Source organism: Cornus florida, unplaced genomic scaffold, assembly GCF_030987335.1.
Source record: "Cornus florida cultivar Cherokee Brave unplaced genomic scaffold, ASM3098733v1 CherokeeBrave_3.0.0_Hap2_Chr01, whole genome shotgun sequence".
In the NCBI taxonomy this organism is placed as follows: Eukaryota; Viridiplantae; Streptophyta; class Magnoliopsida; order Cornales; family Cornaceae; genus Cornus; species Cornus florida.
Window position 1 is genome coordinate 113,830,663 of NW_026775571.1, and position 72,089 is coordinate 113,902,751.

Sequence of the window (72,089 nt, forward strand, 5' to 3'; positions counted from 1 at the left end):
GGAGGATTATTCTCTTTACCATGCATATCCAATCACCAGTTATTATAAGCACAAACAATCTTTGTCAACAATTCCCCTTACCCATTGTTGAGGCAAATACACATGATTAAAGAAAGAAAAAATGATTTGCAACTTTAAGGCATGTAGTCACTTTTCTTAAGTTGTCATTTGTCGCATCTGAATTGAGTTTTTTATAACAAAATATCTTTAGAATACAATAAAATCAAAATATGCAATTAACAATACTAAAAAAATTCCCTTGAACAATCTGTTACAGGCTCTTGGTGCAGAGGTCATGACTTTTAGTTTCAACATAAACCAAAAGACGTGACTATTGATATAAACCAAGAGACATGACTTTTGATACAAACCTTTTTGACAGTCTCTCTCACGCCATATATATTCATAAGTATATATATATATATGTATATATATATATATATATATATATATATATATATATTACAATATATCCAACAATCCCACACAATTGTAATATATAACTGCTGGTCAAAATTACAGTGATACTAGCCATTATATTGCACATATTTATGATAATTGTGTTTGTTCAAAATACTTGAAAGACTTTCAGTAACATTTATTTTAACTGCATACGACATTTAACTCTTTATTTTACAATATATCTAACAATCTTTTAGCTGTAGAATCACAGTAATTACGACCCATCACAGACAACTATAAAACGAGTTAATCAGGTTAAAACTTAGACCATCATCAATACATATAATAGTGTGATCATAATCAGTAAGGTAACTTTGTAAATACTGGTCAAATAAATTTCAACACAAATATAAGGAATCGCGAGCGAAAATCACTCTTATGATAAACATACGAGTGTATAATTTGTTATACGTTCTGAAAAATTTCTAACATTCAATTTTTAAACAAATAAGGGCCTGATGGCTGAAAAAATTAAAGTGTCCCTCTATTACTGAATAAAAAAAGTGTAAAAAAAATTTAAATGTAAAATGACTAGAGTGTCCCTTTTTTCTTTTTCTTTTTTTCTTTTTCTTGGGGTATTATTGGAAGTGAAATGGGTATTTTCAAATTTTAGTATTTTAAAAATATCACTTGCATGATTAAATTTGTAACCAACTTCAAGTCATTTTTTGATCATTTTTTTTACACTTAGCGCACTTATACCAAAAAAAAAAACTTAGGATTGATATTTGCCTAAAATTTAAACATTAAATGTGTTTTTCTCACTTTGCCCCAAATATAATAAAAACTATATACATATAGGAAAATGATATGAGGACCGAACCAAACAACCGAATAAGAGGCCGATCTTAACGTCGGTTTCCTAAAAGTATAAACTCATGAGATGCTCCTACCTCTTCGTTTCCCTCTCCTCGCTTCTCTAATTCTCGGTTTTTCTTCTCTATTCAATCTTATCTCAATCGATTCTGGTTTTGTCTCTCTCCTTTTGATTTTGCAAATTTGAAGATAAAAAAATAATAATAATTTTTCTTCATGTTTTGCCAATACAGAAGGCACAATACCAAAAAAGAACAAAAAAAAGAAGAAAAAAAAAAAAAAAAAAAACTACAACTATTGCTTCTGTCCTGCAAATTTTGTATCCATGAAAATCAAACAGAAACTTTGAGAAGATTCATGTACTCGTTTCTCTCCTCTCTGTCAGTTTTTTTTTTTTTTCCTCTAAATATATTTTCATTCGGTAAGAGATTAGTGTGTCTTGTTCTGGCAACTCTTGTGCATATTTACTTACCGTAAAAAAAAAAAAAAAATAAATAAATAAATAACTCTTTTGCATATTTTTCATATGGGACTGTACAGATTTCTTTTTGAAATTTTTATGATTGAGAATTCTAGATGCCAAGAAGAGAATAGTAGGTGATCTTTAAAAAAGAGTGAGGATAAGAAGATATTTATATTGGTTCTCTCCTTTGGTGATATAATCTTACATGATTATTGGGTCTTCTCTCTAGAATGGAGGTATAATCTTACATGAATTTTGGATCTTCTCTCTAAAATACTTTGGATATGTGTATACGTTCTATCCAAACGTTTGGGCCCAATCTCAGATAAGAATTAATCTCTTAGGGGTTCATTATAAAGGAGAAATTTGACCATTAGATTTTGAGAAAGGGGAAAGATAAGAAGAATTGACGAAGAATAGGAGAGAGAAACGAAGAGGAAGAGAGAGAAAAAGGAATTAGTATCTTACGCGTAATGAAATTGTCTGATGTGGCTATGGCCAGGTTCAGTATTCCTTTCGGTAGAAATGTTCAGTTTCTCTATCACTCCTCATATATATATATATATATATATATATATATATATACAACCACTATATTCTAATTTTAAGTAGGATGCATTATATCAATTAAAAAGCCTCACTGAATTCTAAGCATGAACTAATTTTTATTGATTGGCAATAAATATATTGTTCTTGTGCTAGTTTTTACTTGTGTAATTACCTCCAGCATCCCCAAAAATAAGTTTAAGCACATAAAAAATAAAAAATAAAAAAAATTGGTTCTAGAGAAGATCGATGGAGAAACCATAAGGAAAATGCAGAAATTAAGCTAAATGATTTGGTGTTACACAGTAGTCATGCCATGCGAAAATTATAAATCCTCCCATATCATTGTGTTACAGCCCTTGGTACGCATAATTCCGCATTAGTAATGCTTAAAGTGATGATGTGGGTCAGGTCCTCCGGGACTGGTTCGTTCTGGATGCTCATTGTTATTACTAAAATCCTTCACTCTAAATTGTACCTCAAATGCCTCTCTGGCGATCCCGATCGGCTTGAGTGGGCGAGCTGCTGCTGCTGCTACTACAAATGAAAGCAATATCAGCATAAGACACATTAAGAACTTCATTAAGCTAGCCATTCTCCTGTCAAAGTCTTACTCTATTAGCTACGTACAAACTGTATTAAGTGATCAAAACCTAGAAGTTTTTGGTATGTATAGACCTTTGCATGGTCTGTCTTTAGACACTGCCCTTAAAATATAATGGAAAGAGCTAGAGTGATTCAAACGGCACAATCTTCTTTTTGTCTTCTAATGTAAAGTGGTTAGTGATTAGTGGTGGCACGTGCGTGTGTGTGTGTATATATATATATTCAACTTTATCTCATATAAAGATACTTGAAAACTAGTCAATTCTATGCAATTACTTCGTGCAAATACTTAAAAATCAAGTTAAAGCTTTAATTTCATACCAGTTACATGGTGGTGGATAAACTTAGGACCACCATTGATCAAATCAAGTGGAGATTGAGAAGGATAACTACCAAAATGGGACAGTTGATGACACGTCTGGACACAAAATTTACAGCAAATGATGATTCATTATCCAAGATATGCTGATGCAAAGATGAAAAGCTATTGGATGGACAGCATACTTATTGCACACAAAAATCTACCATCATTCTCATCCGTAATTTTATCTCACGTGGATAAGCCAAGCATGAATAGGGTAAAGCTTCTTTCGTATTAATTAATTAAATTAATGAATACAAAAAGTATGCCTTTTAATTTATTTTTGTCATTCCTAACTAGTGTGATAAGAACAATGTCACAACCAGCCTTTACTGTGTCATTTCACTAGAAAAAAGTGCTATATGGAAACAAAAATCTAACTCTATTCATTTGTTTTCTAGCTCAGAGTTGCATAGATGGCCTTGGAGTATTAACGGTTTATTGGTAATGCGCCTTAAAAACTAGAGGCAAGAAAAAACTACCGATCTTCTTCCATATCAAGCAACTTAAAGGTCATTATCCACTGGAAAGCAATATATGATTGACGACAAATGTTTATAAATTTTATTCTAACTGTGGCCATTTTGTGGGCGGATGTTTATGAGCGTGTACAGGTGGCACCAGTATGTTATTATACTGGGCGAGCTACCCGTGCACTATTTCACATTGCTTGGGTGTGGATGGATTAAATGCTATATGTAGATTCAACATACTTTTATGACACAACGCGTTTTAAAGTTGTTATAACCGTGAACCAATTATCCCTAAAAGTCTCTAGTCGGGGAAGCAAAAATAGATAACATTGTGTCTGGTTAGGGTGAGGCTTATGCACGGTGTGTGTAGTAAAATCTCTGTAGAAGGAAAGTTTCCTATCACCTATAGGTTACACAGCATAGATCCTTCACAGCATGAGAACTTAAAGTGGATTTTTCTGAGAACTCGTGAAGTTTCTTAAAAGCTAATCCCTCCTTCCAACATGCATAAATGCATATATATACGAGGAGAGGTGATTATCAACTATTTCATCCCATAATTAATAAAAGGAAAGACGATTTAGTGACTAAATATGGGTCGGCATGCACATAAACAAGGCATAATTTAAGAATACATATAAAGTATTCAACAGCAAAATTTGGATTAGTTCTTGATCAATAGAGCAAGATAAGTACATTATTTTTTACTAAACAACACATAAATTGATGTACTTAGACATATGTGTTGAACATGTTTGAACTAGGATGTAAATCGAATCAGTCCATCTTGGTTTCATGTTGTCTTCGGAAGACGTAAACTATACGCTGGAGTGGAGCCACTAATAATTGGAGTTTTCACCTCAAATCATGGTGCAAGTTTGGAATAAATTTTGAGAAATCAAAACATGCCCTTCTTATCTTAAGGATAAGAGTGGGATAATTCTTATTTAGGGAAAGTGGAATATTTTACACGGGTCGTTTTTAGGACCGACTTTGTGGGATTAAGTGGTGGAAAGGATTTGAAATGAGATGTTTGGTAGGAAATGGTAATGTAGGTGTTTGGTAGGAAATGGTAATGTAGGTATATAAAGGATAATACTTGCCTACTCATGTGTGAGTAAGATGTTCAAACTTACTCTGATGTGGCGCAAAATTAGTTAAACACGTGTCACTACAATATAATATAATAAAAATAAAAAGATTTGAGAGGTTATTTTGATTAAACCCAATTTGATCAAAATCTTGGATCCCTGTCTCTCACGCTAAAACATTTTAATTGAGTGTACTTTAGAAAAAAATAATTGATAAGTATATATAAGAACAATTGATAAGTATATATCAGGATTACACATTAAACTATGAAAGATAAAAGTCAAAACTTTCAGTATTAGCATATCAGGGTTTCAGCGGAGTAGTTTGAGAGAGAGAAAGAGAGACAGTTAAATTAGGATTTGATTTGCATCCTTTTGAGTTGACCAGATAAGCAATCAATTTTTTTAATTTTTATTATTTTTTATTTTAAGAACACTTGTCAAATTACTTTTGCGTCACATCAAGTGTAAGCATAAACTTAAGGCAAGTATTGTCCTATTATAACGATCTTCACCAATTCCATCTTGCTTGTGAAAATTAAAAGTCGATCTGCCTAAAAAAAAAATTTATATTATATTATATATATATATATATATTTGGAGATTTTTGCTTTATTAACTGAAGAAATTAACATAAACAAATTTAGTAACCAATGCACGCATATTTAAACAGATGATTAGCTATAAGGTAAGTTTATACCGATCTATAATGCAAAGTTTGCAAAAACTTAAGTTGCTAACGAATTGAAACAAGTTTTTTGTCTTGCAAGATATATATATATATATATATATATATATATATATATATATATATATATATATAATGTATCGCGCTATTAAAGTTTCAATCACTATGTACAATCACTATATATATCAAATTGTATATATATTATACATATATATCACATTGCATCTTGATCTCTAACACATAGATATTTAAGATTGTATCCCCTATATATAATTAGATTAACATTTGTTCATTGATATAAGGGTTAATTACAATGACACCCCCTGAGGTTTGTCATATTGACAGCCATATACAACATAACCCCTTTTTGAACAAAGACACCCCCTAAGTTTGCAAACTTGAACAATGACACCCCATTTTAAAAAAACGGAGCCAAACACATCCTTAAGTGATATGAAATGTCTAATATGCCATACGATATATTTTAATCCTCACCTAAAATGACCAAACTACCCTCTCATCTCCTCTCTATCTGTCGTTTCTCTTTCTGTCCAACTTGACCAAACACAGCCTTATAATTGAATAAAATATTTGACAAAAAAATGTGCTCCATAGATGTCCACCCAAAATGCACAGACGGTGAGGACGGGCTGGTTCGGGCAAGGTGGTGCCGGCGATGGGCTGTGGAGAGGACTCAACCGTGATGGTCTGGTTCACGACGAGATGGCAGCGGCGGTGGACTCGGTCTTGGATGATAGCGAAGGCGGCTTGCGGCTGTGGAGAAGGCGACGACCGTGGAGCAGTCGGCCGTGAAGAAGAAGATCGGTTTTGATGGAGGCGGCTGCGAGCTTGGTTTTGATGGCAGCCGACTCGGATGGTGGGGAGATGGGGACGGCAGACAGTTGGGCCGTGGGCGACGGCCTGGTTCAACTCAGAATGGCGATGGGCTTGTGAACCCCGACGTGGAGATGGGCTGGCTGTGACGGCGATGGGTTGGTTGCGGCTTCGGCTGTGAGCTTGCGGATGATGGTAGCGAGCTCTCTCAAACCCTGTACTTTCTCTCTCTCTAACCTCTCTATGCTCCAAGCAAACAACGGCAAGAATGGAATGCGCCGGAAAATATGGAGTTCTTCCTACCCATCCACCATCATCACCACACACGCACCACCCTATTATCTTTTTTGCAATTTTTTTTTCCACCCAAACCCTAGCTCCATCTATCTTCAAATTGACTCAATAATCTACATGACACTAACTGAAAAATTGGGGCTTTGTTTCTAATCATCAAATAGACCATATATGACTCAAGGAGGGTAGTAGATTGCGGCTGTGGATGGCTCGGATGAGGGTGACAGCGGGACGGTGAGGAGCTCGGCTGTGGGCTATGCCGGCTTTGATGCTCGATGGGGAAGAAAGGCTCACAGGAATGGGAAGATGGAAAATTTGGAAGAAGGGATTTTTTGATTGAGGGTAATTTGGTCATTTTACATGGTCAAAGGGTAAACATGTACTTTCATCATGCTTAGGGTATCATTGTTCAAGTTTGCAAACTTGAAGGGTGTCTTTGTCTAAAAAACGGTTAAATTGTATATAGCTGTCAATAGGGCAAACCTCAGGGGGTGTCGTTGTAATTAACCCTTGATATAATGATCAAAACTAATGATTGATGTGACTCCATAAATAAAAATATAGAGAGAATTTAAAGAAAAATTGCAAAACATTGAAAAATTAAAAAATATTGTAATTTTGTTCTAAATTTTGTACCAATCAAATTCTTCTATTTGAGTGCCATGAAAAATACTGTCAAAACGAAAAAGAAGAAAAACTGAAAAGATAAAAGGAAATAAGTTATGAAAAAAAAAAAAAAAAAAAAATTTGAAGTATTTGATGAAAACAAACATGAATAATAATGATTAGTTGAAATTTTATAAACGTTTAGATCGATCGATTTTAAATCGGAATGTTAAATTGTCAAAATATCATTTCCCTATTTTTTTTTACCAAATCCTATAATTTCTCTATCAGTACACATTAACGATTTTATTCATGAGTATGTTTATGGTAATATTGTTTATTTATATCTCTAGCTCACAATAAAAAACTATATCTATATTTGAAATTTTTTAACATTAAACTCACTGTAGCTGAAGTTACACTATTCATCTATTTATAAACATCACCCCCAGTATCAAATCTCTATTCATCTATTTATAAACATCACCCCAGTATCAAATCTCTAGAATTCCACCTGTATCAAATCTCTAGAATTCTCGATCCGAGATCTTTAGAGAGCATTCCAGAAATTTAGAATTTATAACTCATAGTAGAATCTATCCATAATAATAGAATCCACAATTATCTTCTATTTTCTAAATGATTTTATAATATTCTATTGAACTTTAGACAATATAAAGACAATATGAACTAGTAGCCACCATTTAATGTCAGGTGTGTCGAGCTGTGGCCAAAACTTCACCTACTTTTGGACTAATGATATTTTAAGGAAGTTTAATATATTTTCAGAAACCTACAAATGACTTCTGAAAAATCAAAATTAATTGATGACACCTAATAAAAAATTAGAAAATCCAAATTTTCAGTCAATTGTCTTCTCCAGTCTCAAATAGCATAATCTCTCGAGTATTTTAACCCTACTTATTATCCCAGTCATGCTTATAGCATGAAATGAAATGAAACAAGCTTAAGTATCAAATTTTATACTAATTTATTATTATTAAATTTTACAAAAAGATTTTTTTTGGTTAATGACATTTAATTAGGTTTTTGATAGGGTTTGATTAGAAAAAAAAAAAAAAAAAAAAAAAAAAAAAATTCAAAATAATATATAATAACAGCATTTACGAGAAGGGAAAAAAAAGTTTGACAGATTTTTTGTTTTTATTTAACCATTACTCCTTATTAAATTAGATGTAGGTATGAAAAACTTTTCACACTTTTAAAGAGATCAAAGTAATAAAGGTCAAACGCTATATATGTGTGATAATTTGTCCAAATAGTAAGGAACGTCAGTGTAATTTACCCAATATTTATTTATGGGTCCAAAAAAATGGCCCTGGCCCATTGGGAGGCCCAAGCCCGTGGAGCCATATACAAGATTGCCCCCACTGATTTTTTATTTTTTATTTTAAATAATATATCCTATTAATTTACATTTTTGATATATACACCTACAAAATTACAATATCGCACTATCCCCTCACACAATTTTCTGATTCCGTCTTGCATGGCACTACTCAATCCGGTCCCATACGATAATGGAACAAGCCTGAGTAGTGTTTTTTACCTAATGGAAAATAAAAATGAGTGCATAAGCTACTGTTAGTCCAAGGACCAGCCGTTAAAAAGACAAAGCAAGTGTGATCGGGCTTGTGTGCATATAACATAAGGCGAAGGGGTCTCTATTCCTTGAAGATAGAAGAGAAAAGGCTTGTAACTAGCCATCTCCCTCCTCTCTGTTACCCGCCTCCGTGTCCCAGTATAATTATCATTCAATAAGTTGCTCCAGTCTAGTCTTAATTGGAATCCAAGCATCAGATAGAGTACAATAAAATATTCGTGAACTTACTAGTCACGTCCTACAACTTCATAAAAAGGCTTTCCTTTTAGGCCTACTTTGTTGAAGATTGAATGACTTTCTTTCTTCAGATTGAAATGGAATTCTAAATTATCCTAGTGGGGAGGCGCTCCCATTCTGTTAGAAAGGGAAATCAGATCCTTGTTTCTACTGGAATATAATGACCAATGGCAGACACATGCTATTGACTCATCAGGGGGGAGATCGCGTAAACCTAAATGTCGTATATACGGAAGAGTTCTTTCTGACTTCTTTGTCTGCCTGTTGTAGCTTGTGGCTTTCTTTGTTGGCTTAACCCCCTCCTCTTTCCGTGTGCTCTTACCGAAGTGAGCAAATTGCATGTAGAGATCCGTAGGGGCTTATAGTTTACTTGGTTGAAACGTACCGCTCATAACAGTTATATTGTAGGTTCGAGCCCTACTAAGCCTACCACCCCCCTCTCTTCACCTGATTCAATGAATGTCGATGCAAAATAGATTCCATGGCTGGTTTAGCTTGACTTCTCTTTCACTCAATTCCTCATGAGCTTCTTCTTCTAAGAAGCACCTTTCAGCCGATCTCAATCCCTAGAAAATGGATCACTGAGTCAAGCACGACAGGCACACTTGCTATATCTCCACCTACTGGGCGAATCTCACAAGCTATAGCTACGGGTGGTTTCAAAGGAAGTGTCAAACTTCTTTCTTCAACTTCTGCTACAAAGCCATTCGCGGGGGCTTCGAAGGCATAGCAATGGCCAGTTACTCGAGAAATGCTAACACGTCTAAACCAAAGACTACTGATCCCGCATCTGGCCTTAGCGACCTACTCCCTTGCACTATTTTCAAATTTGCTCTTAGTGCGTGGCTTTCGTGTGGTTGCCAAATAGTCGACATTGCCCTACTGGAAAGAGTTTTCAGTGTAAGATAAAGCTAAAGCTTGCAAAGAAGCCGACTCCCTTGACTCTCGTAATGTTTGCAACGAATGGTGAGCTTCAGATTCGCTTCTCCCATCGTATAGTGTTCTGATCTTTTCTTGATTCTCATTCTTTGAAATTCTCTTACAATAATTCAATTCACATGGTTTGGCTGGCTTCATCAACTCCACGAAGGGTATCGAGAAACTTCCTTTGAATCTTTCTGGTTCAAGTCCCTAAAAAGGCAAAAGTGGTCAATGGTTGTAAAACTTTTCCAACAGATTGCATCACTCAACACCAAAGCTTTATAGTGGTATCTCCTCTACGGATGATGATGGTTCTAGTTTCTAAAGGAACAAAATGGTGTGTAAGTGGTATATGTTTCTTGCATGAAAAGATAAATAAAATTTGCATCAACTTTATATAAATTGGCTACTAAGTAGAATACTTTGCCAATACTCTATATCATCATTTATTAGGGCATCTTAAAGGAGGGTCGGGATCAGTTACTTATTTCTATGGCTGCAACTTGGGCGAGCTAACCCAGCCCAGCCCAACCCCAACCCAGAAATTTTGAAATTTGGACATCCAATTCACAAATCGGGTTTATGTTCGGGTTGAGTTTTGTCAAAACCCAAACATATTCGGGTTGGGCTCGGGCTCAGTCGAACCTAACCCAACCCAAAACCCAAAATAAAAAAATAAAAAAAAAAAAAATTTCTCCTCTCTCTCTCTCTCAACCGCCATCCCCGCCACCGCCGTTGTCCCAGAAATAGAAGTACAGAAATAAAAATTTTCTTGTAGACATAATTGATACAAAAAAAAAAAAAAAAAACACATAAATAGAAGTATAGAAATAAAAATATATATTTTTGTTTTGCTGAAATAAAATGTAGAATACGGTGATTACCTCAAAATGCAATGCAATTTTTGTTACTTCATAATGAAAAATTAAGTAAAATTATATAAAAAAAGATCATAAAAAATTTCACCAAATAGGATTTAGTTAGCAAAACAAGAATTACAGATCTTGATTAGTTGAGTTAGAGAAAAAAATTAAGACAAAACCCACACATACAGCAGTTGCAGAGAGGGGGGGCAAGCTTGAGAGTTCAAAGACAGCTGCGAACGACGAACCTGAACCGGAACAGCGGGCGATGGAAACTGAAAGATATGGGTTTTGATTTTTTGAACAATCTGAAATGATATGCCAATCTGGGTTTTGATTTTTTGAACAATCTAAAATGATAAGCCGATGGGTTTTGAACTTTTGATTATTGCAGACAGATAGATGAAACTGAAATATTGGTTTTGAACTTTTGATTCTTGCAGACAGATAGATGAAACTGAAATATGGGTTTTGAACTTCTGATTCTTGCAGATTTTGTAGTTTGCAGTTGGAAAGAGAGAGAGGGCAAGTTCAAAGGGAATAGAGATGGAGGCGATAGAGGCTGAAATGATTTGCCCTAAAAATATTTTGTTTTTTTATAATAATATAATCAAATATATATAATATATATAAAATAATATATTATATTATATTATATATATATAAATTTCTGAAAAAAAAAAAATTAAAAAACTTAACCCGTCAACCTGACCCAACCCGCCCGAAAATATTCGGTCCGGATTATGACCATAACCCATGTTGCATACAATTCGGGCTAGCCCAACCCAACCCGATTCGGGTTGAGGTTGGGTTGGGACTGGGCTGGGTTGGGCCAGCCCAAGTTGCAGCCCTACTTATTTCCCATCACCAGCAAAAAAAAATTAAAAATGTAAATCATGCACAGACAAATGATACTGCAACATTACCTTGGGGCTTCACCAAGTTATCTGATATTCATGTCACAACTCAAATTTACATTATGATAAAATGTGCTTTTCCATTGCATGGCAATAAAGGACCATCCGATCCCCTAACGCTGAAATGTTTATTTTTCAGAGTCTATGTCTCTGGCCCCCAACTAGGTAGAATGTGGAGCTCATATGCCTCTTTTGGGAGAGTAGATTACTAGTGCACAGCAGCAATGCCAGCAAATGGAAGACCAGTCTATGGACCAACGCAAATCCAATGTGAAGAACTAGAAAACACTTCATTATAACTGGGAAAGCTCTTTCTAAAATTATTATACAACCTGAAAGTATGAATCTGCATGAGGACAAATCTGAAGCATTAACATTTTGTGAGGTGGATTCTTTTGAGCAGAAACTGGGAGCAAACTTTAGATGGGTCTTCGATTAGTTTGATCTTGACCTGATTTAGTAAGCATCCTTATTCTGCATACATAGTACGGAGAACTAAGAAAATGGACGGATAACCGAAGGTCGAGTGAAGAAAGAGAGAGAGAGAGAGAGTGTGTGTGTAACTACTAACTGGTCACATTGTCTAAGCCTTAGTTTGATCATAAACCCAACCATATGCAAGTAACTATGTTGGCTATGTCCTCTCATCTAGAAAATGGCAATTGTAGTTCAACTTAGTAATAATAAATCTGATGCATTAGAGAGCTTTCATGTCCCTGTGTCCAATCAAAACAGGTTAAAAGAAATGCAAAGGCCAATAGTTTATAGCATTAAAGGGAATTCAAAACATGGACATCACTTTTTAAAAAAATTATCTTATTCATAGTTCAACTGCATAAAACAGAAACGGAGAAAATGAAATATTCCTATTGTCCACAATATAACAGGAAATAGAACAAATAGCTGTCCCTGAAAAAGGCATAGACTAAGAAATCATCAACTGAAATGAAGCACAAACACTGGAATACATAACGAGGAAGTTTAAAGAAAACTACATTAAAATGCTCAAATGCAGACAGTGTGTGTGTGAGAGAGAGAGAAAGAGAGAGTACCATTATATGATAAACTGCTGTTATAGCTACTCATGTTCACATGTGATTCTCCTAGGACATCAGTTGGGCAGCAAACTTCTTAACCATGCGGATGTTTTCATGATGAAGGAATATCCAAGTTCATATATAAAACTTTCCAAATAAAGCAACATGTAAAAGCAAAGATAGTTTAGAAGGATATCTTCTCTTCATAGATTGGATGGTTGAGCATCAGAAGGTTATTGTTGTTTACAATAGCACGAACTAAAATTTCTTTAGCCTCCTCGCCTTTCTTTTTCAGCATGCTGCAGATCTGCAGAAACAATAGCATCCTCGCCATGATGTCTAGTTTTCTCTTTTTTTAATTCCACGTCTATGGATAATTAGAATGCATAATTTTTTGGAAGGACTGTGCAACTCATTCTATCAAAATATTGTAGAAGCTTAAAAGAATTACTACTGTTCCAGGGCATTGTAAAGAAAGGACCTTAGAGAATAACAGAGTACATAACAGTGATAACCCTCAAACTAACAAGAACTTCTCCTTTAGGTGTTATAGTTATTCTGCATTATACATTCAAGTTCACGATTCTCTGGTCACTTGACATATTTTGAGATCAAATGTAACCATTATTTGCTTTATAAAGCACTAATACTTAGCAGCAAATGGAGTTCATACTTACATCATCAAGCTCCTTTGTACAGGCCTCTGCCTTTTCAACATTGCCATCATTTTCTATTTCTGAGGATATCTCTAGTTCTGTCATGTTCATCTTCGGTGAAATATCAACTGCAGAGATCTGGCAATCATTATAAACATCTTCTGTGTTAACATGAGTCAGAGTCTTATGGTTGTAGACCTAGATGTATAAAAATAAAAAATAAATAAAAAATAAAATACTAATTTTCTGAATGTTATAACTTCATCCTTCTATAGGTCTCCGTAAATTCTTAAGCAGCCATCTTAAATGAAAAAGGACAACAGCTTCTTAGCTAAGCTACCTGCTTGCCAACAACTCTTTCCGAGGGTTCACTAAAATTTCTGAAGATTTCAAAGAGAAAACATATATAAGTGCAGTTAACATCACAGAAAAATAAGTTTAACCAAATAAATAGCCAAAATTATTATGGGACCTGCTTTCAGGAGGTGACTCTGAGAGACGTTTCGAGGGATTTAAGGTCAGAAAATCTGCATTTGGTTCCTACAAAATATATTATTATATACAACAGCAATGTATCAAATGACTTTCATATAATATTATTACCTATTGTCCTGTCATAAACAAAACTGCATTTTGGGGGAAAAGCAAAAACACAGAAGTATTAAAGGAGAAAAAAAAACAACCTCAGGTGTTTTCCGCTTCAGAGACGGGATTGGTGGTGTTTGCTTCCCAGAGCCAACAGAATGGGCCCCCTTGAAAGTTATATTTCCTTTTAATTCCATGTTGTTATCAGAATTTTTCAAGGATTTAATTTCTTTCTGACTTGTAGAACTTGGATCATGACTTGTTCCCATAGTCCTATATTAGGAGACATGGTCATTATAGAGATCACCCACAAAATCTACACAGATAATATGCACCAAAGAAGATGAATCAATTGCAAAATTAGCATGCTACCTTGAAATCTTCAAACTTGAGAGACCAGGTGTCCTCCTATCAACTTTTAAAGGAGAGGTTATATTCCCTTCATCACAAACTTTATTCAAGTTCTTAACAGACACCATGCTAGAAACCTGAAGTCTGGGATTTATATAATTCTGCGTGATAGATTTATTCGTCTTCTCAATTGAGCTGGGAGGATTTACCTCAGAGCTGCATCAGAACAGGTCCTTGATGCTTATTTGTACAATACAATGTTCCCCAAAATGTCACATGTATCAATTGAGAAATATATGACTATTTCTAGCAGATAACATAACCAGATGAACTAGTCACAGAACATACTATAATATACGATAAAATGTCATAGTCAATGCAGACATCTGTTTATGTTACCTAGAATTTATTATTAAGAACGAGGATATCAAATGGTTAGCTCTAAGATGAGAAGAAAAATTGTGAAGAAAATGAATAACAGTTATGAGGAAACTGCAGATAACAACAGTCATATCATCCCCCAGAATGGCATTTCTCACAAACATCACTATCTGAAACCTAAAATTTTTTTGTTCATTAGTAAGATCCTGAGAGGATATTCAGATTGACAAGAATAATGTTCCACGGATCTAGTCGTCTCTGACAAAGAAGCTTACCATAAGTCAACAATGTAAAGAATTAGTTTAAATGTCTCACCTGGAAGTATCAAGATCTTTACTGTTCTTTTCACTTTCACCTGAAACAGGTTTTCCTTTTGCTACTTCTCCATCAAGTGGCCTTGAAGAACCAATCAACTTAATCCTGTTTTGTGCACCATCAGCGTTGAAGGACTCTCTGCTAGAGATTATATGACACTCTGTCATTAGAAAACTAACAATGCAACTTCTTGCATTATTCCTAGACTTCCATAATCCAACCCCATATTTGTCAAGCAACAAAAGTCTAACAAAATTAAAGTGTAAAACCTTGATATAGAATGCAAATTGGTACAAAACCCTCACCTGATACTCTTGAGGCCCTTAATACTATTTCCACTTTCGGAATGAACAGGTTCACCTTTGTTTAGTTCTCGAGAATGTGACCATGGAATACCAGTCAAGTTCCTCCCATTTTCTCCATCTTTAGCATCAACACCTTCTCTATAGAAAACTATAAGGAACATTGCACCATTAAAACACTAACTGAGTCACCACTATGAAACAATAGCTCACCTTCTTTCATCTGTAGGATTTAGTTGCACACCAAATCTTTTGCTGCCAAATGAGGTATGTTTTGTCTGAGTTGATAATGCCTGCGGCGGCAGGGATTTAGTTTCATCTGATTTCTTGAAAAACTTTGACCGGATAACACCAGTGTCTTCTGCTTTCACTGAAATCAACTTATTGACCATGGTTCCACTGCATCAAATGAATAAATTCACATGCCATGGCATTTACCAAAGTTCTTCACCAGAATTTACAGTCACGCTGATGGCACACAGTATGCCCTTATTTCAATAAATTCCATCTAATATTAGTCTGACTAAAAACAATAGTGATAATTATGACTTAAAACAGGTATAAATGCATCTATATATTTTTTTAGTTCAGATAATCCATATATTCTAGTCCAACAAAAAAATTATAGTCTATTCCCCATCACCATAATTTGTTTCAAACATAGCTTGTCTACAAAATTGCATCAATAGAGCAAGGCAATTGATCGACTGACCAGCTCAATGGGGCCAAAAGGAGCTTTGAATTTGAATTCTGTTTTTCTCTGTTGATCACTGAGTCATGCAGTGATTCCTTTGAGACACATGTGAAGGAAGTATCTTCAAAAACTGAATCAGCCTGAGCTGGTTCAGCGTCAACTATACTGCCTGTTGGAGCATGATCTTCAATCCCAAACCTATTCCTTTCACCATCATTGCTCAGTGATCTTGCCATATGTTGTGGAGGGGGGTTCTCCAACTGCAATTTTTCTTGTTTAGATCCCAACCCAGCTACCAATTTGCCATTAACATTCTGTTCTCCATCTGAGCTGGTACTCACTTTTTTTACCAGAGAACTAACTTCCCCCTCTAATTCTGAGCCAGTATCTCGAGTTGACTCGTGGCCAGATGCAGATTGGGCAGAAATATCCTGGGTCTTTTCCAGAACATATGGTTCTGGGGGAATTGTCTCATCTGAGCAGTGATTTTCTTGGTCTTTTTCTTGTGTCCTGGTAGTACTAGTTTTCTCTGAGGAAGTTCTTGCTCTCTGTGATGCAACTAGATTTCCTACAGTTGCAGATTTTGGAGGGCAATTGTAATGTGCCACTGATTTCGAAGGGCAATCCTCACTTATGGGATCAAGATCCCCATGACCTCCAGGCAGAGTCTCAATCTTTGAAGTGGTCACACCCCCTGATACCGGAAGCTTTGAGGATACATCATCTACTATTGCACCAATTTCTTCATTCAGGTGGATTGCAGAACCTTGGAACTCACTTCTATTTGAAGCTCCTTTGCTATCTTGGTTTTCTTTAGATATTTTTTCTTCTTTCATTAGGTTTGGCCCAAAACCAAAACTATCCAACCTGAATTGATGAAAAAAATGAGTCGGATATGGTATACTGAAAATTAGATTGTGAGTTTATTAAGATATAGACTGTTACAAAATTCCAAGCCGCATAATTATTAAATGAAGAGATCAGAAGGAGCCTCAAAAAAAATTTACACACTTACTCATTAAAATCAAAAGAGAAGGTCATGCGATCTTGTTTGCCTTGGTGATTTCCAGTGGCAGATTCACCTTTAGATCTTTCCTTTCCAGTTTTGTTCAACGGGGAAGAGATATCAAGATCTGACATGTCTACTTTGAATGATGAAATCTTGTCAAAATCACCATCAAGACCAAAATCCATATCCCTAGAAAAAATAATAGCTTCATGAGTGTTTCAGGCGATGATAATTTAACGCAATAATCAATAAAATTGTTGTAGCACCACCAAGGCCTGTGGCCTAATAGAATCTCCTCTCCTTTTAGAGTGAAGGTAAAGGGTTCAAGTCTCCCCAATAGCATTGTGGGAGTTCTTTGCCAGGAAAAAAACAAGAAGAAAGAAGAATACAATTGTTGTAGTAGAAAATTAGTTTCGTTCCAAAGTCACATCCCTATGCATGAAAGTAACTGGTGATCAGCATGTAGCACGTCATTCAACAAGGGCATACAGCGTGTAAAACTGTGCAGAAGGAAGTGACAGTAAGCCTACCACAAATTTTCAGGTAGTTGATGCATCAAAAGCTGAGAATTTAACCAAAAGAAACCAAGCCAGTGTCACTTGCCACAGAATCAAGATATTACAGATGATATATCACCTTCAGAAAGGTCCTTATCCAGTTTTTATACATGCTGTACTGGGAGAGATGGAATGGTTATAGACATAAAGTTCTGGAATTATTTGTACAACATGGTTACTTCAAACCCAAACCAGTATTTTTTTTTTTTCCTAAGCATGCTTATATTAACCAACCAAAACAGCAACCAACAAGGAGGAACACCTCCCAGCTACAAGCAAATTAAAAACACCCACTTTCAAAAGTTGGCAAGCAGGAAAAGAAATAAGAAAAAATGCATAAAGGGAAACGCAGAACAAAGAGAAAAGAAAGGCAACTCCCAACCAAACCAACAAAGATGAACAACATCAACCCAAACTAGTATTAGCTCGAGCATTTTGCCTTTAAACCAACAATGGCCCTTTCTTTTAAATATTTTTCATCAAAATCAAAATAATTCAAGGTTTTTAATGGCACTTACAATTTGTCAAAATTGAATGTCTTTTTCTTTCCTTTGGTTACGGTGTTAAAGTCAAAATCCATGGCGTCATCTTCTGCCACAGACATTGATTTCCAGGAGCTAAGAAAGTCCTTCCCAATTTCCATATCTGCTTCAAGTATATGTAGAAACTCATTAGTTGATTATCTTCTACTCGAGAAATGACTAAAATTTGAAAAAAAATAAAAAATTGAATCTGTTACATTGCAGCATGTGAACGCAATATGCAGCAAATATTGAAGGTATGCTGTACAAATTACTGAGATCTACTTTTTAGCTATACATCTCATTTGTGCATTTCAACTATTTTTTACTCCTTACTTCCTTGAATATTGTCCTTGCTGCTCCATATCCTTTTTAGGTATTCCATCTAAACAGTAGCACTCTAAAATTATCATCTACCTCAAAATTTGAATGACCTCAAAATTTGGCAATGCAACTGTGAGACAGATATGTGAATGATCTCCATTATTTTTCTATTGTATAACTATTATTTCCATAGCAAGGATCCTAGATACACTAAATTGACAATAATTATTGGTTAGGAGACTAAAGGGCTATGAGCATAATACCCAGAAGTGAATCTTTCTCTTTTGAATTGACAGATGAAGAAGCTCCCTTCTGAGATTCTGCCATCAGCAATGATAGATTGAACTAATACTTTAGTCCTGCAAACATTAAGGAAACTGTCAAACATGTAGTAATTTTACAAGGTTCAAAAAATCCACCCCCCCCCCCCCCCCCCCCCCAAAACCCCAAATTTTATTTCTATATTATCAACTTGTTCTGAAAGCATAACATCATAAGAGAAATAGAAGATCTTATCACCGTGTAATTGCACAAGCACAATCATATGAGTGCCTATTTTACAGCGTTTAATTGCACGAGGTTAGACAGGCCTATGAGCAGGGGTGAGCCAGAAATTTTTAGTTGCGGGGCCAAATTTGTATTAAGAAAGTATAGAGTTTTCTTTACAACATAATTTTTGAAAAGTAGATCTAAGATTATTTATAGATTAAAAATATTCCATAAATTACTAACTGTATGAAATGAGAAAAATAATCTGACAGGGGTTATGTTTAACAATAGAAATTTCCTTCAAAAGTGGACTCCCAAAAATAAGAGCTAAATGACAAAAGTAGATAACAAAAACTTTTTGGAAGGGCCACATATTTAATCTTTCTAATATTTTGATACTCACTAGGTAAGGACCTGTGTTTTATGATTTTCCATCAATTATTCTCCACATAGTTATGCCCGACTCTAAAAAACCAATTAGGAGGTGAGCAGAGACGTCGAATATTTTGGGGAGTCGTATTACCTTGTAGTTTAGCATATAATAAATTGACCGTCTTTATGACAGATAACAAGATAGCAACTGATAGAAAGTAGAAATTGCAAAAGCAAGTCTAAGTTGAATCGTTCATAGTACTGAACCTAGCATGAGTAAAAATGTGGCACATATTGTTATTACAGTGATCAAACTTCTTATTTTGGTATTATTAAAAACTATTACATCACCTCAGGAAAAGCCAATAATTTCTCCTATTTCAAACACGGTAGCTTAAACTTACCTAAATTATGATCCCTACTGGTTTACTACACACGCTGAATCATGACAATTCCTCCTCCATTGCAGTTGCTCAAACAAAAGAAACCGTAAAACAACTCAAAAAGTTGAGCCTGATACAGCTAGATAACTTAGTTGAGCCATGTTTTATTGCCAAATAATAAAATTAATTTCCTTACAATAATGATGGCCGTCAAAAGGATAGATTCTTAATTTTGACCAATGATTTATATCGATCTATCATATCTCTGGATCTCAGAAACAATATCTATTATGCTGGTTACTGGAAAAGAAAGGCCAAATTAAACTAATATTTAGAAACATTCAATGAAAACTCACCAGTAGAGATCAAATGTAAAAAGTAAATTGTAGCATCGAGGCAACGAACTTTATTTCAAGCATTTCTCTAAGATCAACAGACAGAGGCATTACGAATCTATATAACCTAAGTTTTCAAACAAAAAAAAAATTATCGAACTGAAATTTTCAAAGATTTGAAGTGCGAACTTACAAAGTTTCTAAAATTTCATGATAAAACGAACGGGATTCGAAATTAAAATGATAAGAACATATATATTTGTGTATGCATATTATAACCTAAGTTTTCAAAAAAAAAAAAAAAAAAAAAAAATTACCGAACTGAAATTTTCAAAGATTCAGCGAATTGACAAAATTTCTAAAATTTCATCAAATTCGAACGGGCTTCGAAATTAAAATGATAAGAACAGTGATATTCGTCTATGCATATTATAACCTAAGTTTAAAAAAATAAATAAAAAAAATACTACCGAACTGAAATTTTCAAAGATTTGAAGTGCGAACTGACAAAGTTTTTTAAATTTCATGAAAATTCGAACGGGCTTCGAAATTAAAATGAAAAGAACAGAGATATTCGTACACTCACAGAGAACTTCGCCTGGATTTGGTGTGAATCGTGAGAATCGAGACTGATTACTTTAGAGGAAACGGAGAGAAACTCCTCATTCAGACGGAGAAATGGCCTTCCGAAAAGGTACTTGTCTCTGATATGTTCGAACTTCGAATGCGTCCTTTATATATAGTGCATAGTGAGTAAAAATGTAAAATAGGTGGAAAAATACGGGTATAATATGCTTTTACTGTATAAAAAATTCAGTATAAACAAAAAATACTGTATAAAAATTCAGTATAAACATAAAATATAAAATTAGTAGTACTAACAGATATGTTCGGTTTATTTATTTAAAATTTTTTGAATAGACATGTACTAAATTCTCAAAATCAATACTACCGTAAAGTATTGAAGTTTGGCTAAGGGGGCAAGTTCTATCAGTGGCGGATCAGGAAATTCGATTTGGGGGTATGAGTATAAAGTTTACAAAATTTAAAAATATAATATATTTTTTCTTCACATCAGAAATTCTAATATATATTTTAAATGAAAAAAAATCAAAGATAAAATTTTTATAAATAAAAATATTGAAAAAAAATATATCTAGTCAATTTTTATAGACATTTACAAAATGGACCAAAAAAATAAATAAATAATAACCCAATCAATATCCCAAAGATCTAATCAAGAACAAATTTTTGTATAAAGAGGCTTCAGGTATGTTCTTTTTGAAATGAATTCTCCCCATTTTACAAATGGAGTGGACCGATTTTAAATTCAGTAGTCTTGTTCGATATTATATTATTGCTGAATCAATTTGAAGACCAATTGCATTAAATTCAAAGGAAAGCAAACAACTTAAATCATAGGGTGCCTAGATACACTTAAAACATAATTTATTTGCTTCTTGATCATTTAAATTATATTTTGCCAAGGAAAAAAAAAAAAAAAAAAAGGTATAACTTGGACATTTGGATGGAATTTTTATATACATTAATGGATATTTCATTGGACTAAAAGTTTTTGAGCTTTGATAGGCCAAATTTCATGTGAGTTTGGACTTTGGAGGGGCTTATAACAAATTTGTGTAAGCTTGAGGGGGGTGCAAATGATAATTTTTTGCAAGACAATACTTAAAAATAGGCCATTTAATGGTCCGCCCAAAGTTCAATACTTGGTTCACTCAGGTTCTTTAAACAGAAACTATTAATGAAGGAGATAACTTATGATTGCACCAATGATTTAGGTTCAAGAAGACAGAACTTTTGCGTATAAAAGTTGCTCGTTTATGGTTTCTAAATTCAATTTATTGGGCATGCCATGATTTGATTTAATAAGTTTTATTCGAGCTGTTATATTGAGGTTTAATAAGGCTACTTAGCCTTTGATCATTGGGCTTTTGAACTTACCAAAAAAAGGTGGTTGGGTTTTTTATGCTTAGCCTTGATTTTTTATTTTATTTAAGGATCCAATTTAATACTTGCAAAATTTAATTTATGTAAATTAAGTGTAACGGGGGGTTACACCTATAATATTATCGTGATATTATATAATAAACACACACTAACCGTCTCATATAAATTAAATTTGATAAATATATCGACAATGAGACTCGGTCCCACAAGTTTGGTAACTTATCTTCACAAAAAGGACCGACAGGAGGAGTTGCACTTGGACGGTTTGCACACGCCGGTGCTAAAATGTGTTTCTACGTCTCTTCTCAACTCACTTTCTAAATTTGTTATTGTCGTAAAAATTGTAAATTTCTTAAGTGTTGGATAATTATAATTTTTGAATATGTTAATTACTACCATAAAATGTAAATAAAAATCAGAAATTTCCACACCATTATTTGAGGTAGTTGGTGGAAGTTGGCACAGGTCAAAGGCCAGAGAGTAGGTGAGATTCCAGCATTCTCCACGTCGTCTCTGCAAACTGAGCATTGAATAAACTCCTCTCTCTCTCTCTCACTCTCACTCTCACCCCCCACTTTATATCTCTAGGTTTGGTGCGAGCGATCTATAAATCTGAAGTTCCATCACCAAACCAATCATGAACCACCAAGCAAACCACCTAATTCCAGCAAAGTGCCCACCACCAATGGAGGTCAAGCTATCGGAAACCACCGTCATTTATCCCTCTAGAACACCTTTCAACCACGACCATGTCCTCCCTCTCTCCCACCTCGACAACGACCATAACCTCCGTGTTACTTTCCGTTACGTCCGCGCGTACGTTAGCACCAACCACCACGGCGACCCCTTTCAGGTAATCACCACCGCACTCTCCGACGTTCTCGTCTACTACTATCCTTTCGCTGGTACCATACGACATCGTGACGGGGACGGCCGGCTCGAGCTATATTGCACCGTTGGCAAAGGAGTGCCAGTCATTCAAGCAGCTGTCGACTGCTCGTTGGAGTTGATCAACTACCTCGACGACTCGGCTGAGCATTTTCTCGAACAGTTGGTGCCCAACCCCAATTCAGACGAAGGGCTTGTCAATCCCTTGATTTTGCAAGTCACCATGTTTACTTGTGGCGGGTTTTGTCTCGGGGCTGCTGTGCACCACTCAACGTCGGACGGACTCGGTGCGACTCAGTTCTTCAACGCTGTGGCTGAGTTAGCTCGCGGGACGACTCGGTTATCGGTCGAGCCGGTTTGGGACCGGACGAGTTTGCTTGGTCCGAGAAAGCCGCCTAAGGTAGAGTTTCCTGTTCAGGAAATTTTGAGCTTGGATAAGGGCTTTTCGCCGTACTCGCAGTCGAGTGGACCGGTTGTCAGAGAGTGCTTTCCTGTGACGGACGAGTGGTTGGACCGGTTCAAGGAGTTACTGCGTGAACGGTCTGGTTCGAGCTTTACGACCTTCGAAGCTTTGGGCGCTTACATTTGGCGAGCAAGGTATGTTACATTATTTAAGTGTTGTATGCAATTGCAAATGACTCACCAGTCAAAAAATTGGTATATTCTAATATTGACAGTGATTTTACATTTGGTTAGTGTAAAGTAATAGGAACAAAAAGATAATATATTAGTTGGAGCAAAAAGAAAGAAAAAGAATTAACAATTTTCTGTTGTTGGGATGACTTAATTGGATTATTGTATAAAAGAGAAAAAAGAAGAAGATATTAGTAACTCTTTTGTTGTTTTAGTAAAAAAAAATAAGGATTAAAGAAATGAAATTAGTAGTGTAAGGGGCAGGAATTGATTTGTCATTTCCTTTAATTTCCTTCCTACTTATATGAGAGATTTCATTTTGTTGTTATTTATTCGGCTTCTGTATGATTCATATTTTCCCCCGGAAAACAATTGTCTGTGGAGAACACTTTGTAAATTAAGTGCAAAAGACTCACCATTGCATGTTTCAAAAGAAGAATTGAAAATCCCTTGCGGTTTTTTTGGGAATTGCAATTGTTGCATCATGATTAATATAGGATTTGACAAAAATCCAATGTAGCTGAAGAGGCTGTTAGAAATAACGGCAACAATCTCATGATGAGTGATGAAATTCTGGAAGTATGTTTCATAAAACATGAATTGGTCCTATAGTCCATACTAAGAGGATGCACTGACATCTCTGTATTTTTCACTAGCCTCATCTGGAGCAATAGATATTTTTAATGTTACTAGGTGTAGTATAGCCATTCACATGTCAAGAGTAAAGTTGAATTTGATGGAGGGCACACTCCTTTAGATGGTTACAGTTTTTTTTTTTATTTTTTTTATTTTTTATAATTTAATTCTATATTTAAAAAAAATGTTTATGATTTTCCTCTCTTCTTTTCTTTATGCAATAGGAGTACTTATTGGCTTAGGAAATTTGGAAGCTTATTTGTTATATGACATGAGCACTGGACTAGAATCTAGATTGTTGAACTGGGAATTTTTATTGATGGAACAGGGTTAAAGCCTCTGGGGTTCCAGGTCATGAGATAGTGAAATTTGCCTACTCCATCAATATAAGAAAGCTAGTGAAACCCCCACTACCAGTAGGCTACTGGGGCAATGGATGTGTAGCATTGTATGTTCAACTCAGTGCCAAAGACTTGGTTGAGCAGCCCATTTGGGTAACAGCCAATCTGATAAAAAAGAGCAAAGGCAATGCTACCGATGAGTATGTGCGCTCATTCATCGACTTTCAGGAACTAAATTATGAAAAGGGGATCACTGCTGGAAAAGGAGTGAGTGGATTCACTGATTGGAGACACTTGGGCCATTCGACAGTGGACTTTGGTTGGGGAGGACCTGTAACTGTTTTACCGCTCTCAAGACACCTTCTTGGAAGTGTTGAGCCTTGTTTCTTCTTGCCTTATTCTTCAGCAACTGAGGGGAAAAAGGATGGGTTCAAGGTTTTAGTGTACGTCCAAGAATCTGCTATGCCTGCTTTCAGGGTGGAGATGGATAAGTTTAGCATCCAAGAGTTTGGGTCATCTTGATGTACTTTGCCATTCTTCTTCCTTGTTGTCTTGTTCTGGAGTTTGGCTGACAATTGTCAAACCAAGACAAAGAAAATTTATGTTTTGTGAAAATAATTGCTGGAGAGAAACACAATCAACAAATAAAGGTTTCTTTGGTGTTTTAGTTTATATAGGAGGATCAGTTTTCTCATGTTTTCCCATTATGACTCAATAGAAACTGCGTTGTAGAATGTGGTTGCAAAGATGTCAGTAATTTTGTTCAATCTTTTTTGTTCGAGTACCAGATACAAATGTTATAGTGTTGGTTTAAGTCACTTTATTTACAATCTAAATCTATGAAGTGTTTGGAGTTCCTCCTTTAAGTTCCTTTTGCTTTACTGAAATTTTTTATAGTATTATGTTTCAAGTGAGTTGCAAAGCTACTTTAAAATTTCACAAAGCAGTGACAGAACTTTCATTAATTATATCCTATTAATTTGCATCTAATGAAGCAGTAGCAGAAAGCAAATACTAAATAAAATTGAGAAGCTCAGGAAACACCAAGAGACTTTTCACTTTGAAGAACAACTTTAGTTTGCCAGAATTCTCGGAACTTCTTCAGCGGCTATCTTGGCTTCTCAACTGTTTTTTCATTCTGCCACCTACAAGTCCCCTCATTCACTCTCTCTCCATCTCCAGGTATCTTTATATATATATATATATATATATATTAATATGTATGTGCTTGTATGTATGTACGTATTTGTGTATGTATAACACCATAAATAATCTTCTCAAGCTTGCACTGTTGAATTTGGGTAAGTATGAGTTGTATGACAGGACCTAGTTTATTTGTGGTTACTTTTCTTCTTCAAATTTGATGTTCTCTTCATTCCTTGTATTTGAAGAAGATAATAGATGAAGTTTTGCAGAACATCATGTAGTTTTGGAACCAAGCACATTTGTGATTTAAGGTCACCTAGTCTGAAACCAAGTGGATTTATTTTTTGGAACATTTCGTAATCCAAGACAAGAGGAATGTGGGCTGATTCGCTACTTTTTGCCAGGATTCAAATTCAGAATAATGGTAGGAAGACCTATGGAGGAACAGGAATCCCAGTCAAGAATGGTAGATCTCAATTCCATGTTTCAGTATGGAGTTTCCTGATCTGGATTGATATAGTCCAAATATGATTTTGACATGATTTTTTACTTCAATGTGAACCAAATTTAGTTCCTTTGTTATCCCACTAGTTATTTGTTTCCAATAAGTTAATTTTCCTGCATCCTTTTATAATCAATCTCTTGGGTATCATTTTAAAAGTTCTTGGGCCTTTGGATGCTAATATTCTTTATATTGAACTCCAAACTTCATGTTTTTGTATAAAATCTTGTGAATCTTATACTGACAATTAATAAACAGTTTATGTAAACAATTCTAGATACTCCACTGTAAATGATCTGTTGAAGTTTACATGTAAAATATTATTTATGACGTGTGAAAGTAAAAAAATTCAACATATCTAACATAATCAACAATTTGCATTTTTTTTTGTTTAAAAATTTTCAACTTATCTAATATAATCAACAGTTTGCATTTCTTTTTTGTTTAAAAAATTTAAACTAATCTAATATAATCAACAATTTGCATTTATTCTTGTTTAGTTCTGGAATGTGGCAAATGTGTATAATGTCGATTGATGCAACCATTTTACCTAACTTGGTGGAGGATTTAATCATTCCATACTGTTTGAGAGAAAAGTTTTTCTTATTGCTAATTTCTTGTCACAGTTTGTGCTTCAATTTAAGGTGTTCTCTCTCTAAATTCATTCAATGAACTCCTTTGGGGATTTTTTTTTTGGAGGCCATGGCCCACTTTTTTCCATGTTTGCACCCTTCCATGTGGCCATGTGTATGGTTCTTAATTTGTCTTCCCATTTTTAGATACCTCATAATGTCTGCACTTGTTTGCTTAGAGGTATTAGTGCAGGGTTTCTCTCATGAATCACTTGCCATCTAGGGTTTCCTTACTGATCTTCTGTTTGTCTCTTTGTATCAGATTTGTTCAAGTTGGCTTGATACCGTCACCGACACGGCTGCATCTTTTGGCTCTATAGTTAACTTAATACTATTCTACCATCAGTCATTTGAAATTTTCTTCTTTTCCTATTAGGTGAACATACTAGTACCTTAGTTTCGTATTGCTACTTTTGTTAAACTAAGATTTGTGCAATCTCAAATTAGACCATCTCTTTCAGGGTAGCGTCATTAAGTAATAGAAACACTGATCATAGTTCAACATTTTTTACGTGAAAAATATGGGTAGCGCCCTACTAAATGGTACGTCTATTATATTATAGACTTAGAGAGGGGCGATTAGATCTTCTTAATGTTTCTTTTACGCTTGATTTTCTCAGCATGCCATTCATTTGCAACAGTCTGTTACAAGATATTCTACCATGCAGTCAAAGTAATACAGAAAACACACGAGTTTTTATGTACGTGGAAACCCAATAGGGAAATTTTTTGGGAATTAATCCAATCAACCAGATCCACATGGAGAAGAAAAAGTACCTTGTTACCAGCTGACCGCTAGTTACAAATTTCTCCTTTGAATCAGGTGCTGTTAATTTCCTTCTTGTTGATTTACCTTTGACATACATACTCATAAACCACCCGTTGTAAGCTCAATTGTTGATCTTCACCTCATCAGTTGCTCCTCACAATCTGCCTCTTCCCAAAATCCATCATCAGCATCTGATGTGAATTACTAAGGACCTGTTATTATGAGTAGAAATGCTGATGGACTAGTCTTTGAGAAGATTAAGTTGCAAGTATATAGCTTCTCTGACCGATAGTATGAACTCTTTAAGAATGATCCACCCATATACAACTTTGATCCCTCAAGAACTCACAATAAGCTCTCCTGTGTGCAAAGGTCTGTATTTATTTGAGGTAGTTTTAGAATTAACAACTATATACCATTTATAGAATTTCGATCAGTCCACAGCTTTAGTTTAATCAATCCATAACTTCATGGTGAAAGTTCGATCAGTTGAATGTAAGCTCGCTCCATTGAGAGCTTTTGATTCATGTTCAATCAATCGTTCCATTCATTCAATTATTCTAGTAGTTTATGTGTAATCCAAACTAGTCAAAATAACTTAAAATAATTCATTAAATAGGATCTACTAGATCTTGTGCCAGGTCCACAAAATCAAACAGGCATCATAATACCCAAGTCCAAGTCATTTACCATTGCTAACATGTGAGATCAATTGCATTGAAGAATTACCTAACGGAACACCCTGACAGCACATCTTTAATCATATCTCTTCAATCCCAAGTGAACATGGACTCAATAATATGGCCTAATTTTATAAATTTGTTTACGGCTTTGTCCATGAAACATCCATTTTACTATGTCCTAGCAGTTTCTTACACTCTCATTCAACGACATACTAAGGATACTACTTATCAATTTTTGTTCAGTTGAGTGTTGAATAGGGATAACTAACTCATAAATAGGATATATCCAACGTCTAATTTGATTTCTTCGTTAGCAGACCGTCCTTCTTATTCATTTTTCTAGTCATCTGTTATGGTTATGACTCTACCTTGTAGAGCTCTTGGGACTGAATTATGTCATGTGATGTTACAATCCATTTTCCTCGTGGATCATTTCTGCCTATATCTATCTGAAATGTCGTATTATAGATCAATGTTCTATTTCCTATTAACAACTGTATCTTGTTCAGATCAGTTTTATAGCCCTCCACAAATGTAAAATCTGATCTAACAGTTACATGATTTTGCAGAATGGTAATATTATGAATCTGTGTAACTCATAACAGTGTCCACCACTTCTTTTCTCCAAAAATCTAAAACAATGATGCATTAACCTTGCATCTTTGCCAATCAACTAATTTGCCTTTAATATGTGAACTCTACATCAAGTTGTCAATCTTTATAGCTAATATAGTCATGTGGAGACTTGTCAAATCAACCATCATTCCATCCTTCCTTTTAGAAATTTTGAACCGCCTCCTTGGAAACTTTCAATCACAGGCTGCAGCACTGATGGAAGTGTCATCCAGTTGTAAAGTGGAAGAGGAACCTGAAGTTGATCCAGAAGAACTTGCTAAGTTGCACCATCCATTTTCTTTTGAAATGTAACACACAGGTTTTCTATATAGTCTGTTTGCTGTAGCTTACTTTATTTGGTAATTTTTGAATTTACAGGTAAAAATAGCATTTGTTAGAAATCTTCCTACCGATGCTAATGAAAATTACCTGAAGGAGTTATTTGAGCCTATTGGAAAGAGGTGATGTTTTACAATCTTCTCTTTATATATAATGACGTGTTTAAGAATTAATTATTGCTTTAAATCACTTGGATGAAGTGGTGCTATCCAAGAAGAGTTGCTCCCCAGTCAGGTTCATTCACTTTGCTTTACGATCAGTAAGTTGCATGCTACTTCTTATATTCACTCTTTTATCTTTTTCCTGCAGTATCTCTTCAACTGAGTTTAGTCTTAATTCTCGAATTCGGGGATAACATTTATGTTATAACTCTCCATATTTTCTGTGCATAGGACCTTGACAATGCAATCAAAGAAATGAATGAAAAACACAGTCCGAGGATCAAATGGGGGTCCCTCATTTAAGCTCATGGTAATTCCAAGCTAACAACTATCCTTATGTTTTAAACTCATTGATTTGCAATGAATAATTAAGAACATAGAACATATCTATCTTGGAGTTGGAGGCAGATGAGTATTATGTTAACAGGTGGAAGTTGGAAGGCCTATAGACACCAATCGGAAGCGAGCTTATGATGATCCTCAAAGCAAACCAGCCAGGAAAACTCCAAGTTGTTCCAAACTTCCAAGGGATGATATGATCTCCAGTCCCTCTGGTGGTTCTAAATCCGAAGCTCCAAAAGTGAATTATTCACTGCAGGTTGATTTCTTGTTTTCCTAATATATTTTATTTTCTGTGTCCTGTATTACTATGCTTCTGAGAATTTAGGTTTGTTTCAACCACTCCATTTTACTGTGAAAATATATAATGTGTTGTACAAAGATGTGTTGCCAAACATTCAAGGTAATTTAGTTAATACTTGGCGTCACTTCTCAGTTGTATTGGACCCCCTTTGGCTGAGCTTCCTAACAGTAGTCCTTCCACAAAAGCCCTTCACAGAAGAACTTTGTTAGAAGGATTTCAAAAGATAAAAAGGTATTTGGTGAACAGATTTTTTTCAAAACTAATTTGAAAAAAAATTTGAAAAAAAAGAAGTCAATATACTTGTATAAATTGCGTTTGACGATGAAGTAGAATAACTTCTACTTGACAATATTATCCTTTAGTTTTAACCATTAATTTAGTTCCTAGTGTTCAAACCGTTAACAAACAGATATGAGATAAATCAAGTATAGAATCAAAGTTGTCAGTGAAAAAATCTTACAGCTTGAATCACGCTACAGTCACGTGCATGTATAGATATTGCAATATATAACCCTAAGAACCGAAAGATTAAAAACACTGAATTAATGAATGTATTGATGAAAGACTTTAACTGATGTCTGATATTTGTCCATGAAGTAAAGTCTTTTACGAGAAAACATCATCATAAAAAAGATGAGTACCTATTTGCGAATGAAAACTTATTGATCAAACTGAAACATTCCTTCCCCATGTTTTTGACGCCTTAACCTGGGCGCTGACTTCTGAGAAAAATGAAGTTTTCTCGGCTGCGTGCCCTTCTTTCTTCTGGAGTACATAAGTTTACTGAGTTGTAGACTCTTTCTAGAAGAGCAGGGTCTCCAACCCGGTCTTGCTTTCTTTCAGTGAATGGCTGCTCTCTTGACCAATTCTATAGCCCAAATACACTCCATGCTTCTACTGGAGCTGCAGAAGGGGCAGGTATATGGTCCGTAATCCTACTCTTTAGCCTTCGTGGTAAGTTCACTGAGTTTGATTTAAGGGTTCGGCAGTGTCTCACTAAATACAGAAATGGGTGTATCCTAGGATAAGTAATAGTGGTACAGGTCTGCTTTTCTGCCTTTGGCCAGTTGAGTCCTTCTCTGGAGCCCTCAATCAAGTGGCTGCGTCAGAGAATAGAACCTGCAGAAGCTACCTCATCCGGGGAAGCTGCATACCCTTTTTTAAAAATCATCTTATGGCAAATATGGCCCAGCCCTCCAAGAGCCAGCATAATTATCGTAAAGGCGATGCAGCGCGTATACTTTCCCACCTTTAGCTGATAGGATGCATTATTGCCATTGAACTGTGCTGAAGGTATGGTTCACTTTTTTGTCTCTGTGCCTCTGTGAAAGTTTCACAATCTCTCTTGTGGCGTTCATGTTTGTTTGCCCCTTGCATGTGGAGGCTTCCAAAAAGCTGCATACTTTATGCAACGTGGTTTTTCTTCTTCTTCTTCTTCTTCTCAAGCAGATTTAGTTGACAAAGGATCTTTGCCTGTCCCTCCTCCTCATGAATCACTGTTGTTTCCATTGATGTTTATACCTCCTAGGGTTGGTGTTGATGACAAGTTTGATGAATCAGAGTCCTTGGCGGACTAAAATAATTATTTTCATTTCTTCAGTCCTGCGGAGCAAACAAAAATCAGGGTTTCAAAGAAACAGTATATACCAGGGCAGGAGGAGATTCTTACGCCGGATGATGCCGTCTGTATTGGCTCCTCTCATGGCGGGCTTGCCTTTGTCCATGCTCGTAGTTGCAGCCCCTACCTCTTAAATCCACTAATACAGCCTCCACATCTCCCCTATGTCCCTCTCCCTCCCTACGAAACCTTGGATGATATAAGATGTCTCTGTGCCCAAAAATCAAATCACCTCCCCCCTTCTCCTTCTTTTATCAAAGACTTTGTGTTGCTCGCCGTAGATTCAGAATATCATTGATTCTCTTATAAGAATATCTGTCAGTATTCCATACAAAAGTTTGCTATGTCATCAGCCCCATCACTACCTCGTTCTTCATTTTCACAAAAGAGTGACGAAAACTGCACCGTGAATCGCGATGATTATAGATTGCAAATGTATATGTTTCTATGAACTCGGGGATGAGAGGTGGCATGTCTTGGGTGAACCAGGCAATGCTTTTTACCAAGAAATAATGTATTTCAGCAAGGATGAACGCTTTTTTGCCATGGCTGGACTAAAACACATTGAAGCCTGGGATCTCAGCGATCCTTCTTGTCCAAAAAGGTTCAAAGATAAATCCTTCTTCCTGTCCAAGGGACCTGGAGACAACAAAAGAATTTTTGACATCTAATCAATTTTCCAGTTACTTAAATTATACTGTGGAATCCTCGGGATCTTTTGTTGGTTCTCAGATTTTATGATTCATATTGTGCTTGGGATGGCACTCCCTACAAAGTCGAGGAAGGTGATCACTATGACTGTTCTAAGGATGTGGGCTGTAAGTGGGAGCCTGTGGAATGCCTTGGTGATCGTGCATTGTTTGTGGGCTGTAATCACTCCTTTTCTCTTTCAACTCGTGACTATCCAGAGCTAAGGGAGAATTCCATCTACTTCACAGACAATTATGAAGAATTAGCCATAAGCAACTATATAGGTCACGATAATGGCATCTTTCACTTGAAAGATAACAGTATCACACCTTATTATCCACTCAATTTGAAGACTAGGAAACTACCGCCAGTTTCAGTACCAGAGCCGGTTTGGGTTGCCCCTAACAAATTGTAGTTCCACAGTGTAGGTGCAAAATTTCTCTCTATTAAAAGAAATAAAAAGAAAAATACAACTCACTCAAAACAAGCAATTATAATACTTAGAGACAAGCGTATATTACTCGATCCTTTTATTGGAGGTCTAAGCCTCTATTAATATGAAACAAGGTGGTGGAATTATGGTAGAACTCGCCTTGCTTGTCCTCCAATTCATTCCATATACAACATTCTTTACAATTAGAATTCTTTGCTTTCTACAATTCTTTCCATGCAAAACTTTCCTTGCACAGAACTTGCTTTCTTTGTTGAATCCTTTGTCTAGCAGGACTGGTCCGTCTTTAACTGAAGTTGGGCTGAATGTAACTTGGTCCAGACGACTCAACCAATGGGCCGGAAGTTCAACATTAGTGACTCTGGGCTGTTGACGTCTTTATTGGGCCTGAATAGGGCTGGATTCTTGTGGCCCATTAATAAAATAAAAACAAAGCTTTAATTATAGCCACGCGGATGACCATCATTAGAGGGGATTTTTCCCTCCACATGTTGCCCCCAATTCCCTCTTTAATTGGACTACGGCTCCTAATTAAAAGGAAATTGAATTTGCACGGCTGCCACTTTTGCAAGAGACGGTTCCAGGAGTGTCTATTGTTATTCTGACTTACGAGCTTCCTCGAGATTTGTTTTTGCCTTCATTGCGCTTATTTCGTTCACTGTGTTCTTCACCTCATCATATCACCAAGTTAGTTCCTCATCTTTTTTTCTGATCTTGCATCATGAGCACTTCAACCACTCACGGCCACATAGAAGTTGTAGATTCTGAATCCACGCCTTCGTCTTCCCTTACTCTCATTAGGGTTCCTCCCCCTAGGGTTTCTAATCCTCTTAAACCTGTGAATGATTCGGTCAATCAGTTAGATGATTCCTTAATTCAGGCTGAGACCTCTACCTCTGGGTCGAATGATATCTTTACTAAGGAAGAGAAAGAGACAATTTGTTGTAGATTTTGAATCCACGCCTTTGTCTTCCCCTACTCTCATTAGGGTTCCTCCCCCTAGGGTTTCTAATCCTCTTAAACTTGTGAATGATTCGGTCAATCAGTTAGATGATTCCTTAATTCAGGCTGAGACCTCCACCTCTAGGTCGAATGACATCTTTACTAAGGAAGAGAAAGAGACAATTTTGTCTGTTCGACGTATCAAGTTCACCATAAATTCGGTAATGGAGGAATTTGAAATCCTTGAGGGAGTAGAAATTGTTGAATACCCGTGGACAGCTGACTTCAGTTCAGGAGAGGGCGTCGGAGAGAATGAGTTACTTTTCTCAGTTGGGCATCTTAACGCCCTTCGATTTCCTCTTTATCCCTTCTACCATTTGGTCTTCAATAAGTTAGGTCTAGCCTCCCTTCAAGTAAACCCTAACTTTCTCCGGATAATCTCGGCACTCTTGGTTCGCCGAAGGCTTGAGAGTCTTGATTTAACTCTCACTGACCTATTAATTACTTACACCATCTCCAGGCATGGGACCGAGCCTGGTCGTTTTTATTTCACCTCTAACCTTCAGCAAAGGATATGCACGGACCTCCCTTCCTTTGAGAAGAAATGGAAAGAGAGGATGATTGTAGTTAAAGGGAAATGGCTTGTGCCTCAATCGAACGCACTCCCAATCCCTCGCAAGTTTGGGAAGTTAGGTATAGAATGCTTACTCTTCCTTCATATCAAGTGCTCTAGCTGCTTCCCATGTAAAGTCTTAATTTTTCGTCATACTTATGAGTTTCTTGGTGTTTTTTCAGTGACCTTCTCCTCATTTGTAGCTAAGAAAAGGCTCTCTTTTCTAGAGGGACAAGTCTGGAGCGACCCACCCTCTGTTGAGGAGTTGCTTACTTCGTCCAACCTCCAGGAAATTGCTTCCAGTGCCGCAACTGCAGGCCTTATGGATTTGGCACTTCCATCCTTCGACAGCTTCCCATTGACTGAGGAAGAAAAACAGAGAGCTGAAGCTTTGAAGAATAGAGCTGCTGAAGCGCAGCCTTTGGTAGTCATCAGATCTACTGAGCATAAACAGGAGGTTGACGAGCCTCCTCTAAAAAAGACAAGGCCGGATCCTCCTTCCACCAGCAAGGGCAAAAATGTCCCCAAGGGCAGGGGGAAGAAATTTAGGGAGACTGACCCAGAAGAAGAGGTTCGGGCTTATGTCCAAGCCGAACATGGAGAACCTTGGAGGCCTGTCTTCTCAAGGGCTGACAAGTCAATTCTGCATTCTGGGGATTCAATAGTCACTGATCCCTCTGCTGCTTTGGCGGTTGCTCGGGGGATATGGCTACCCAAGGATGAAAAGATCATTGGGAACATGGGGCTGGATGAGCTACTACCATCTGCCCTAGTTGACGTTGTGAAGGTTTATTCTTTTCCCTTCATTGTTAATTCTTCAGATTTCTTTTCACTTAATATTCACTGATATTGTTGTTGTTGACTATATAGAGTTTGTACCAAACCACGGTACTGTGTGCTACTGCTGAGGCTCAGTCTCTTTCTATCAAGAAACTAGAAAGAGACCTTGGCAATGCTGAAAAGAAGGCTTCGAGTTTTGCTCTGAATGCGAAGATTGCCTCTAAAGCAAGGGAAGTCTACAAGAACCGCCTGGCCGCTTCTGAAACTAAGGTAGAGGCGTTGGAGGCTGAAGTCCAGCGTTTGACAGATGCGATCGGCACTTGCGTCATTGCTGGAAAACAGATGCAAGGACGTTACACCACTTTGGTGCGCTTATCCAGTGCGAAGGCCTTTAGGTTCAGCTTCAACCAGGGCTCTGGTGACAAAACGAAGGATCCAGACGCCTTTGATGCTGACATGGAAGTGTCTTTTCCTTATGCTGAGGGTCCACCAACTCAAGAAGCTGAGGTGTTATTTGCCGAGATGGTGAAGTCTCATCAGAAGGACCATCCAGCTTCAAGTTCCTCTTTTCCACCAGCCCCAAGGCCTTTACTCCCTTCAGAAACTACTTCCAACCCGAATGTGGTTGATGCTTTCGACTCTGCTCCTTTTGATCCAAAAAGGAAGTAAGGTTGTGTAATTTCTTATTTTGAACTGATGAATGTTGAAATAATATATTTTTGCTCCTGGGGCTATAATGATTAAATTTATTTTGAGGTGATTTGCATGTCTGTGAGTGCTTCTGAGTTTCATATTATCACTTAATAGTAATGTTTTCCTATCTTTGAGAAAGACTCGTTGCCTGAGGGCTTCGTATCCCCTGTGATCTGAAGCAAAAATAGGAAAGATGATAAGAAGGGAATCCCTTTGACAGTTTGATTAATATCCGAGGATGGTTTCCCCATTTAACTATCTAACTGTCAAGGGAACCCTTCTTGCCATTGATTCGTATGGAGTAGATATATCAATACTCGTTTTCCTTGTGTTATTTCGATGTGGGACAAGTTATTTACTTGACTTAGTAATTGTCTTAGCCAAAATTATTGATTCTGGGGATAAAATGCCAAAGAATACAGCAACCTCTACATAGGTTTTTGCTAATTCATTTGGATTTTGCCCCCGTTCCTTGTACACTCAAATTCCTTGTGTCTGAGGCATGAAGTTTCTTATCTTGGAGGAATGTGTTGAGGGTTTTTAGAATACCAACCTTTCAATGCAGTATTCGTATCATTGTGATCCGAAGACTTTGAAAAGAATTGGCTCAAGAAAGAGGGTTCCTTGATATGTTAATTTCTGACTTTCGCTTGAAGATCTATTTATCAAGGGGCACCTATCTTGGCGAACAATGAGTGTGGGATTTTACCATATATTGCAGTCATGTTTTCTATCTGCTTTTGATGTGGGATAAAAATTTTCAAGGGTAATTCGTTATTGGGCCAAGTATAAGGGCCTGTAGGTGTGGCAGCCACATAAAATTTTTACCCCCACCTGGGCTCAAACCATATTGATGTAGCCTCAGACTTGAATCGTCCGAGGCGGTACACTCCTCGGCTATGAGCCAGAGAGGAGTTGTATTGTGTCGGACTTTTGAGGTCCGAAGCGACATGTTCCTTAGTTACGAGCCTGAGAGGAACTGTACTGTGCCGGGCTCTTGAGGTTCGAAGCGATACATTCCTCGGCTATGAGTCTGAGGGAAACTGTATTGTGTCAGACTCTTGAGGTCCGAAGCGATATGTTCTTCGGTTATGAGCCAGAGAAGAACTGTACTGTGCCGGACTCTTGAGATCCGAAGCGATATATTCCTCGGCTATGAGCCTGAGAGGAACTGTATTATGCCAGACCCTTGAGGTTCGAAGCGATATGTTCTCGGCTATGAGCCAGAGAAGAATTGTACTGTGCTGGACTCTTGAGATCCGAAACGATACATTCCTCGGTTATGAGCCTGAGAGGAACTGTAGTGTGCCGGACTCTTGAGGTCCGAAGCGATATGTTCCTCGGCTATGAGCCTGAGGGGAACTGTATTGTGCCGGACTTTTTAGGTCCGAAGCGATATGTTCCTCGGCTCTGAGCCAGAGAAGAACTGTACTGTGCCGAACTCTTGAGATCCGAAGCGATATATTCCTCGGCTTTGAGCCTGAGAGGAACTGTATTGTGCCGGACTCTTGAGGTCCAAAGCGATATGTTCCTCGACTATGAGCCAGAGAAGAACTGTACTGTGCCTGACTCTTGAGATCCGAAGCGATATATTCCTCGGCTATGAGCCTGAGAGGAACTGTATTGTGCCGGACTCTTGAGGTCTGAAGCGATATGTTCCTCGGCTATGAGCCAGAGAAGAACTGTATTGTGCCGGACTCTTGAGATCCGAAGCGATACATTCCTCAGCTATGAGCCTGAGAGGAACTGTATTGTGCCGGACTCTTGAGGTCCGAAGCGATATGTTCCTCGGCTATGAGCCTGAGAGGAACTGTATTGTGCCGGACTCTTGAGGTCCGAAGCGATATGTTCCTCGGCTATGAGCCTGAGAGGAATTGTAGTGTGCCGAACTCTTGAGGTCCGAAGCGATATGTTGGAAAAGTTACCAAGTATGTTAGATAGGCCGAAGATCCAGAAATGGTATGAGGCCAAGAAAAAGAGTAACTGTGACTGAGAAGTTTCCCATACATCTGTTTGGGAGACTATCTTCCACAGATACTCTATTCATGGCAACCAAATGTGGTGTGCCACCTATATATTAACTATACACCTCTTGTACTTCTATTCGATGTGGGACAAAGAATAGAATTTATAATATGGGCCAGAAAGGTGGGTTTTAAAAAGAATTATTGCAAAGAATGCCCACTAGTACCAAGGCTTTGAACATAATTTGGGCTGGGCCATTACTGTTACCAGTGGGCCCTATTTGCAATGCACTTAAATACTTTAATATTTTCCTATATAAAGGAACGTATAGAGATTTTTTTTATCGATGTGGGACAACAGTAAGAGTAAGTTGCTATGTAAAAGATATGGACAGCTGTTGTGTCCTATTGAAGATGGTTTCTACAAACAAACACTCGATAGTTTCCATAAACAATTGTTGACTTTGTGCCCGTTTGTATCTTCTCATTTGTTGTGTTTTTTGTTTTTTTGTTCTTGCTTTTCTTGTCGTAACATCAATTCATAGTTGGAACCTAGCTTTGCCCCCTTTTACGAAAATAAATAAAAACATGAACTGAATGGCATCCTGCACCGAATTTTAATGATTATGGAGTTCACGGGACCGCTGATCACACGTGTATCCAACGTTACTGACTACGGAAAGCGACGCACACTTAAAGGAGAGAGGATGTACTTAATAATATGAGAGTTTATTATATGGGCCAAGAATAGCCGCATTTGTAGAAAAAAACAAATCTATTGTTTAATTGAAAAAGAAACACAAGCGGACTATATCATCTAATGATAGTACCTTTTGAGGTGTATTGCATTCCATGGACGCGCGATTGGATGCCCATCAGCTTTAGCTAAGCGATAGGCTCCTTTCCCTACCACTTCTATGACTCTGTAAGACCAAGTCCAATTGGGTTGTAACTTTTTAACATGGGCTGTCTCTTGCTTCAACACCCAATCACCTTCCACAAAACTTCGGAACCTGACTCGCTTATTGTAACTGTTACGCAACTGTTGTTGGTATGAAGCGAGCTTAATTGCTACAACATCCCTCTTTTCTTCCAAGAGATTGAGGCTATGCTCAAGCTGCTGATCATTGTTCCCTTCGAGCACCAAATGGGTCTAAAGAGTAGGAACTGCCGACTCCGTGGGGATGACAGCTTCAGACCCATAGGCCATAGCGAAGGGGCTTTCGCCCGTTGGCCTTTCGTGGGGTGGTTCGATATGCCTAAAGTACCTGAGGTAGATTCTCGTACCACTTTGACTTGAGCTTCTCCAACTTTTTCTTTGGGCAGCTGAAAATGGTTCAGTTAGTTATTTCAGCCTGCCCATTCCCTTACGGATGGCTAACTGCGGCCAACTTCTGCCTGATCCCATGCTCGGCGAAGAATTTTCTTGTGCTTCTGTTATCCAATTTCGGACCATTATCCATCATGATAACCTTTGGCACCCCAAATCGGCAGATTATGTTGCCACAGTCCCCGTCATGGATTTGCTTCAGAATCATAAGGGCCTCAGTGGGACTTAAACACTTCAGGTAGGGACCTGAGAATGACTTTCGATACAATTGATTATTGATGATAGAGTATTTGGCTGCGGTGAGCCTGAGTTTCCATGCCTCAACTTTCTGGTTCGGCAGTGTTCCATGCTTGAGGTAAGCTTCCAGCGGATCCATCCAGTATGGTTCTCGTGGAATCTCTGGGATCACCATTATTTCCTGCTGAGGGCTTATGCTAGGTTCATCCAAGATGTCAATTGGTACTATCCGGACTAAATCGTCGTCTGAAGAAGAATCTGCGGCAACCAACTGATCTGCTTTAGAATTCTCATCACGAGGTACTTGGTGGAATTCGATTTGATCGAATCCTCGTGTAGCACCCTCCACAGCCTTTTTGTATGCTTTCATTCTTTCCTCTTTGGGCTGATATTTGCCTGTCACCTGATTCACAATAAGTTGGGAGTCACTAAAAACCTTTAGACACCTTACTTGGAGCTGGTTTGCCAACCGAAGCCCGGCAAGCAAGGCCTTATACTCGGCTTCGTTGTTAGTAGCAGGAAAAGTCAGATAAATTGATTGCTGCAGCTTGGTGCCTTCAAGGGTTATGATAACAACTCCGGCCCCAGTGCTAGTTAGGTTCGAGGAACCATCTACCCGAAGCTCCCATTGTGGTTCAGGAGGGTCTGGCTTTTCGGGCTTATCTTCATACTCAAGTAGGAAGTCAGCCAATGCCTGTCCTTTGTGTGACACCTTTGGCTCGTAAGATATATCGAATGAACTGAGTTCGATTACCCACTTAGTTATTCTTCCGGACAAGCCTGGCTTGGAAAGAATAACTCGTATGGGATAATTGGTTAGAACTATGATGCTATGTGACTCAAAATAGTGTCGAAGCTTTCTCTTTGCGTACACCAATGCTAGTATGATCTTATCTGCTTTGCTGTACCGCGTTTCAGCATCTATCATTGTCTTACTTGTATAGAAGACTGGATACTAATTCTTCCCTTCTTCTCTGATCAGTATAGCACTTGTGGCTATGCCGGAGATTGCTAAATACATTATGAGAGTCTCACCAGGCTGTAGAGTAGACAGAATTAGAGGTTCAGCCATGTAACACTTCAACTGATTGAGAGCAACTTGCTGCTGGGGTCCCCATATGTCCTTGTTCTTGGATTTTATTGTATCGAAGAACGGTTTGCACTTATCCGACAACCGGGAGATGAAGTGGCCAATAGTTGCGATTCGGCCAGTCAGAACCTGTACTTCCATGCAAGTTTTTGGTTCTTGATTTTGTATTAGGGCCTGAGCTTGAGCCGGACTTACCTCGATTTCCCTTTTGTTGACAATATGGCCTAGGAATTGCCCTGAAGAAATTGCAAAGGAGCACTTCGAAGGGTTCATATTATACTTTCTCAAAGTGTTAAAGACTTCTTAGAGGTGCTTGGGATGTTTCTCCTTCTTCTTACTTTTAACCACCATGTCATCGATGTAGGCCTCGACCGTCTTCCCTAACATGTCGTCGAAGATCTTGTTAACCAGGCGTTGGTAAGTTGCCCCAGCATTCTTGAGTCCGAAGGGCATGACTCTGTAACAGTAGGTGCCTTTCTCTGTTATGAGGCAGTTTTCTCTTCATCTTCTGGATTCATAGGGATTTGGTTATAGCCGGAATACGCATCGAAGAATGTGAGTCTCTCAAAACCAGTGGTAGCGTTAACCATCTGATCTATTTTGGATAGCGGAAAGCTATCTTTGGGGTAAGCTTTGTTGAGATTGGTAAAATCTATGCACACCCTCCATTTTCCATTTTTCTTCTGAACCACTACCACATTAGAGAGCCATTGTGGATAGTGCCTGAAGCAATTTGTTTACTTCTTCAGCTAATTTGATTGCGCTCAGGAGCGAACCTTTTGTGTCTTTGCTTGACTGGCTTGAATGCTGGATCCACCTTCAGGTTATGGCATGAGACTGAAGGGTTGATACCTATCATATTTGAATGATCCCAAATGAATGCATCTGCATTCCGTCGAATGACATCAACTAACGCTTCCTTTTCTTCGGCTATGGGGGAGGAGCCTATATAGGTGACTTTCTGGGGATCGCCGAGGATTACTTCAACAGCCTTGAGAGATTCCTCGGTAGGCTTTGCAGCTTTAGCTTCATCCTCTGTTTTCAAATACTTGGGCAGAGGGATCTGTAATTGCTATTTGGACATACTTCCAAGAGTCGCAACTGGTTGGGACTGCTTAACTATCTTCTTCGCCTCATTCTGTGTCAACGTATAGCATTCTTTGGCAGCGACTTGATCTCCCCAAAGATTAATAACCTCCTTACCGTCTGGAGACAAGCATCGCATCACTTGATGAAGGGTAGACGGGACTCCGTTCATTCGGTGGATCCAGCCTCTTCCCATAATGAGATTATAAGAAGGATGGATCTCTGTTAGAATAAAGTTCTCCTTCAATGTCCTTTTTGCCACAGTGACGGATAAATCAATCACCCCAAGGGGGTCTACCTTCGTGCCATCAAACCCCATTAAGGGATTGGAAGTGGGCTGAATTGATGATGACAGGATCTCAAAGACAGCCTTTGTGATAATATTGGCGCTGCTACCCGGGTCTATCAGAACCCTTTTGATCATACAGTTAGCCACCAGAAGGCTGATGACTAGTGGATCCTCGTGGGAGAGTTAAACTCTAGATAAATCTGCATCGCCGAACCCAATACTGATACTACCCGAGGCGATAGTGTTCACCGAGGACAACTTTCTTAGCTTATAGGCTGTCCTCAGCCTGGATCTATATACTTCTTCCGACTCTTGGTCGTCCTCTGATCTCCCATGTATTATGACCTTTACCTGATTACCTTCTACTCTCCGAGGATTGGCCTCCCTCGACTTCACGTACTCCTTTGTTGTAAGGTAGTCTGCCAGCTCATCCCTGATTATCATATTCTCCACTTGCCGCCTAAGGGATCTGCAATCATTGGTTGTATGCCCGTAATCTGTGGTAGGCGCAGTGCTTGTTCTTGTCCCTCTGCCCCAAGGGTTGCTTCATTGGCTGAGGGGCTGTGAATTTCATCTTGTTTTCTTGGAATAGCCGAGCCAAGGTAGTGCGAAGAGGGGTGAATTTTTCTTCTGTCCTTTGCCTCTTCTCAGGTACCTGAGTGATCGGTGCTGAAGCGTGCTGGCTTTTCTGACTTTTTCAATTTGACACGCTTTCCCGAGGCTCATTCTCCACTGTGACGAGTGTGGCATGCTGCGCTAGGTGGGCTACATTCTCCTCAAGTCGGATGTAGATCTGCGCCCTAGCATTGAGAGTCTGCATATCCGGAGGGGAATATTTGACTAGGGAGGTATGAAACTTGGTTCCCTGAATCATTGCAAGCTTAAATGTTTCTATTGCAGTCGCAGGATGGCAATCGGCTATTTCCGAGGCCTCCATATTAAATTTGGATATTAAATTTGGATAGGAAATCCTGCAACGTTTCTCCTTTCTTTTGCCTTATGGTGAAGAGGCTAACGATACTTTTCTTTTGCTTCTTGTTCCCGCAGTACTATGCTAGGAACATAGTGCGCAGAGTTTTGTAGTCCGGAATAGACTTGTGTGGCCTGTTCCTGAACTATTCCAACGCAGCTCCTGTTGGGCTAGTCGGAAAAACCTTACACATGAACGAATCATTGTGATCGTCGAGAGCTATCTTTTGTGTATAGTGATCGAGTTGACGAGAAGGATCTCCTGTACCATCGAACTGGGAAAAGGAAGGCATAATGAATTTCTTAGGTCTGTCAATAAGGTATATATCATCGGTGAATGGAGTCTTCACTAGAGAGTTTTTATGCTCTCTGCCCATCTCGGCGGGCGTCTGAATCTTCAGGAGCCTTTTTTCGTCAAAGATCTCCTGTACGCCTGTGTCATCTGGAATGCCATTAGACCATACTGTAAGCTTACGGCTAGATTCGGCCTATTCGTCCTGCGTGCGACGAGGAAGATTGTCCGAAGCAACTGCCTCGGACCTTGTCCTCTGCTCTTGCTGAACTTCATTGGGTCGAGCCTCATTAGGCCGCGCCCCATTGACCTAAGGCTCGTTAACTGGAGGAGCGTTTTGGTTTGAGGGAGGTACGGCCACATCAACTGGTCGCGGCTGTGGTTTCAACTGAGCCATCGCCGTTTGAAAGGTGTCGTTTTGCTGTTGAAGCAATGCAATATGGGCTACGCTGGCTTCGTTCGCCTGACGAAGCGTCTCGAATTGATGCAGGAATTCTTCTTGCATCGTTTGCATCAACTCCATCTATTGATCAGCCGCTGTTGCAGATTCTCAGTTCGACATTCCAGATTGTAGTAACAGAAACAATTTGAAACAAAAGTAGGAGTATATTTCTATACGTTTCCCACAGACGGCGCCAAAGTGTAGGTGCAAAATTTCTCTCTATTAAAAGAAATAAAAAGAAAAATACAACTCACTCAAAACAAGCAATTATAATACTTAGAGACAAGCGTATTGTTGTGGTTTTGTGGAGTCTAATTAAGTGGAAGATTTTTAGGAAGATTTAATTATATGGAAACTTCAAGAGTACTGAATTTTAGGGAAAATGCAGTTTCCTAATCTGATTTGACTTCCTTATTGGTTTAAAGAAAATTCAGTTTCCTAACCTGATTTAACTTCCTTATTGGTTTTGGATTCTACAAAAGGCAAATTCTTGTAAGACAAGTTTGGGGACTCTATAAATAGGGTGAGAAAGTTAGAGAAAAATTTGTACCAATACAAGAGAGAGCAATTGAGAGAGATAGAGAGAGAATTCTCCTTGTAATTCTTCATCTTTTTCATAGTGAATTTGTTCGGTGTGCTCCATGGACGTAGCCCTAAGATTTGGGTGAACCATGTATATCTTGTGTTCTTGTGTGTGATTTTTTTTTTCTTTGTGATTGCTTGATTATTCCTCGAACAGTGTGCGTTGTTATTTTGCATTTCCGCCACAACAACTGGAATCAAATTCGGTTGATTGTGCAGTGCAACTCTAACAACTGGTATCAGAGCCTTTGGTTGAGAACCTAGGGCACATAAGATGTTTGACGAAATTTTGAATGTTTTTTGATCAGATCTGTCCGTTCGAGTGGGAGTAATGGCATCAGAAGATAAGACATCCACATCCATGATCGAGAAGTTTGATGGCACAAATTTCGGTTTCTGGAAGATGCAAATAGAAGACCTCTTGTTTCAGAAAAATCTGTTTCAACCTTTGGGAGAGAAGCCAGAGGATTCAAAGGATGCAGATTGGGAATTACTTGATAGGAAGGCTCTTGGCACCGTCAGATTGACGTTGTCAAAGTCAGTCGCCTTCAATATCAAGAACGAGAAGACGACAATGTCTCTCATAGCAGCCCTTTCTAGTATGTATGAACAGCCTTCTGTAGCGAACAAGGTGCACTTGATCAAAAAGTTGTTCAATATGAAGATGGTCGAAGGTGGTAAGTTTAACAAACATTTAAATGCGTTTAACGAGATAGTTGGGCAATTAGAGTCTGTTGATATCGACTTCAAAGACGAGGTCCGAGCACTGATAATTCTAGGGTAGTTACCTGAGAGTTGGAGTGGCATAATTACAGCGATCAGTAGCTCTGCAGGGAAGACCAAGTTGAAGTTTGATGAAGTTGCGAGCATGATTCTGACTGAAGAAATCAGAAGGCAAACAACAGGGGTTTCCACCAGTGGTTCGGCGTTAAATGTTGAAAGCAGAGGCAAGGGTTTAAACAAGAAGAAGGGCAACAATAATAGAAACAGAGACAGATCCAAGTCAAGGAATGGAAGGACACAGTCTCAAAATTTCAGGAATTCCACAGATCTCAATGACGGTGAGTGTTGGAATTGTGGAAAGAAGGAACATTACCGTGTTGATTGCAAACTTCCAAAGAAGGGAACCGAAAGAAAAGCTGAAGCAAACTTTGTCTCAGAAGAATCAGATGATGCATTGATATGCTCTTTGGAGAGCAAGGCGGAGTCATGGGTTTTAGATTCTGGCGCATCGTTTCATGGCACCTCAAACAAAGAGCTATTTAATAGCTATGAACCGAGTAACCTTGGTAAGGTGTATCTTGGTGATGATCAGCCTTGCAGCGTCGTTGGCGAGGGTGAAGTGCAAAGCAAGTTGAATGGGTCAACTTCGAAGTTAAAGGATATGAGACACATTCCTGACTTGAGGAAGAATCTGATTTCGGTAGTACAATTGTCAGATGAAGGTTTTGTTACAATCTTCAAGGGAGACACGTGGAAAGTTTCCAGAGGCGCTATGACCATTGCATGTGGTAAGAAATCTGGCACTCTTTACACAACTACCAGTGTTTGTGGGTCTATAGCAGTTGCAAAAAAACAGAGAAGATCACAACCTTCGGCACCAGAGACTAGGTCACATGAGTGAAAGGGGGCTCAAAATTATGCACTCAAAGGGAAAACTACCAGGCATACGGGCAATTGATATTGACTTCTGTGAGAGTTGCGTGATGGGCAAGTAGAAGAGGGTCAGTTTCAAAAAGAGTGGCAGAGATCTCAAAAAGGAGAAACTTGAGCTAGTTCACACAGACGTTTGGGGGCCAACCACTGTTTCATCCATTGGCAGAAAATCCTACTTCGTGACTTTCATTGATGATCACATGAGGAAGGTATGGGTTTATTTTTTGAAGCACAAATCTGAGCTATTTGATGTGTTTAAGACGTGGAAGGCCATGGTGGAGAATGAGACAGGTTCGAAGATCAAGAGGTTGAGATCAGACAATGGTGGTGAGTATGAAGACACTGGGTTCAAGAAGTTTTGTTTTGATAATGGGATCAGATTAGAGAGGACTGTGCAAAGAATCCCACAGCAGAATGGGGTGGCAGAACGGATGAACCGAACATTGATAGAAAGAGCCAGAAGCATGCGCATACATTTGGGTCTACCCAAACAGTTTTGGGCAGAAGCAGTCAATACAGCATCCTACCTAATTAATCGTGAACCATCGGTGCCTTTGGAGCATCGAATACCAGAAGAGGTACGGAGTGGCAAAGAGGTAAATCTTTCAACATGGTTGAAAGTTTTTGGTTGTATTGCATATGCGCATATTAGTGACCATGCTAGAGGAAAGCTCGACCCCAAGTCATTAAAATGCATCTTCGTTGGGTATGGTGGAGATGAGTTTGGTTATCGACTCTGGGATAATCAGAACAAGAAAATCATTAGAAGTAGAGATGTGATTTTCAATGAGAAGGTGATGTACAAGGATAGAGATGCAGCACAGTTAACTAGTCCTGTACAAAGTAAGCCTGAGTTTGTTAAGTTGGATGATGATCCAGAGAGCATTAATGCGGAGCAGACAGATGAGGGTTCTTGGCGAGAACTCACAGAGCATATTTCACTGTAGATTCCAACTCCTATGCCTGCACCCAAAAGGTCTACGCGACCTCATGTACCGAATAGAAATATTTGGATTATATGTTGCTCACAGATGATGGTGAGCCTGAATGCTGTGATGAAGCATGTCAAGTTGATGATGCTAGCAAGTGGGAGCTTGCAATGGAAGATGAGATGAAGTCTCTTATCTCCAACAAAACATGGGAACTAGCCAAGTTGCCCATGGGGAGGAAAGTTCTTCACAACAAATGGGTGTACAGGGTAAAAGAGGAACACGATGGTTCCAAGAGATACAAGGTGAGATTGGTGGTCAAAGGCTTTCAGCAAAAGCAAGGCATTGACTACACAAACATTTTTTCCCCGGTTGTGAAACTGAGTACCATTCGCTCAGTTCTTAGCATTGTTGCAGCAGAGGGGTTGCACCTTGAGCAGTTAGATGTCAAAACTGCTTTCCTCCATGGTGACCTTGAGGAGGAGATTTACATGTAACAACCGGAGGGTTTCTTAGTCAAAGGGCAAGAGAAACTAGTGTGCAAGTTGAAGAAAAGCTTATATGGTTTGAAGCAAGCCCCGAGGCAGTGGTACAAGAAGTTTGATGGTTTAATGAAACGACATGGCTACAACAAATGCAACGCTGACCATTGTTGCTACTTCAAGAGGTTTAAGTCAAGTTTCATTATCCTTCTACTTTATGTTGATGACATGTTAGTAGCAGGTTCTGATTTTGAAGAAATCAGCAAATTGAAGAAGCAGTTGTCTAGTGAATTCGAGATGAAGGATCTTGGTGCAGCGAAGCAGATTCTTCGGATGAGGATTAGCAGAGACAAACAGAAAGGTACTTTGCAGTTGTCTCAGGCTGAGTACGTTGAACGGGTTCTGAAGAGGTTCAATATGAAAAATGCTGAGGCGGTGAGTACTCCCTTAGCTAATCACTTCCGATTATCTCAAGATCAGTGTCCGAAGACAGAAGATGAGAAAAACTTTATGGCTAAAATTCCATATGCCTCAGCCATTGGAAGTTTGATGTATGCCATAGTGTGCACAAGACCAGACATTGCATATGCAGTGGGAGCAGTAAGCAGGTTCAAGAAGGATCCGGGCAAGCTACACTGGGAAGCAGTAAAGTGGATATTGAGATATTTACGGGGTACCACAGACAGATGCCTATGTTTCAAAAGGGGCGAAGTGAAGCTAAATGGCTATGTAGATTCAGACTTTGTTGGCGAGGTGGACCACAGAAGAAGTACTACCGAGTATGTGTTCATAGTGGGTACAATTGCAGTTAGTTGGGTTTCGTAAATACAGAGGATTGTAGCGTTATCTACTACAGAGGCAGAGTATGTGGCGATGATAGAGGCTAGTAAAGAGATGATTTGGTTACAAGGTTTGTTGACAGAGTTGGGATTCGAACAGGAGAAGAATGTTTTGCACAGTGATAGTCAGAGTGCGATACATCTGGCAAAGAATTCAGCATTTCATTCAAAGACCAAGCATATAGGACTTCGGTATTACTTTATTAGATCTTTGTTAGAAGATGGGGTGTTGACACTTGAGAAAATACTTGGCACCAAGAATCCGGCTGACAAGTTGACCAAGACAGGGACCATGGAGAAACTGAAGTTGTGCGCAACTTCAGTTGGTCTTCTAGCTTGAAGACAGAAAGAAGCGCACCGACATGTATGAGACATGCATGAGAAGAAGATGAAATGTGTTTACAAGTGCTCCAGACTCCAAGTGGGAGATTGTTGTGGTTTTGTGGAGTCTAATTAGGTGGAAGATTTTTAGGAAGATTTAATTATATGGAAACTTTAAGAGTACTGAATTTTAGGGAAAATTCAGTTTCCTAATTTGATAGGGAAAATTCAGTTTCCTAATCTGATTTGACTTCCTAATTGGTTTAAGGAAAATTCAGTTTCCTAATCTGATTTAACTTCCTTATTAGTTTTGGATTCTACAAAAGGCAAATTTTTGTAGGACAAGTTTGGGGACTCTATAAATAGGGTGAGAAAGTTAGAGAAAAATTTGTACCAATACAAGAGAGAGCAATTGAGAGAGATAGAGAGAGAATTCTCCTTGTAATTCTTTATCTTTTTCATAGTGAATTTGTTCGGTGTGCTCCATGGACGTAGCCCTAAGATTTAGGTGAACCATGTATATCTTGTGTTTTTGTGTGTGATTTTATTTTTTTTTCTTTGTGATTGCTTGATTATTCCTCGAACAGTGCGTTGTTATTTTGCGTTTCTGCCACAACAACTGGAATCAAATTCGGTTGATTGTGCAGTGCAACTCTAACACGTATATTGCTCGATCCTTTTATTGGAGGTCTAGGCCTCTATTTATATGAAACAAGGTGGTGGAATTATGGTAGGACTCGCCTTGCTTGTCATCTAATTCATTCCATATACAACATTCTTTACAATTAGAATTATTTCCTTTCTACAATTCTTTCCATGCAAAACTTTCCTTGCACAAAACTTGCCTTCTTTGTTGAATCCTTTGTCTAGCGGGACTGGTCCGTCTTTAACTGAAGTTGGGCTGAATGTAACTTGGGCCGGAAGTTCATCATTAGTGACCCTGGGCTGTTGACGTCTTTTTTGGGCCTGAATAGGGCTGGATTCTTGTGGCCCATTAATAAAATAAAAACAAAGCTTTAATTATAGCCACGTGGATGACCTTCATTGGAGGGGGATTTTTCCCTCCACACGCAGTATAAGCAATACCCTTTTGTGTTTTTGTTTCCTTTCTGAGGTAACTTTAATCTCATCCTAGCATTGCGAATTAGTTTGATATTATATATATAATTTTCGTTGTGATGTTTATCTTTTCCCGAGCTTAACTTTATGGAATTGCCAATTAGGTTACTTCTTCTGCTAATTTGTTTAAAATCTTATCATTCTAAATTTGTTGTGCCTATGGTTATGAATTTTTAACTGGCAAATATATGTATATATGAGGATTGCTTCTATTTCATTTCAATTTGTTAATACTGTTGCGTGTATTAAAGATGAAACTTGATAAGTTATTGGTGGGCATTTAATCTTTATTATAGCTAGTTGGTAATCTTGACCAGAACCTATCATTTATTTTTGTGATTGTCTTGTTCTGCTGATTTGGATTTACTTTTCTAAAATATTAGTCTTTAATTAAACTGATTTGTGGTCTAGATAGATCGGGATGTCATAGAAGGGTTTTTGGTAGCCTATAAGTATCGGGACTTCAATTTGTTTTATTGAGTTTCCTATGTACCTGATTTGAACATCTGGAATATTGCCTTCAATTAATACTGAAATGGAGTGTATAACCGCTTTCCAATCATTGCTTTATGACTATTTAGGAACTTTATATAACTTCATTCACTTCAATTTTTCTTGGCATGCTGCATGTTAGAAAATAAACTTGATTTTAGTGTTTATTAATTCTTTCTAGGCACATGGTACATCATTTATCATATTAATGGAGGTAGTGGTTAAAAACTTAAATGTTTCATCATGTATTTGGTTAGATACATGATTTCAAGTCTATAAAACCTATTTGATCTAACCATTTTTATGAAGTATTTAATTTTCAAGTATTTTGTCCTCTTCACTGGTCTCCCAAGTATTGAGATTGTGTGTTTCTAGCCCTCTTATTTCAGACGCCGCCCATATTCATATTGCAAAATCAATACTTAATATTTCTAATAAGTAACTCGTTTCTCAAAGATGTACGATGCCTATTAATAGGCTTCATGTATCTTTTGGATTTGTGTGTCAAATTGGCCGCATAAGAAGCATTGTGATGATCATTAAAAGTATCCTTCAATCTTGTTCAATCTTAACTTTATGGTCTTGATGCTGCTGGTGAAAACTCAATTTTGTATAGCTCAAGTCGGGTGAAATTTTTAACTAGTTTTTGTATAGCTCAAGCATTGGTATGCATTTTATGCTCTTAACAACTTAAGCTTTTAGAATAGATGGTTGTTAACATAGCATTAGAGCTGGCAAGGTACTTTAAGCCTCACCTTCCTCCTGACAGTTAAAATTGAAACAAGTGTTGGACCAAAAGAAGGTGTGTGGTGTGTTAAAGGATTTAAATATGAAAGTTACACTTACACCCTCTCTAACAACCTAAGCTTTTAGACTAGATGGTGGTTAACATTACTAATATAATTGCACGTATATAATGAACCTGGTAAAATGCTGTTCTGGGGATGCCCATTTGGCATCACATTATGTTCTAATTACTGTGGCAGTCTGGTTTAGAAGCATTAGTTTTGTATCTGTTAGGGAATTCTACGGATTGTGTCTTGCATTTGTACAGGTTTTACTAGGTGAAGTTACATTCATAAGGACTTAATATTATGTTTAAGTTTGCTATTCCAATATATGTATATACACACACATATATATGTATCAAACTTGGTAATAAATTGATGTCTGTTTGGCATCTTATTTTCTTCTAATCGTTGTACGCTCTGATATATTAATGTGTGGTTAATATCCATTATGGAATACTTTCATTGATTCCACTAGTTGGATTTGTCTTGCCTTAAGACAGTTTGTTGCTTGGTGAAGTTCCATTCACTAAATTTGCTTCTGTTGGTTTTTGTAAATGATTTGTACTATATGGTAATTTACATTTCAACCTCTTAGGATTGTTTTACAGGGGGATATGACGACCTGGTGTGTAAACATGATGGACGTTCTAGTGCCTACTTAGATACCATCTCTTAGGATTGGTTTATACAGGGATATGACGACCTGGTCTGTATACATGATGGACGTTCTGGTGCCTAATTAGATACCAGTTGTTCACCTGTTACCATAATCATAAGTAAAATTTAGTCTAGCTACATTTTTTTGTAATTCAGCCTCATCCTTACTTTAGTCCATATAGATGAGCTTGGGCACATGAATTTTCCTTTTTTATTCTAGTCTAATGCAAGTTATTTCTCTTATTATATTTAATTTTAAAAAATAATTTCTAATTACTTCATACCATGGAAGTTTTGGTCGGTCTCTGTCTCTCATCTTTTGTGCAAACAAACTTTCCTTTTCTTATTGGTGCATCATGGGTCTTCGTTGCGTATGACCATACAATCTAAGTCTACTTTCTCTTATTTTATCCTAAAATAAGTGTCATCTTTAGTTTTTCCCTCCCATCTCTACTAGTTACTCTTATCTACTATCTTAACATTCTCATTTTAGTTAGATGACCTTTTTTTCTTTTTCTTTTTCCTTTTTTTTAAAAAAAAAAAAAAAAAAAAAAAAAAAAAAAACTCAGTCATTACATTTTTATTATTTCACTGGCGGAGTTGTTTGCTTTGCGCAATTCGTCTGGTTTAATAAACCCTAACTTGGTTATGCAGTTTGAATAGTTAGGTGAGAAATAACTTGGGTTGTATTTAACTTTTTTCCAACTAAAAGATTAAAAAAAAAAAAAAAAACTCAGACATTACATTTTTATTATTTCACTGGCGGAGTTGTTTGCTTTGCGCAATTCGTCTGGTTTAATAAACCCTAACTTGGTTATGCAGTTTGAATAGTTAGGTGAGAAATAACTTGGGTTGTATTTAACTTTTTTCCAACTAAAAGATTCACATATATATACTCGCATAATGAAGGAAGTAGAACCAAAGGTTGTGGAGGAAGTCCACTTTGAGAAAGTATTTGATCAAAGACAAAATATATTCCTTGATGGGTGGGCTCTTGAAGAGTTAAAAGATAAGAAGAAATAAATTGTTTTTAAATTCATTTGCATTCATTTTTCGTGAGAAAAAGCATCTTCTCGGTCCACTCCCTAAATTACACATGCATAATAGATTACGAATCTTTAGCATTATTTTACAACAAATCTTTAGCATTTTCGTATATTTAATATATATCACCTTTTGTGAGATATTAATTTGTAATTGACAAATTTTGTTGTCAAAAGGAGTCCAATAGAGTTGTAGATTTTCGGTTTGATTTGCCAAGATTCAAGATCGGAAGCGGATTTGAAGAAGTGATCGTGTTCATACTCATGATGCACTCCGTGATGATAAGGAAGGTAAGTGAGTGTGTGAAGACACATGTATGGTTTCAAAATTAGACTTTTAGGGAAAATTTTCTAAGTTTTTCATTCTACCTAACTTGAACCTGTTCAACTTTTTCTGAATCTGTTCAACTTTTAAGGATTGCTTTCAAAGTTCAAGTGTGGCTAATTTGAACCGGTTCAAGTATCAAAAACTTGTTGTACAAGTCTTACAGATATTTTTGAAAACTTTGGAAATGCTTAGTTTGTAACTCTGAAAATAGTTCTCAGAAACTCAGAAAATAGAGAACAGTTTTTAGAGAACTATACAAGATTGTTCTCTGAAAATAGACATTTTTATAATTGAGTTTTCAGAAAACAGTTTAAAGAAAATTGAACCAAGCAGAATTTTTTATATAGTTTTCAGTTTTCCGAGAACAGAAAACTGTTTCCATAGTTACAAACCAAGCAAACCCTTTGTTTCCTATTCTGTTTTAGCTTCCTATTTTGCATAGACTTTTACTATAATTATAATGTTGTGAGTTGTTATATATATATATATATATATATATATATATATATATATATGTTTATGTTATTAAAGTTATTATAAAAGAAAATAAAATAAATGGTGGGGCCCACATGATATATTAAAACATTGGTAATGGCTAAAGCCATTACCTTCGGCAGAAGACAGACCAGCTCTCTCTCTCTTGCTGGAAAAAAAGAAAACTTTTCTTTCTTTTTTCTTTTTCAACTTCTATATTTGATTACTCTTCAACCACTTAGAGTTTTTGGGTGCCGTTTACGGCAAATCAAAGAGCACAGCGTGATCTGCGCGAGTACAAACATTTTTAGCTTTTGGCCTACCCTAAGATTTTGAATTTGAGACCCATTTTGAGGGTTTTTCTATAAATTTGAGGTAGGGGTGCTTTAATCCACTATTTCTTGGATTTCTTGTGAATTTTCCCCTTTAATTTTACTTTAAGCATGCTTAATTTTAATTTCTTTTGATTGTGTTTGTTAGGGTTATTTGTATTTGTGGTGATAAATTTGTGTTATGTGTTAATTGGACTTATTATTAGTATGATGATTTTCAATTTGTAAAGAAGCATGCTTGGTGTTGGTTTGTTTCACTATTTTAATTGTTATAAAAGTTTATGTTATAATTATGAAAATAAATGTCTAGACCTTCTTATCAAGAATGTCATGATGATGTAGATGAAATGTGTGTAAATTTTAGTATTTAATTGGCATTTAAAAGCATGAAATATTTATGCATTCATTGGGAAAGAAATAAGGGGAAAAAATGTTTTAAAATAAATGAATTTGTTCTTGGAAAATATATATATTGGGAAAGAAATAAGGGGAAAAAATGTTTTAAAATAAATGAATTTGTTCTTGGAAAATATATATATATATATATATATATATATATATATATATATATATATATATATATATATATATATATTTCAAGGGAGTTTGCAAAAACCGGACGCCTAGGAGGCGCCTAGCGGTCCATGTTGTTAGTGTAGTCTAGAAGAGAGTATGGTTGAGCTAACTAGGCTGGAAACGATGCCTCGGAGGTGCCTTGTGGTCGTGGATAGTTAGTCAACCCTTCATTCGTGACGCCTTGGAGGTGCCTTGGGTCGGATTACACTAACGGTTTGGAAGTTGAAACAGAAATATTTCAGTAAATGGGGAGTGACATTTGCATAATATTGCACTTCATGACATTGTGGTAAACTTGTGATTGGTTGATATTTGTTACATACTTGTTGTTGTGATTGAGAATGTGTGTTTCCCTGTGGCATGATCACGTTCACTTTTTATCTATTCATTGTATGGATTCACGGGGATATAAGAAGTGTCTTAGACACTTCCTATTGAGCTTATGCTCACCCCATTATTTTAAACCTTTTTCAGGACATGGAAAAGAGGTGGTGGACGACGATCCACCACAATTTTAGACGAGCTTGAAAATCTATTTTATTTTGCTATCTGTTGTATTAGAACTCTAATATTTTGTAATGTAATCTTAACCATTTTGGGGAACTTTAGTTTAATTGGTATAATGTTGTAAGTTATGGACTATTAAATTTTAGCTACATTTTATAGGTTGTAACTTGGTGTAACTAAGGTGTTCCTTGTTTGGATGAGATGGAAGAACGAGATTTTTGATATGTATGTAATCATTTTAGGAATATAGTATAATATTTGTATTGTGCGTTGGGACATGATAGATTAGTTTTAAGGTCTAGTGAGGCCATTGTATTTTTATGTATTTCAACAGGTTATAGAGGGATTTTTTCTGCGGAGGTCATACCGAAATTTTTATATATTTTATTATTATTATTATTTTGGTATCTTTTGGGTCTTTACAATAATGATCATGCACGAAATTGACTTGTTTTCCAAGTTCAATTAGGTTTTCAAAAGTTTATAAAAATATATTTTCTCACTTAGGATTTTACGGTTTTTTGCATACAAAATTCTGATTTAATTGAGAGCCATCTTTGTGAGATTTTTCAGTATTTTTCATTCAGAGCATACACACGAGTGATTTAACGTGGTGTTTTTATTCTGATTGGACTACGAGTTTGAAGATATCATCAATATTGATAAGAGAAAGCAAAATTCATTCATTCTACATCATAATCTGATTTGAAAAAAGGGGTGAAGCGATCACACTTTGAAGTAGTCAAAGCATTCGTGGAGTGTTATTTGATTTACCAGCAATCCTTTTATAGAGGTCAAGAGTAAATCTGAGGTCGAGCTGTTGGATGAGGGAGTCGCAAAGCTAGGTTTATCAGCAATTGGTTTTTGGTAGAACGATTGGGTATGAGCTTGAGTCAAAGTGAGATGTACTTTGCTTCAAATATAGTGGATCGGTTTACTCTGGACGGCGTAGTGCGCTAGGTTTTTACCATAACGATTGGTCTCTTCTGCCAATCGAGATTTCCTCCTAAAAATTCTGGTGTCATATCTTAAACTTTATTTATTTTACTTGCACTTTATTGTCTGCTTTGTGGGTTTTTGTTTAGTTTATTTCGGTAAATTTAATTTAAGCAAAAATTGGATAAAAGAGCAAGTTGAACCTATTCACCCCTCTAGGTTGCTAATCCATATCATATTCCACAACCATTCCGCATTGTGCAACTCACACCTTTCGCATGATGAGGCCATCTGTATAGGTTACTTTCATGGCTAACTTGCCTATATCCATCCCCGAAATTGCTCCCTCTATCTCTACAATCCCTTTATCGACTCTTCCATGCCCTAACTTCCCCTCCCTCCCATTGAAACCCTCCCTATGGTTATGTCAAGTCGACGTCTCAATGGCTTGCACATTGATTCCTCCTCCTACTCCTCTTCTTCCTCTGTTGTTACAGAGTTTATGATACCGAAACAGATGTTACCCATATCAACTAAAGACCTGAGTAAGAAGTTATTTAGTAAGCTTGTTATGTCCTCAGCCCCAACCCCATATTCTTCCAATCAACTATCAGAATGTTGACCAAGACTCTCATTGCACCATTATGGCCATCCTAGAACATGAGCACCCACAACAACTTGCTTGCTGCAGATTTGGGGACACTTAATGGACTGCACTGCATTTGCCATTACAGGACTCCTACGCTGATCTCTAGTGTTTTAGCAAGAACAAACTTTTTTATGCTTTGGGTGACCATGGTTCATTAGAACCTTGGGATCTCACCAACCCTTCTTCTCCAAAGAGATATTGTGCAATTTCTATTGTGCCGCCACACTTTAATTTTGATAACACAAAGTATTTGGTGGAATCTTCTGGGGATCTGTTGATGATTATTAGGCATTGGGGTGATCGCGTCGATGACCTTGATAACAACATTATGACTTGTAAATTTGATGTGTATAAGCGGGACTTTGTTGAAGAACAAGTGGGTTCATGTGCCAAGTTTGGCCGACCGAGTATTGTTTATTGGCCGAAATCACTCTGTTTCTTTCTCAGGCATGATTTCCCGGGGACTCAGAAAGAATTCTATTTACTTCACTCCCAAACATCTTAATGATAAATCTTGGGGATGTTCAGATTTGGGGGTTTTTACCTTGGAAGATAAGAGCTTATACCAGTTAGACTTGAGATCGGAGATTCAAGCTTCTCCTATTTGGGTTGTCCCTCACCTTGGAGGAGAACTCCACTAATCTTGTTTGTCTAATTCAAAATCTATGCTATGTTTCGGTTTTTGCTGTGTCCCTGCACTCTTTTTACTTCTCAGCATAGATTTAGACCAATGTGCTGAAGGAGAGTGGTCAAAAAAGGTTTTGGTAGTAGAAGGTGGCCATTGTCCAAGGTCTTCTCGGTTGTGTCTAGGCGGTGGGAGGCTAGAGACGTCAAAAAAAAAAGGTTCTGGTCCAGTTCCATTGTCCATCTGAGCTGTGCGAAGATACCCTACTGTTTTTATTTATTGACAATCCAGCCATTTCTACTCCCTGGGATGATCTATTCATATTATATTATATTCTGGAAAAGATATATTTTAGGGCAAACTATAATGACCTCCCCTGACGTTTGACCTAATTGCAACTAAACCTGAACTTTACCATTTTTTTGCAACAACTCCCCCTGAGGTTTGCAATTTTTTGCAAAGACCTCCCTTCCATAATTTTTGTTAGAAAATTTGGTTGAAGTGACTAAAATGCCCATCAACTAGGTGTAAAAGACCATATTACCCTTATAATATATGGAATAACAAAAAAAAAATCATGCTTAAAAACAAGAGCAACCACCACTCCACCGGTAGCCGCCGTCACTGCCAAACAAACCCACAGAGAAACTAAACCCACAATCAGATACCCCATATCTCCTGGTAGCCATTCCTTCACAATACAATCCACAAAATGTCAATACAAAACCAAACCCCAGAAAAAACATAATAGCGTATCTTTGTGTAATGACATGCTCATGAGACTACCTCTCAAATGGTCAAACTGTTAACAAGCCTACAAACAGCAAACTAGTCTTCTTTCCTCTTAACTTTTTCTCATTAGCTGGCATATATGTATATACATTTATATTCAATATTGTATCAATGTAATGATATATTGCATTAATTTTAGGGTTTGATTTTGATTAATTTTGAAAACAAATATTGATTTTGTACATATCAATCAATATGGATGGATTTGAGGTTTGATTGATCAATCTTGGAGTTTTAGCTTGATTTTTCCGGTGAACCACCACCCACCCACCCACCCACCCATCTTTAATTCTCTCTGATTCTTGTTCCAGTTCCGGCGAAGAAAAGCCCCAAATCGAGACTTTTTCTTCATGGGTTTGCATATACGACCATGGGCAACAGCACCAACATCACAACCACGCGCAGCCGCCGACAGAACCATTACTCTCTGGGAAATCCGCGTCGTGTCCCTCTCTCCATCACCGTCCCTAACAACATCTCACACGACTACACGCACTTTGAGTCTCGAAACAGATGGCGCGTCCCTCTCTCCATCACCGTCCCTGACCACACTCACGCGACCACACCCACGCAATCGGACCCAACCAGTGCTGCTCTGCAGTCGTCCAGACCATCGCCGCCCAATTTCCGCCGTCTAGTCCGTCGTCCGCTGCTTCCACAACCTCTCGACCTGCAAGCACTTCCTCAACGAGAATTCTAGCAACATGAAGACAAACCGAGAGCCTGAGAGCTTCAACAATAAGAAATTCGGTGAAGAGCCCTAAAAATTCAGTAATGTGAAAACTGGTGGCGAAGGAGAGGAAAGAGGAATAATGGGTAAGTGATTGGGGGCAAAAAAGTCATTTGTTATTTCTAGATATTTTGATTATTTTTAATAATATAATAATGAGGGTAGAGGAGTAAATTCATAACAAAATCTGACATTGGGGGGTCTTTGCAAAAAAATAGCAAATCTCAGGTTTAGTTGTAATTAGGCCAAACCTCAGGGGAGGTCATTGTAGTTTGCCCTATATTTTATCCTGTTCAGTTTAAAAATTCAAATAATGTGAAATGGATTCTTTTTTCATTTTTAGGTTATGGATTATAAATGTGAATGGTAATTTTCATCACAGCACCTGAAATACATGCATCATTTATTTTTGTTTAATTATGTGCATTCAGAATTTATAAACCATTTGAGAATTCAAAGTGGCAAAAAAGACTTGTACTGGTAGCATAAGTTAATTATAGTAATATTTTATTAAAAATATTAAATTTCACTTTATATTTAGTCTTAATTGCAATTGTTCTTATTATTTTTACCAGCATTTGATTCTCTTGTTCTTTTGAATCTTTCTCCTCAATTCTTCTTTTCTCTCTAAAATTATTTTTTACTGTAAGAATTTGATGATTCAGCAAGGATTTGAACAATTGAGTCTTTCTCCTCAATTCTTCTTTTCTCCTACAATGCAACTTGTTTTCCTCTAAAATTATTTTAGTTCGACTATATATATATATATAAATTTTTTACCTGTTGAGTTTTGGGGGCAACTTCGGGGCAACTTTGACATAATTGGTCTGGTTTATTTTCACGGTTAGGGGTGCACAAAAATTTGTTAGAATGGTGCCCATAACTGCAAAATCCCAATGTATCAAGATTTTGGTCAGATGGATAATGGTTTGTTACAGAACTACAGTTATTATCACGCTAAAAGACTCCCAATTAAGTTTAAAATTATCTGTATTAGAAGTGGAAGAGTTCTAAGTTTTGTTTCACTAAAATAGTATGTTGAAGGATGGATGAGAGAAAGTATAAGTAAAAAAAAAAAAAAAAAAAAAGAAGGGTGGCATTCCATCCATAATTTTTACTATTCATTTCATTTAATCAAATAAATTGTGAGAGGACACATTTTTTTATGAGATGCCTCATCTATACTTCCCCTTCTCACTCCCGTCCATTTTTTCAACTAAACGGAGCATTAAAAGACAATAGTAGAGAGAATTCTTGAAGGTGTGGAAACATGCAGATAGGTGGAAGGTGTGGAGAGATATCAATTGGTAGAGATAGAATTCTCGAAGGTGTGGAGACATGCAGATAGGTGGCGTGGCCAGAGTCCATGAGGTTCCAAAGTCACGAGAAATAAAAGCAGTTTATGAATATAAAAATTAACCTAGATAGAGTTTTAGATAATAAAAAAGGCCAACGTTTTTTTACTTTGGTGTTGTGAATCTTCAATTTAATTCAAGACGTCAAATAACACATTGCTTTTAGACTTTTAGTTCTGTAATGACAGAGTTAAAATATATAATGCTTTAAAATAATTGTCAATTATAAAATATATAATACTTTATATAATAAATTAATTAAAACAATTGTAGATAAATATCTTATTATCTTTAAATATTTTTATATTAAAATAATTTATAAAAAATATTTAATAAATTAAAATGATAATTATATCAAGGGGAATAAGTACATATAAAATATAGGGTAAAGTGCATTAAACCCCCTTGAACTATTGGTCATTTGCAAGAAACCCCCTGAACTACAAAAAATCCCTTGAACTATGATTTTGTTGTAATTTACCCCCTTGAACTATTGGTCATTTGCAAGAAACCCTCCTGAACTACAAAAAACCCCCTTGAACTATGATTTTGTTGCAATTTACCCCCATGACATCAGCTTCCGGCACCAAAAATTTTGAATGACTAATTTACCCTTATAACACACTGCGTCATTTTAACTTATACACTTCTTACATTTTTTTTTCTTCTGCCAAAAGATGCTTTTCACCCAACACAAACCCAAAACAGAGAGCTAGAGAGAGAGAGAGAGAGAAGAGACCAAAGAAATCCGAGGTCGGCGGGATGGCTCAGTCTCGGATGATGGCGGCTTGTGCGCGGAGGACTTGGCTGTGATGAGAGCTTGGTTGACTTGGCTGTGAACTGTGGAGGCGGCGGCGAGCTCAAGGGGGCTCGGCAGTGAATTGTGGACGGTTGTGTGCTCGAAACACGGACGGCAGTGTGCTCGGCTATGGAGATGGCGGAATGGGCCGGCGAGCTTGGAATGGACGGTGGAATGGACCAACGAGCAACGTGAGCTGAACGGCGTGCAAGGCGGTGACGACGATGGGCTGACGCAACGGTGCAGAGAAGTGCGATATATATGGCCGACAGATCTGGCAGGTGGTGCAACGACTATGAAGGAGCTATGATAGGAGACCCACCAATCCCAGCAACAGATTCCTTGGCTTATCCAAACACTCCTCAGACGATATCTACCACTCCGATCCCAGCCACAAATTACTCGACTTCATCGTCCCTTTCAGTCAATCAATTCTCACGGATGGGGTAAACTGCAAAAAAATATATAGTTCAGGGGGGTTTCTTGCACATACCCCAATAGTTCAGGGGTTTTTTTTGCAACTTTTATAATTCTGGAGGGTTTCTTGCTCATATCCCAATGTTCAGGGGGATTTTTTACAACTTTTATAGTTTATGGGGGGTTTCTTGCACATACCCCAATAGTTCAGGGGGATTTAATGCACTTTATCCTAAAACATATAACGCTGGAAAAAAAATTTAGGCTTTGAAGGTTCAAGCTCTATACTCTTACTGCTTTATGTGACTTAGGTCATATCATATCAATATACCATTAGTATTTTTATTTAATCAGTATTAAATTAATCTCTTTTAAATAAAAAATTAAAATGATAGATAATGAATGTTAATTTGAGTGGATACTGGATAGGACTCTGAGACGGTATGCTTGGCTCACTCGTGGAGCTAAGTAATTTCTGCGGGCCTCAAATTTTAGGGCCAATATGGCTTACCAGAAAAAATAAAAAAATAAAAAAATAAATGTGAGAAAGATTGAAAGAAGCATAGCATAGAGGCACAACAGCGGCTACTTTTCCTACCCTTTGCTGATATGATGCTGTATTGCCACCGAACTGTGCTGAAGGTATGGTTGACTCGTTCGACTCTGTCCAAGTTTCACAACTTCTCTTGTGGTGTTGATGTTCGTTTGACCTCTGCACGCGGAGGCTTCAAAAAAACTTCAGACTTTGTGCAATCGTGGTCTTTCTTCTTCTTCCAAAGCCGATTTAGTTCATGACAAAGGATCTTCTTTGCCTGTCCTTCCTCCTCAATCACTGTCATCACCGTTGTTGTTTTTACCTCCGAAGGTTGATGTAGATGACAAGTTAGATGAATCATTTTCTGCGAAACACCATGATTATTTTCACTTCTTCAGTCCTGCAGAGCAAAAAAGATTCAGGGTTACAAAGAAACAGTATATACCGGGGCAGGATAGGGAGATTCTTACGCCAGATGATGCGGTTTGTGTTGGCTCCTCTCATGGGTGGCTTGCCTTTGTCCACCCTCGTAGTTGCAGCCCCTACCTCTTCAATCCACTATTACAAGAGTCTCCACATCTCCCCTATGTCCCTCTCCCTCCCTACGAAACCTTGGATGATATACGATGTCTCCGTGTCCAAAAATCAAATTACCTCTCCCCTTCTCCTTCTCTTATCAAAGACTTTGTGTTGCTCTCACTGGATTCAGATTATCATAGATTCATTCATGAGAATATCTGTCAGAGTTTCATACAAAAGTTTGCTATGTCATCAGCCCCGTCACTACCACGTTCTTCATTTTCCCAAAAGAGTACTGACCATCACAACTGCACCGTCATGATTATTGATCGCGAACATTTATGTTTCTGTGAACTCGGGGACGAGAGGTGGCATGCCTTGGGTGAACCAGACGGTTTTTTTTACCAAGAAATAATGTATTTCAGCAAGGATCAACGCTTTTATGCCATGAGTGGCGGACAACATTTTGAAGCTTGGGATCTCAGCGATCCTTCTGCTCCAAAACGTGAAGTGATCAATCCTTCTTCTAGTCCTCTGGAACTGGGGACAGTAAGAGAATTTATGAGATCTACTCCATATTGCGGTTACTTATATTATCTTGTGGAATCCTCGGGGGATATTTTGTTTGTCGTCAGGTTTTATGGTAATGCTGGACATTCTGATTGGGATGGCCCTCAGGACAGCGACCAAGAGGAGGACCGAGTGGATTTCGTTAATACAGATTACACCGGAGATTTTATTGAGTCATTGAGATTTTACGTTTATAAGTTGAATTTGGATCAAAATAAATGGGAGTCTGTGGAATGCCTGGGTGATCGGGCATTATTTGTGGGTTTGAATCACTCTTTTTCTCTCTCAACTTGTGACTATCCAGAGTTAAGGGAGAATTCCATCTACTTCACAGACGATCATGAAGTAGCAGGCAACCATACAGGTCACGATAATGGCATCTTTCACTTGAAAGATAACAGTTTCACACCTTATTATCCTCTCAATTTGAAGAGCAGGAAGTTACCCCCAGTTGCAGTACCCCAACCGGTTTGGGTTGTCCCCAACAAGTTATATAGTTCTGCAGTATAAACAACACCCTTTCGTGTCTGATGTAAGTTTCTTCTCATCCTGGCACTGCATACTACTTTGTATATTTGTATATTTTAATTTTATAAACATTTTCTTTGTATATATATAAACAGTTGCATCTTTTAAATTCTCTCTCTTTTTTAGTTACTTCTGTTCATTTTTGAAAGTTACACTCTTGAATTTGCTTACCTTTCGCTCTCTCTTCTTCATTAAAAGTCAGGGGACTCTGTTAAGGCAGTGGAAAAGAGGGGCAAAGAAAAAGGGAGATTTCTTTTATGTCCTTGGAAATTGTTGGTCTAGTTTTTCTTCGATTAAACACATTTTTTAGGTATCTTCTAATTTTGTATCTACTTAATGTTTAGAAGTTTTTCTTTGCTTCTCTGGTGCAGTGACATGATCTTATTTATCATTCTATCTTGGCTTAGTTTTGTCCTTAGTTCACAAGATTGGAACCTCTCAAAAAAAAAAAAAGAAGCTAAAAATTCAGCCACTTCAAACTCAATATAAGACTAAGGTACGATTAGTGTATGCAGCATTTATTTGATCTCAATATTGCTTATGAAAATATATGATATAGCATTCTCTATGTTGGTTTAGTTACAGATTACTGTATGTAGGCCATGTTATAAAGAGGTAGACTAGATATAGATCTAACTTGTACATTATTTTTCAACCAGTGGTTATTATAAACACCCTGAGATTGCAAGTATAAGTAATCGAATCATATGGGCATCTGACTGGAAATAGCTTCTCCTCCTACAAGTGCAGTACTTTCTGGATACCGGAAGAGAGTACTTATTATAGGAACCTTTTTTTTATAAAAAAAATAAAATTATGTAGGGACTATATGAGAAGATTAATTCCCGAATGAGTTATTGCATATCAATGAATGATGAACTTGATTATAGTTGCCAAATGAAGGAAGAAAATAATCAACTTAGTTATGCCTTTGGTGGTCATGATGAGGCACAATTAAAGATATGTAGGTAGAGTTATTCAGAAAATTGAGTTAGCTAGTTGCATCAGTTGTGTAGAAAGAGTATATTGTTTACAACTCCTGTATTAATTCCAAACTTGAACATGTCGAACTAACACAGTGTGTGGTATAATGATGTCCTGGCTTGCTAATATATCAAATTTTTAGGCTGAGTTGATCTACTGTAATTCCTACATTCATTCAGGGTCTTGATATTTGTCTAGCTACAGCATGAACTTTTCTTATTTTATTTGTTTCAATCCAAGGGCTAACAGGAATTGTTATTAGTTGTTTAAGTAGAACAGGGGATTTTTTTACATCTTTTGTAAGTTTTCCAAACACTTTGATGTTTATGGAGTAATTCGAAAGTGTAGGAAATATGTCAAAACTAAAAATTTCCTTTTCATAATTAGTCTTTTCGACAAAGTTGATAGTTTTTCCTTTGTAAACCTTGTTTGAACTTATACGTGTTTGGATACTTTTGTCCTATTTAAATCTCTCACACATTAGCAGGGACACAAAAAAATCACCAACCGTTAGCATAGTTGAAAGTTTTATATTTGTTCTTAAAAAATATCTGATAGAATTTTGGTTATTTTGTGATGCAGACGATTTTGGAATTTGGCTTGGAGTTGTGATACTTTATTATGAAGCTTTTGGTTCTTCTTCCCTTGCAATGCGCTTGTTTTTTTTTTATAGGAGTGAATATCATCATCCTTTTAGTTATGTTGCTAATTTAGGTTAGCTGGTTTTGACTATAACATTGTTGATGTCACTTGGATCAACTTACTTTGTTTCAAGAGTTAGTAACTCGTGTTGGTATTTTATTTTAGCTGCACTTTGCCTTTTGGGCATTGAGTTCTCATCTTGTTCCTGCGCACGAGCAGTTATAGTATTTTCATGTATTTTACCACAAATGACATACATGAACCATCTTAAATTTCTTGAAAAAATGGAAGTGGAAATTGTCTCTAAGGTGAATCTAATCCAAAGGCCCATTTTAAAAATAGAGATTTTTACACATAAATGGCAACGAAGAAATCATTTCCATCATTGTGTGGTTGGCCTCTGTCAACAAACCCACCATCGGAACAGTCATCGAGCCTCACCGCCAGTGGAATTCTTGTTTGCCGATTCGAAGACTAGTCACTACCGGTCAGCCGTCATTCGATCCTTGTTCATTGCCGCCTCACCGTGGAACTGTAGTGTTACCAAATTTTTCTACTTATTGGGACATAGATGAAGTTTCAATAGTTATAGATGGGCAATAGCGTAACTAATCATAAAGTGTAATTCATTTACATTTTGACAAGTGGCAAGTCATGGACCACAAGTCAAATTTTGACCAAACCATTTCATTTCTCTCTTCCTCTCGGAAGAACCCATTTCTCTCTCAAAACCTTCACTTTCTCATTCTATATCTATCTATATACACTTATTGTCTTCTAAGCTTCAAGCTTGTTTTTGGATAGATGAAAGTGAGATTTTGATGAAGCCATTGATGAAGAAGTGATGAGCTTGAGAAGAGCTTCTTATTGAGACCAATATTGCAAGGGGTTTAGGGAATTTCGAAAATTGGAGGCTTAAGGGCTTGTTTGGTTTGACTAACTTCTTTGAGGTAGGAGTTGTCCTAAACCCCAATTCCTTTACCTCTTGTGAATTAATCTCTTAAGTTTTGAACCAATATATGCCTAGAATTGAATTTTTTTACAAGCATGTATATGTGAATTAAATCTGAAATTTTGTAGTTTATATAACAATGATGTGTTATGTGTTATAAATACTGAAATTGAGCTCTTCTAAATGTTGGTCGTGTTATGTGCATTAAACTGAAAATTTAATAATTTCAATGGTTATGTTGTTGTTGCTTACAAGCTGTAATTCCATGTTTGATTTGCTTCAACTATTGGATAGTTTTGTTGTAAGCTTGGTGGAGTTGTTGTGAATTAAAAACTGCCTTCATAAGTTTGTTGCTAAAGCTGGAATTATGGTTGTGATACTTGACGCTGAAATTAGCCTGTAACATGACATTGAATAGCATGTAATACTCATGCATTGCATGACTATAATTAAATTTTCTTTACAAGTATGTTGTGTAATTGAAATGCTGAAATTTTTAGCTTCTATATTAATGATGCATTGTGTGCTTTAAAAATTGAAGCTGAGTTCCTTAAATTGTTGAATGTGTTGATGTGTATAAAACTGAAAGTTTAGTAATTATAATGGTTGGGTTGTTGTAACTTACAAGCTGAAAATTTTATGTTAAACTTACCTCACATGTGGGACTATTTTGTTGTAAGGATTGTTGTTGTTGTTGTTACACAAAAATTAAAATTTGTAACTTCTTTTATGGTGCGTATTGTGTAGTTAGAAACTGAAATTTAAGCTTCCTCAATGTTGGTTTTATTCGATGAGTTCGAAACTGAAAATTGCATGCTCAATTGTATTGTGTAAAGTGATACTAATGTTGAAATCAATAAAATTTGTATATGTTTAAAGTACCTTGGTGATGCTGCTGATTTGCTGCATGAATGATTGAGTTGTTATGTTTTAAAAACTGCTATGTTGACTTGTTATTAAAGCATGGTGTATAGAACTAAAATTTTTATGTGGAATGCAATGACATTATGAGACTACGAAGTGTGTCATTCATGCATTACATTGGGTACTACATGGGACAGAATATATTTTTGAAAAGGAGAAGATTGTGCTTTTGAAATGAAAGCAAAATCTGAAATTTAAGGAAAATGTTCAATAAAATTTTGGATATGTGATAACCCGGTATTTTTTAAGATTTTAACTTAATTATTTCAAAATTTTAGTTGTCTTATTTTATTTTAAATTGGAAATTCATGATTAAGCTATTTGATTTATTATTATTATTATTATTATTATTATTATGTTATATATATATATATACACACATATATTCATGTGTGGGTGTGTAATCAGATGAAAAGGGAGAGGGTGCCGAGAGAAGAAAGATGGAAATGTGGTTTTGGTGGGCGGGTCCCACTTATGATATTTTGTGGGTTAATTGGTTTGGTGTTATGAATATATTTATATATGTGATATATATATTTCTTGTTTGGTCTGATAGGCAGCAAAATGAGTGGCAGCCGACTTAGAGAGAGAAAAAGGGAAGAAAGATGAGATTGTAATGTGATAATGGCGCAGGTCCCACATGTGATTTTAATGGGTAGATTTCTTTGACTTTGGTACAGTTCACGTGGGCTGTTTGGATGCTTGTATGTGGAATTAAAGGAATGAAAAGAAAGGAGGTGAAATGATGAGATTTTAGCAGATTCACTTTTTGACTTGGGCTTGATTTCTTCATGTGGGTTTTGATTGTGTGGTTAGCATTTGTTGAGGAGTCGGTGGTTAGCCTATTTAATTGTGTGTGTTGTGTGCACTGCTATGTAGAATACAGAGAATAAATAAGAAAATTAGAGGAGGCAGAAATAGAACCGTGAGAAGACAGAGAGAGTTTGAGGACAGAGAGAGAGAGAGAGTTGAGAGTCTATAGAGGAGGCTGAAGGTTTGAGGACTTGGTGATCCAGTGCAGGAATTCTTTTTCAGTGTAGGGTTCTCTATACCTTGAATGGCTTGGAGTGGTTTTGCTTCAAATGGTTTTTATTAAATGTTTTGATTAAATGCATATTTATTTTGTTTATATATTCATATGAATGTGTATATTTTGTGAAGCTGTTTTTATTAAACCTCTATGAAATTCTTGTTATGGTTTTTCCTACTGGGACTTTTGTCTTACCACCCTTCAGTTTCAGGTACCAAAGATGAATGGGGATTGCTAGATTCGGGCTTAGGCTGAAGAGTCGGCGTTGTAGGATTTATTTTATTTAGTTGGAGAGTTTTATGTATATTTGAGGAAATTGGATTTATCTAAAAGAGAGCATTTTTTTTTGAGGATTTTATTGGAATTTTCGGGGCGTGACTGGATAATGGGGAGAGACATTGGCATCTCATTAACATTGCATTCCGTTGCATTTACGAGATTGTATTATGTGATGATTATTACTTCTCGAACAAGTATGACCCTTTTTCTTATCGCTATTCTTTGTTTGGATTCACGGAGGCATTAAGGAGTGCGTTTTAGGCATCTTCTACTGAGCCGTTGTGCTCACTCCTTATTTTTATTTTTCAGGACACGGAAAGGATGTGGCGAAAGAAAATCCCCACAGGCTTAGTGTAACGGGTGGGCGCTTGCCCATTTACCCAAAAGTTCGAACTGTTAGGTAAGGCTGCATACCCACCCATTTATACCCAATCTCTTTCCCATCCGATTCCGATGTGGGATAAAATGACCCCTGTTACATTCTCCCCTACCCAAACTCGCAACGCCCTCGTTACGGTTGGGCCACCCTGCCTACCCGGGTGGACTCACCTGGACGCCTTCCGGGCCGGGCGCTTGGTGTGGCACCGGATCAAGGACTGGGTTTGGCTCTGATACCAACTGTAACGGGTGGACGCTTGCCCATTTATCCAAAAGCTCGAACTGTTAGGTAAGGCTGCATACCCACCCATTTATACCCAATCTCTTTCCCATCCGATTCCGATGTGGGATAAAATGACCCTTGTTACACTTAGACAAGACTAAATGGACTTTCTTGTGTTAATTTTTCTTTTGTATATACAAGTTTTGTAAAACTTTAAACTTGTTTTGTATCTCTTTCGTAAGCTTATGTTTAGGGACTGTAGTCGGATGCAATGTATCATGCAAATGAACTTTTAGTTTTTCGTCTATGTGTGAGATTATGAATTTTACCATTATAGATGCATGTGGTGACTATTGTGGGATAGAGTTAGCCTTTTATATAGCTTACAGATGAGTTTGGAAATTGATAGGGAAAAATAACCCTAGCCTATCTTGACTTAACAAAAAGGGAATTAAATATTGACCTGCCACCAGATTTCTCCAACTCTCAGACGATAATATCTCGTTATTAAGGATAACCATTCTATTAGATAAGAATGATGACAAATCCTATCCTAGATAGGATTTGTCATGGGATAAGTTCAAATCTTATCAAGGATAGGATTTCCACGAGGTAGGCTCCATGGGCTAAGGACGATGGAACTCCCTTATCAAGAATAAGGGAAGTGACTATAAAGACAAAGACGACTCGGGGATAAGGTACACAAAAAAAAAAAAAAAAATCCTACTAAGCAAATTACGATTAAAATTCTCTATCGAGAATCCTTGCTGACTTGATCGTCGGAGGGTCAACGGCCGGCACCACACCGGTGTTTGACTTTGCCATCCTTATTTTGCAGGAAACGGTGTCGTACTAGACCGCGGCGAAATTCAACCTCAACAGTTGGCGCCGTCTGTGGGAACAGCGATTCCCTTGAATCGATTTATTACTCGTTGGGTATAGACGTTTGCGGTCCGGTATGGTTACCGAAGGAACACCGTCGCAGGGATCTGGTCAAAGGGAAGAGTCGGGTGAAAATCTAGACGTCCCAAATGACCAGACACGATTTGCAGCGTTGGAACTGCAGGTCCAAACTCTGAATCAGGGTATGGACCAGTTGATCCAACAAAATGCAGTACTCCTGCAACACCTTGTTCCACCGGTTCAACAGGGCTTGCCACGCCAAGACCTCTCGAATCCAAACAGGGGTAATGGGAATCTGGAAGAGCAGGATACTCATCCTCCCCGACATGAGACCGAAGTTGAACAAAGCCAGGTGGGAAACCGACATAGAGAGGTGATCCACCCCTTTCTTCCACGGAGTTCCCGACCCCATGAAGACACGACTGTCATTGAAAAAACCGAGGAAATTTCCCACGTTGACCTAGAGATACAGGATCTCAAGGCAAAGATGGAGGGTGTGATGCAGGCCATGAAGGGAAAAGGCATTGCAGCCATATGGTTTGGTGCAGAAAACCAATTTGCCATTCAGCCCCTCGGTTATGAAATGCCCTTTGCCAAGCAAATTTAGAATGCCCACAATTGAGAGTTTCGACGGAACTAAAGATCCCCTCGACCACTTGGAGACTTTTCAGGCGCTTATGCACCTACACGCGATGCCGGATGAGATCATGTGCAGGGCTTTCCCAACGACTCTTAAAGGATCAGCACGGGTATGGTTCAACAAACTAAAGCCAGGAACCATCGAAACCTTTGAAGAATTGAGTAAGGGCTTCGTGGGCCATTTCATTGCTGGCCAGAGGCATAGAAGGCCGGCTACCTACCTCCTTACTGTGAAGCAACAGAAGGGAGAATCACTGCGAGATTACATTAGTCGTTTTAACACGGAGATGTTACAGGTGGAGGAAACGGATGACAAGGTGGCCCTAGCCGCCTTCATGGGAGGACTTCAAACCTCAAGATTTCTCTTCTCTTTATCAGAGGAACCTCCTACCAACATGGCCGAGTTATTGGTTCGAGCTAAAAGACATATGAATGCTGAAGATGCAATGATTGCGAGAAAGGGAAAAGAAGGGGAGGATAAGAAGTCAGACAAGAAAAGGCCAGCCCTGACGATCAGAGATGAAAAGGAAACCAAGTATAAGAAACCCATGGTCAACCAGAATGAAAGGGCATCTCGCTACAAGAACACGGAGAGGTATACAAATTACACTCCTTTAAATATGCCGATAGATCAAGTTTTCCTACAGATCCAGGATGAACCATATCTGAAGTGGCCACCGAAGTTGAAGTCAGATCCGGCAAGGAGACCTCGTGATAAGTATTGCAGGTTCTATAAAGACCATGGGCACGCTACAGAGGATTGTTTCGACCTTAAGGATCAAATTGAGACTCTGGTCCGAAGGGGGCACATGCGAAAATTTATTGTGGGGAATGACAGAACCGACATTAACTCACTAAGAGCAGGCCGAGATAACCACCCTCCTGATCAACAACCAATAGGAGAGATCAGGGTCATAGCCGGGGGGTGTGCAGGAGGTGGAGAATCGAGCTCAGCCCGTAAGGCCTATGCAAGGAGAATGCGAAGCTCATCTGAGGTGTGCGAAGTGGGAGTACAGATTCAACATCGAAAGATGCCTCGTTTAGGTGATCCAGTTATTACATTCTCAGATGAAGACATGAAAGATGTGCAGCAACCTCATGACGACCCTCTTGTCGTCGCCATGATGATCGCTAACTATAATACTCGGCGAATCTTGGTAGATAATGGAAGTTCAGCTGATATCATTTTCCTTGATGCATTTAGCAAGATGAAGATTGGTAAGGAGAAACTCAGACCTACCAGATCACCATTGGTAGGATTCACGGGAGACAAAGTCTATCCTCTAGGAGCAGTCATCCTTCCTGTCACTGCAGGAACCAGCCCAAAACAAGTCACCGTCATGGTCGATTTCCTGGTGGTGGATTGTCCATCTGCTTACAATGTCATCCTAGGAAGAGCGACCTTAAATTCGATGAGGGCTATCACTTCGACTTATCACCTATTAATGCGCTTCCCTACCGAGCATGGCGTGGGTGAACTAAGAGGAGATCAGTCCATTGCCAGAGAATGCTACGTTGCCTCTCTCAAAGAAAAGAGACAGGAGGAGGCTTTGATTGTCGATGAAGTTGAAGAGAATGAGCAAGACCGGGCTAAGCCAATCGAGGACTTGGTGGAGATATGCTTGAATGACACTGACATAACAAAAAAGGTGAAGATAGGGTCTCTGCTCCCCTCAGATTTCACAAATATTCTTATACAGTTCCTCAAACAGAATCAAGATGTATTCGCTTGGTCACATGAAGACATGCCCGGTATTAATCCAACTACGATTGAGCATCGATTAAACACAGATCCTACATTCAAACCTATCAGGCAAAAGCGAAGAACATTTGCCGCGGAAAGGAACATGGCTATATTAGAAGAGGTGAATAAGCTTATGAAAGCTGATTTCATCCAGGAGGTTCATTATCCCGACTGGTTGGCCAATGTTGTTTTGGTAAAAAAGGCCAATGGAAAATGGAGGTTGTGTGTAGACTTTACGGATTTAAATAAGGCG

General features: G+C 37.7%; 4 protein-coding genes and 1 long non-coding RNA gene across 19 annotated transcripts in view; 4 read left to right on the forward strand and 1 right to left on the reverse strand.

Annotated features, from left to right (window-relative positions):
* Positions 1–2,433: 2,433 nt before the first annotated feature.
* Positions 2,434–20,830, reverse strand: LOC132315407 (uncharacterized protein At4g18490). Of its 11 annotated transcripts, none has more exons than XM_059813898.1 (17): positions 20,700–20,830; positions 20,135–20,201; positions 18,798–18,893; positions 18,208–18,334; positions 17,139–17,321; positions 16,142–16,990; positions 15,643–15,828; positions 15,433–15,570; positions 15,128–15,268; positions 14,453–14,647; positions 14,179–14,353; positions 13,968–14,035; positions 13,836–13,875; positions 13,517–13,633; positions 13,034–13,146; positions 12,855–12,945; positions 11,767–12,276 (listed from the first exon to the last, which is right to left on the reverse strand). In XM_059813898.1, the coding sequence occupies exons 3-16, from the start codon at positions 18,859–18,861 to the stop codon at positions 12,906–12,908; spliced, it is 2,436 nt and encodes an 811-aa protein (XP_059669881.1). In that variant the 5' UTR covers positions 18,862–18,893; positions 20,135–20,201; positions 20,700–20,830; the 3' UTR covers positions 11,767–12,276; positions 12,855–12,905. The 11 variants fall into 11 exon arrangements, with proteins under 11 accessions (XP_059669885.1, XP_059669881.1, XP_059669878.1 ...); XM_059813895.1 differs by having other exon boundaries at positions 20,135–20,240; XM_059813896.1 differs by having other exon boundaries at positions 18,798–18,911; positions 20,135–20,240.
* Positions 20,831–22,530: 1,700 nt separating this feature from the next.
* Positions 22,531–25,449, forward strand: LOC132315524 (10-deacetylbaccatin III 10-O-acetyltransferase). The gene is made up of 2 exons (XM_059813906.1): positions 22,531–23,566; positions 24,567–25,449. The coding sequence occupies exons 1-2, from the start codon at positions 22,719–22,721 to the stop codon at positions 25,099–25,101; spliced, it is 1,383 nt and encodes a 460-aa protein (XP_059669889.1). The 5' UTR covers positions 22,531–22,718; the 3' UTR covers positions 25,102–25,449.
* A 4,295-nt stretch (positions 25,450–29,744) lies between these two features.
* On the forward strand, positions 29,745–52,318 carry LOC132315540 (uncharacterized). Its single transcript, XR_009483726.1, has 2 exons — positions 29,745–30,024; positions 51,375–52,318. It is a non-coding gene; the product is annotated as an uncharacterized LOC132315540 (long non-coding RNA).
* Positions 52,319–61,302: 8,984 nt separating this feature from the next.
* LOC132315551 (uncharacterized) overlaps positions 61,303–72,089 on the forward strand; it is a 15,240-nt gene continuing 4,453 nt past the window's right edge. Inside the window, exons 1-3 of one of the 5 annotated variants that reach the window (XM_059813909.1) lie at positions 61,303–63,634; positions 64,705–65,714; positions 68,259–72,089. The exon at positions 68,259–72,089 is cut by the window's right edge and continues 4,453 nt beyond it. In XM_059813909.1, coding sequence (XP_059669892.1) covers positions 70,032–72,089 — 2,058 coding nt within the window. In that variant the 5' untranslated portion in view covers positions 61,303–63,634; positions 64,705–65,714; positions 68,259–70,031. The other 4 variants (XM_059813910.1, XM_059813908.1, XM_059813907.1 and 1 more) reach the window with 4 other exon arrangements.
* Positions 61,596–63,120, forward strand: LOC132281114 (uncharacterized). The gene is made up of 2 exons (XM_059782850.1): positions 61,596–61,628; positions 61,711–63,120. Exons 1-2 carry the CDS (start codon positions 61,596–61,598, stop codon positions 63,118–63,120), a joined length of 1,443 nt encoding a protein of 480 aa, XP_059638833.1.

Excerpts from the sequence above, each read along its gene's own strand:
- LOC132315407 (XM_059813902.1), bottom strand. The coding sequence starts at position 18,861 with ATGGCAGAATCTCAGAAGGGAGCTTCTTCATCTGTCAATTCAAAAGAG. Across the intron at positions 14,648-15,127 it reads AAAGATCTTGATACTTCCAG|CTCTGAGGTAAATCCTCCCA; the intron begins GTGAGACATTTA and ends GTTCTGATGCAG. Across the intron at positions 13,876-13,967 it reads GAGTCACCTCCTGAAAGCAG|AAATTTTAGTGAACCCTCGG; the intron begins GTCCCATAATAA and ends TGAAATCTTCAG.
- LOC132281114 (XM_059782850.1), top strand. The coding sequence starts at position 61,596 with ATGATGCTGTATTGCCACCGAACTGTGCTGAAG. Across the intron at positions 61,629-61,710 it reads GCCACCGAACTGTGCTGAAG|GCTTCAAAAAAACTTCAGAC; the intron begins GTATGGTTGACT and ends CTGCACGCGGAG.
- LOC132315524 (XM_059813906.1), top strand. The coding sequence starts at position 22,719 with ATGAACCACCAAGCAAACCACCTAATTCCAGCAAAGTGCCCACCACCA. Across the intron at positions 23,567-24,566 it reads GCTTACATTTGGCGAGCAAG|GGTTAAAGCCTCTGGGGTTC; the intron begins GTATGTTACATT and ends TTGATGGAACAG.